Genomic DNA, 72,089 nt, shown 5'->3' on the forward strand with positions numbered 1-72,089 from the left:
ACTGAAATCTAAAGATTAGCCTTGTTATCTAATAAAATATTAATTTAAATGACAACAAATGGTTGACTGCCAAACATGTTTAACATAAGAGAAAAAGGATTAGCCCATAGATATAAGAATTCCTAAACATTTACATATATTATTTACTCAAATATTTATTTTATCGCCTTCAAAATATGGTTGGATGTCTTTTTGGTTCCTTTGTTTTCATGAAAAATTAGGATCTATCTAAAACTCCTTCTACTCGCTCGCTCGCTCGCTCACTCACTCACTCTCTCTCTTTCTCTCTCACATACAAAAGTATGTTTATATACACTTGTGTATGTACACACACATGTATAGTTATGTTAAAAGAGAGATTTTGCCTAAAAGTGTAAGAATCAATATGCATGAGATAAGATCTAACGTCAACTCATCATTAATTAAGGAGGTGCAAATTGCACCCTATAGTTAATATTTTAAAAAAATATGGCACTAACTCGCCATTATGTGGGAGAAAACAATCTAAACTGCACGCATCATTATATGGTGAGTAAACACACGTTCAGAAAGCTTTTTACACTTTTAGGACAAGTCTTTTTTGAGAAAATTCCCAAAATGACCTAAAAGAAGAGATAGAAAAAAAGGGAAAATTCTCAAAATAGTCTTTTTTAGAGAGAGCAAGCGAAAAATAGCCTTAAATTTTAACATATTCTCAAAATAGCCCATCTAATTTGGACTGAGTAGATGAGATCTGAAAAAATCCTCCAGCCAATAAAATTTAGACAAGTGTCAAAATCCGACGAGATTTTATAAATATTTGAGTATCAGTTCATATTTCCTATTAAAAGTTCTTGAAACTAAACAGTCTTGCCAGACGGTCTTTTAATGTTTCCTAACGGGTCCCCACAACTTCCAAAAGCATGGGAAAATGTGCCTTCAAATTCAGTCTTTCAAAACGCATTTATTGTGAATTTGTACCAATAAGATCATAAATTTATAAATATTGAGGGATCCCTCCATATTTTTGAACTAAAATTTATATTCCAAAGTTGTCTTGCTAGACGAGTTATAAAAGTTTTTTATTTCGACCCTATATATTTTAAACTCATGGAAAAATGTGCCATTCAACTTTGTCTTCAAGACACTTACTTGAAAATTTTGAACGAAGTGGATCATATTTTTGAAAATATTGTGGTGCCCGTTCATATTCTTCACAAAATCTTTATATTAAAAAGTTGTCTTGCCAGACGGGTTATATAAGTTTCTTATCTCGACCCTATATATTTTAAACTCATGGAAAAATGTGCCATTCAACTTTGTCTTTCAAGACACTAACTTGAAAAATTTGAACGAAGGGGATCATATTTTTGAAGATATTGTGGTACCCGGATACGAGTACGATGAAAAACTTGTATGATAATCGGGAAATGTGTGTTACCTTAAACCGAGCTTCAAGTAAATCAATTAGCTTGATATGGTTAATGTTTGAAGCAAGACTAACACATCCCCGTTTACAGTTTATTGGAACATAATCATACCTTCTGTTACCGGTTTGCCAATTACCACCATAACAAACAACAACATTATCAAAATCCATGGAAGATAAGGTTTAGAATGGTATGAGAGGATGGTTTAGGGTGGTATGAAGTGGAAGATGATGAAGATAACTCATGTATATTCTTTGGATGATCATGTCGGAAAAGACAGAATCTCATACTATATTGTCGGTATAGATGGAATATAAATAAATTTTGAAGGTCTAGACTAAATTTAAACACATAAGAAATAAACTACAAACTCGTCTTCTTGGTACAAATTCACCCTAAATGTGTCTTGAAAGACTGAATTTGAAGGCACATTTTCCCATGTTTTTGGAAGTTGTGGGGACCCGTTAAGAAACATTAAAAGACCGTCTGGCAAGACTATATAATTTCAAGAACTTTTATAAGGAAATATGGACTGTTCCCCCAATATTTTTTAAAATCTCGTCGGATTTTAACACTTGTCTAAATTTTATTGGCCGGATGATTTTTTCAGATCTCATCTACTCAGTCCAAATTAGATGGGCTATTTTGGGAATATGTTGAAATTTAGGGCTATTTTTTAGTTTCTCTATCCTAATAGGGCTATTTTAGGAATTTCCCCCAAAAAAATGATCCTAAAAGAAAACAAATTCCCAAAATAATCCATTAAATTTGTACTGAGCCGACACTTTGGTATTATAACCGACGGGATTTTACAACCAATTAAAACTTAACACTTGGAAAGTTTCTGACATTTCCGACGACATTTTTAAAAATCTTAGGGTTTTCGTCCATATTTCTAATTTAAATCATTTTGTAAAAAGCAGCCTCTTCAGACGGTTTTTTTATGTTTCTTATCTGGTCCGTTTAAATTATTATTATTATCCTAACTTCTTCCACATCTTCATCTCCTACATCTTCATCTACTTGTTCTTTTATAATCAAACGAGTTGACAAACACATTTGGGTCATTTAGTAGTATATTGAAAACCAAATACAAATAAGGGTTCAGTAGACTCAACCTCCGCTCTAGCCGAGGTTCCGGAGGTACCCAAGCTGAATATTCCGATGACTTGACCAGTGAACTAGTATATGAATAGGATTTAGTAGCCTCAACCTCAGCTCTAGCCGCCTCCTCCGATGCAAACACCAGCAGCTGTTTAATCTCCTCACTCCTCGCTGCCCCGTGGCGCCACTTCCGCCGGAGAAAGAATCCGATCGCCGGAAGAATAACGAAGAGTATGGCCAGGACCACCAGGTTTGGAAGCCCTGGATCCATTATAACAGGCATATATTATGTAAAACGACGACGCATCAAGCAGGATGTTATGATGATGATGATGATGAAACCCTAATTTTTCAACTATCATAGATGAGTGAAGAAACACTAAGTGACCCGGTGCAGATTATAGATAATCTGGGGATTAAGTAATGTTTCCCACGAGAATGAGGTCCAACAGAGACGGTTGTTCTTCAGGGGACCTGCAAAACAAACACCGTAAGCTCGTCACTGAGAAGGGGGGGGGGGGTTCCTCCTTGTGACCACCCTCCGGCGTGAGAATCAGACTAGATTGCTCTGAATATAAGTGTATATTAAGAGATTGCTAGATAACAGGATAGCAGATGATCTTACCATTCCAAGATGTTGGAGTATTTATAGCCGAAGGTAGGTTTCCTAGAAGGTACAGCCGGCTGAATAGTATTCCTGTTCTACCAACAGTGGACTATGCACAGGCCATACTGGTTGGTGGATAGGTTACGGCCAACAGTAACAAAGTCGGCTGCACTATTCCACCAACTGTAGATTATGCACGTCCCACCTACTGTGGATTATACGCAGGCCATGCTGGTTGGTGAATAGGTTACGGCCAATAGTAACACTATTCTACCAACTGTAGGCTGCGCACGCCCCTCAGTAAGAGTTGGTGAGTAGGCAGCGGCTAATAGTGACAAACAGTACTAGAAGGTGCTCCTCCTCGTACTGTTGTCGGTGAGCTGTCACCCTGTGATTGGCTCATGGGTTGTTCTGGTCAGATTGTCTGTCCTATCCATACCTTGGTAGGTATAGTACAAAAGATCTTTCAGAATCATACGGACTGGCTCATTTTGGCGGGATTCTTCCCGCCTTGCTCATTCCTTCATGTGACTACTGAAGTAGCTATTGTCTTGTGCGTGTAGCCCTGCTGTCTGCGGGTAGCTTTCCCTGATGGCTTGTATCCGCAACTGCGGGAACAGGCGGGGTACTTCACCATTGGGAGGCTTTCCCTGCGTGTACAGCTTGCGTACTGCGCGTAAGGTTCTCTGAGCATGGTGGGTCCTGCGGGAGCAGATGGCCTTTGCGCAGACGTCCCTGTTCCAGGTGAGTCTTGCGGGACCAACTGGGCTCTGCTTGGACCTACCTCTTCAAGTCCCCCCAGTCCAATGTTCTTCTCATGAATGTTTAATAAAGTGAGGTGAACTTTTGGACTTTAAGCAAGGGGTTTTGAAAAGGGTTTTTAGTTTTAAGGTTCTCCGTGGGGATTCTTCCCGCGGGTTTCCTAATGTCACTTGCAAAAATTCCCGATTTTTTTGCTTGATCTTTGGGTATGATGCGGGTAGGTATGTAACCTTCTCGCAAGTCAGGAGCGTTGAGTCTTACTTGTATATAGTCTCCATGGGGTTCTGGTGGTTTTCAACATAGTGATCAATTATGCTAAGACCACCAATTCCATCACGGAGTTTCAAACAATATAATTCTCGACGTTCCCGTTATGCGGGGATGTTATTCCTCTATCCGCAAGCATTGCCCAGAAGATCCTTCTTGGTTTCAATTCTCTGCGGGGCGCTAGGTATGTGAAGGGTTTTGCCTTAACACTGTACCCGCACCCGGCTTATGGTTACTTGGTTGCCAAGGTATTCTTGGCTTCAATTCCCTGCGGGTGCTAGGTATGTGAAGGGTTTTGCCTTAACACTGTACCCGCATCCGTCTTACGGTTACTTGTTTGCCAAGGTAAGGGGTGTTTTCCCGCTTACTTTTGAATCTTTTTTGAATTTTGAATTTCGAAACTCGAAGAGTTGCTGGAAAGATAGGAACAGTCCAAACATCTGAAACGTCGTGCGACGGTTTCTTCTGACTGTGTCAGGACGTGCAGTAAGTTATGGTGACGTGACAGTACATGGTCATTCCAGACGCTTTTTCAGGCGCGTGGGCGCGATTTTTCGGGCGCGTGGCCGCGAAATTAATGGTACGCGTCCTGTCAACAGCTGTTGCCAGCCTGCTTTTTGCCACGTGTCATAGTTTCATTGCACCTTCGATTTCTCTCTCCTCCGCATTAAATTCATCGCATTAATTGCGATTAGTATATAGAGGGGGAGAGGGCTCTTTGCAATCCACACCTTCACCCTTCTCTTCTTCTTCTTAGCGATTTCCGGCAAATACTCCCCTTTTCAGGCAAGCATTTTCCCGAAATCGCTTTCTTTCTGCAAAATGTCTTCCCGTGATCTTGAGTCTTCGGCCGATGACAAGAGTACTGCTGGTGAGTGCCAGTGTGCTCTGCCCGGCGATCAGTACCGGTATGTTGTTAGGAAGTTCATGCTCGATCCTATCGAGCCTGAGTTTCCTGAACCCCATCAGACCGTGTATGATGCCCCCAGAGGCAAGATCGGGGTTTATGCAGCATTCTTTGTCTATGGGAATCTTAGGTTCCCATTGACAAAGTTTGTTTATCGTGTCCTTGAGAGGCACGGTGTTCATCTGACCGAGTTGTACCCCATGGCGATCGCCAAGATTCGCCATTTCGAGTGGGTGTGCCGGATTTTGGGCCTCGAGCCCCATGTTGACCGCCTGATGACCTTCTACACTTGGAGGTGCATCCAGGGGTGGTATACCCTGACAACCCGTATCAAGGGTTTGAAGATTTGTGCAACCGAGCGCAGTCTCCGTTCGTGGAAGCGGGAGTTCTTCTACATTTCTGCCCGCGCCATCCCCATCGCCATGAAGTTTAAAAATGGCCAAGCAATTCCGAGCATTCACGCCACCAACTACCAGGAGGCGGAATGGTTCTCGAAGATATCCCGGGTCCAATCTCCGGTTTTCCGGTTTCCGGAGTCCGGGATGGTGATGTTGGGGATGAGCCGAGTGTGGAAAGAGGCGGATGCGCATAAAATCCCGATCGTCCTCGAATACGGTTCGAACTCTATCCCTTACGGTATGCTCCGTTTCTTTTTGCTTATACGAGTTTATCTTCTAACTGTTTATTTTCTTTCAGAGGGGAACGACTTGGAGTCGCTCCTGTACCCGCGGGAAGCTGACGGTCCCGCGCGGATGGGTACTCGTGCTCTAGACGAGAACGAGTTGCCCATCCTGGAACAAATGGCGGATCGGTTCGTGGAGGTCTATCCCTTAGGCCACGAGATCCTGAGCCACCGGCGGCCAGGTAAGGCGCTATTCCATCCTCAACCCCTCAATGCTGTACCCGCTGTTGGAATTCCTGACATCCCGTCTTCTTCTGAGGAATCCGCAGATGGTCCTTAGTTGGTGCGTAAGAAGAAGGCTGCCGGCGGTAAAGGGAAGGAGAAGGCGGCCTCCACAGCCGATCCAGTGATTCTATCTGACACCGAGTCAGGTAGTGAAGAGGTGGCGGGGAACCCCGGTGGTGAGAAGACCACTGCTCCGGAGGCTACGACTGTTACCTCCGGAGGACCAACGACTACAACTGTTACCGGCATCAAGAGACCGGCTCCATCGGGTTCGTCTCCGCCCGTCCGTACGTTCAGGCTCAAGAAAACCCGTAAGTACAAACATCCTTATCTTTGTAGATTTATCATACTTCATAAATTTATTGTTAAAACACTTGTCTTCTTTGTGCAGGCTTGGATGTTGACGCATTCCAGGGTGGAGCGCAGAGGAGTACCTCTCCGCCAATGACGGTAGGCTCGGTCAGCCTACCTGAGGCGTCGACCCAGGCGCCTGCGCCTGCTTCCGCTGGTCCAGTTGCTCACTCCTTTGAGCCGACTGTTCCAGCCGAGATGACGTCACCGCCGGCGGTGAGTGCGATTTTTACAGCATCCTTCACCGAGCCGGCGGTTACTGTTGCTGCTGACTCCGCGGCGGCGACCGCGGCGGACACCATGCCTCCTCCATCGACTGCGGCGGAAACCATGCCGCCTCCGCCATCGGCCTCGACGGCCGAACCTTCAGGTACGCGCGGGGCTTCTCGCCAATCTTTGTTACCTTCCCATCTGCCTGACCTTTTGGATGGATTTCCCTTAGGTTCAGGTGATGGGTTCGGTGACTATCGGCCTGTGATCGACCCTACAGGTGCGTAGGGTTCTTTTGGCCTTTATGCATTTTTTATCATCTTTTCCTAACTGCTTTGTTTCTTTTGCAGTGTCGGATTCCAATGAAGTGTATGTTCCAAGATGGAACATTCGCCGAGGAACAACCCTTCGCACACCTGTGGAGTGCGTGGACTGGGCTCGCCACGCTGCTCCCCATGGTGCGTTGGGGGAAGCCATGGTTAGCTACCAGGAGGGTAGGCTAACCAACGAGGTTCGGGTTCTCCTGGCCCGGATGCAGCCACGCGTCGAGCTGCTTTGTCGTGAAAACGACAAGTTGAAAGAAGCTCGCGTTAAAGAAGTATCTCAGGCGCGTGCTCTCCGGGAGGAGAACCAAAAACTAACCGCAGTGGCTGCGGAGAAGGAGAAGGCCTTCAAGGCCCTCGAGGTTGAGGTTCAAGCGCGACTCGAGGCCCGCTCCAAGGCTGCCCAAGCTGTTAACGAACAGCTTCGGCTAGCTAAGGAGACTGCGAGGAACGCGACCGAGAGGGCCACCAAGGCTGAAGCCGTTGCTGAGCCTTTACGCATGGAGAACGAGGTGCTCAAGGCCAAATTAGAGGCTCTCCAACGTGCTCATGATGCCTTGGCGATGGAAGATGCCAAGAAGCTCCAGGAGATCTTGGACCAGAGGGGCGTGCTTGACCATACCGAGCGGAAGCTTAAGGGCGTCGAAGAGGCTGCCGCAAAGGAAGTGCTACTTGCCAACCTTAACAAAAGCGAAGCCGAACGCGCCTGCACCCAAGCTCAAGCCGCCCTTAAAGAAGCTCTGGTTGCCAAGGAATGGCTTCTTCGAGAAGCGTTGTCTCAGGTATGTTTAGCTTTACGTCTTCACGCTTTCCTTTGTTCATAGAAAAGGTGTTTGACACTTGTATCTTTTTTTGTAGGTTGTGCATCGGGTCTTCTCAGAGACTACTTACGATGATGCCATGAGCGCAGCCCTCAACGCTTCTCATGAGGAAGGGGAAAAGGCCGGCTTCCTGCTTGGTCTAGGGTTCGTTGAGAGAGGCTTCCCGCCTTCCAACTTCCCTTTGTTCGATGTGGACACCGAAGCTGCATATGACCAAGCGGTGAACCAATATGCCGCCTTTCCGCATCCGGTGGTGGAGAAGGTGAAGGAAGTCGCTGCTGCTGATGATGGACTTGCTATCCTCAAGGCTTTCCTTGAACCGCCACGCTCTACTGATGGGGCTGGTCCAAGTGGAAGTGGTCCTGAAGCTTGATTCTGAAGATCCCTTCCCGCTGCTAGGATAGACTAGATTTTGTTTTGTAGGCGGGTAGTTACCCGGCCATTCTTGTAATATATCTTTTGAAATACAAATCTTTTTGTGGATAAGACTGTTATTTCCTTTGGGTTCATTGCTTTATAAACCTTATATGACTTGCATACTTAGTTTAAATTAGCGATTTCCCAAGTGTTTAGAATAAGTTAACCTTAAATGTGGTTGACAGTAGGTTGAAGTTTTGCTTCCCCCTTTGTGAGTGTGCGGATAGGATCGGCACTTGCACTTGGTAGGATGGCTAAACTTTACCCATATCTGACCTGCGTGTAGGTTTTCCTCATCCTTTTTTAGTATAAGTTAACCTTTGAACGTGGTATATGATAGGTTGAAGTTTTGCTTCCTTGTTCGTGATTGTGCGGGTAAGACCGTCACTTGCACTTACAAGGATGGCTAAACTTTACTTACATCTGACCTGCGTGTAGGTTTTCCTTATTTTTAGCGTTGTTTATGCGGGTTTTGCCGCCTTCCACACGTAACGACTTACTTCTTCCCCCATTTATACGGTGAATACCGGCACTAATGTGGGAAGTTCATAAGTATAAAGGTAAAGTTATCAACACATTGTGAAAGGAGAATCATTTCCATTAGAAGTGGCTCTAGGCCTTTTCTTTACAAGTTTGGAATTGATCTACATATAACATTTGCGTAATTGAGCTCCATTCCATGTTCTTGGGATGGGAGTACCATCGAGCCTTTCAAGCTGGTATGCGCCTTTTCCCAGGACTTCTTTGATAATGTATGGCCCTTCCCAGACCGGGGCCAGCTTTCCTGGGCGCTCTTGGTTTGAAGCCTCGTTGTTACGCAGTATGTAGTCTCCTATACTGAAGTTGCAGAGTTTTACCCGCGTGTTGTAGTACTTTTGCATTTGTCGTTTGTAATTCTCTTCACGCACTGCGGCCAAGTCTCTGCGTTCCTCGGTTAGCATAAGGTCTAACCGTCTTTCCGCATCATTGTCTTCTGGCTGGATCAAGACCCTTGGTGAGGGTAAACCAATTTCGACCGGGACTATGGCTTCAGTGCCATAAGTGAGACTGAACGGGGTTTCCCCCGTACTGGCCTTTTTCAGCGTTCTGTTTGCCCAAAGGACGTGCGGAAGCTCGTCCACCCAGCCGGATCTGTGTTCCAAGAGTCTTTTTTTTATGCCATCGACGATGCTCTTGTTTGCTCTTTCCACCTCACCATTACCTTGCGGGTGTGCCACTGAGGTAAAGGTGTGGGTGATTTGAAGTTCTTTCAGCCACTGCTGTAGCTTCTTGTCAGCAAAGTTGGTGCCGTTATCGCTCACCAAATTCTGTGGAAGTCCAAAACGACAAATAATAAATTCCCAAATAAATTTTTTGATATGTTTTGCGGTTGTTTGGGCTAAAGGTTTTGCTTCTATCCACTTGGTGAAGTAGTCGATGGCTACCACAAGGAACTGAACATTTCCTGCTGCTGTGGGAAATGGGCCTGTCACATCGATGGCCCACTTCTGAAATGGCCACAAAGAAGTGACTGGAACAAGTTCATTCTTCGGGCGATGCGTGTTGGGTGCGTAAAGCTGGCAAGACCTGCATTTTCTGGTGTATGCCAGTGCATCCATATGCATCCCCGGCCAAAAGTATCCCGCATTGTTCAGCTTAGCCACAACAGCGCGGGGACCTGCGTGAACTCCACAGATGCCTTCGTGTACTTCCCTCAAGAGGTAGTCAGCATCTTGGTTGTCCACGCATCTTAAGAGTGGGCCAAGAAAGTTACGTCTGTAAAGGGTGTCATCGATGAGTTGATAATTCAGTGCTTTACAGCGTAGTTTTCTTGTCTGTGTTTTTGACTCTGGTAGTGTTCCTGCTGCAAGGTAATTTATTATTGGTGTCATCCACGTTTCTGTACCGGTTTGGATGACACAAATTTCCTTGTGTGGGACTGATGGTGCTTCGAGGAGTTCAATGCGGATGTCCTTTCCCAAGTGGGTGAAGGCTAGTGATGCAAGCTTGCTTAACACATCCGCAGATTTGTTTTCGCTGCGCTTGACGTGTATGACTTTACAATCATTAAAATCACGCATAAGGGTTTTTGCCTGGGCAAGGTACAGGGCCATTGTGTCGTTCACAGCCGTGTACGTCCCATTTATTTGGTTGGCCACCAGCATGAAATCCACGTGGGCTTCCAAGTTTTTCACTCCCATCTTACGCGCAATTCTCAATCCGGCCAAGAATGCTTCATATTCGGCTTCGTTATTCGTACTTGGAAAATCCAACCGAATAGCGTAAGTATATTCTAGGCCTGCTGGGTTGGTTAATTTTAACCCTGCGCCTGAACCCTCGTTACTGGCTGCTCCATCAGTGTAGAGTCGCCAGACATCATTGATGTCCTGTGCTGGGGAGGGTTGAGCCTCCTCCTGGCACTCTTTCTCCCGCAAAGCGGGGACTTCTGCAATAAAATCGGCCAGGACCTGGCCTTTTATGGCTGGTCTTGGCTTGTACTTAATTGCATATTCTCCCAATTCAATTGCCCATTTGGCTAGACGTCCCGATAATTCGGGTTTGCCTAGAACGTTTGAGAGTTTGAAGTTGGTGAGAATGGTGATTGGGTGGCCCTGGAAATATCGTCTTAACCTGCGTGAAGCGTGTATAAGTGCTAAGACTAATTTTTCGAGGGTAGAGTACCGGGTTTCTACGTCTATTAGTACACGGCTAACATAATAGATTGGCATCTGGATGCCTTTTCGTTCTATTAGCAGGACTGCCCCGGTTGCTCTATCTGTTGCGGAAAGGTATAGGATTAACTCCTCTCCCGCTTGTGGTGCTGTAAGTGTTGGGAGTTCGATCAGGCGTGACCGAATCTCCTGAAAAGCTGCTTCCGCTTCTGGTGTCCAGCGGAAGTGCGTTTTCTTTAAGCAGTTTCTCAATGTTGACACGAAAGGAAACGACTTATCCGCATGGTTTGCCAAAAAGCGATTAAGTGCGACTAGTCGTCCATTCAGTGTCTGAGCCTGTTTGATGGTGGTAGGTGATTCCATTTTAACAATGGCTTCGACCTTTTCAGGGTTCGCTCTGAAGCCATCTTTAGTAACAATGACTCCCAAGAACTTCCCTTCTTCCATCCCAAATGAACACTTGCTCGGGTTGAGCTTCATGTTTATCTTTCTGAGCGTGTTGAAAGTTTCTTCAATGTCTTTCAACATCGCTTCTGGCTCGGGGCTTTTGATGACCAAATCATCCATATAGACTTCCAAGTTTCTCCCGATTTGGGCATGAAACTCTTTGTCCATCAGTCGTTGGTACGTGGACCCTGCATTCTTAAGTCCGAATGGCATCATTTTATAACAAAATGTACCATCGGGCGTCCGAAATGCGGTTTTGTCCTGGTCATCTACGGCCATGTGGATTTGATGGTACCCCTTATACGCATCCAAGAAGCATTTAAGGCGAAATGGTGCCAACGAATCCACCTTAAGATCAATTTCTGGTAACGGATAACAATCTTTGGGGCATGCTTTGTTTAAATCTTTGAAATCTATGCACATGCGCCATTGTTTGTCATTCTTCGGTACCATTACGGGATTTGCAACCCATGTTTGATATCTACTAACGCGTACGATGCCTGCGTCAAGGAGTTCCTTGACTTGGGTTCTACACGCGTTAGTCTGTTCAGGCCCCATTACTCTGCGCTTTTGTACGACTGGCGTAACTGCCGGATCGCACTTGAGCTTATGCTCCGCCTTACTTCGGGGTACACCAGTCATGTCAGCTGGTGCCCACGCAAAGATGTCAGTGTTTTTCTGCAGTAAGCGTTTGAGTAAGGTGCGGGTGGGATCAACGATTGTTGGTCCAATGGTAACGGCCTGGTCGGGGTATTTGCCATTGAAGGCCCATTTTTCCGGTTCGGTGATGGTTGGTTTAGCCATTTTCGGTTACCGGTTGTCATTCCTTCCTCCCTTCTTGATTGATGCCACGAGATGTGCAAGTCTTCCATCCTTGACAAATGTCTCAACAATATCCTTCAAGGATGTGCACTCTTCAGTACCATGACCCTTTGTCCCGTGGAAATCACAGGATTTGCTTTGATCCGCATTAGGTTTCTGCCGGATCAATGGGGCTTTTGGCCATGGCAATTTTTCCGTGGCAAATATCTCCGTGACGCTCTTGGTGAGTGGCGTCCACCGGTGTTTTCGGTTTGAAGGGTGTGTGTTGTCCCTTCCGCCAACAAGAGGGCGAGAGCTGGATGAGGTGTCAAAGTTTACCCTTGACTGCCAAATACCTAGCCGCCTCTTTTTGTTCTGCCGGGCGGTCCTAACGTTGTTCTCCCTTGTTCTCTGCGTGTAGAGGTGTGTACTCTGGGGAAGATCTCTTCCCAGCTGCTTCTCCGTCTCGGCAAAGCGCTTGGCTGCCGTCATGATGGCATCCCATGTGGATGGCATGCCGTCCTTACCCGTCAATGTGCGGATAAGCTCTGGGTACTCGGCGCCCTGGATGAAAGCGGCGCGAACAAGATCTTCACTTATGTTGCCCAGACTCAGCTTCTTGGAGTTGAAGCGGGTGATGAAGTCTAGTAAAGATTCATCCTCCTCTCTAACGCAGTTGAGGATCGTCCACTGCTCTTAAGTATACTTCCTCTGCTGGCTGAAGTGCTGGCTGAACTTGTTCTGAAAGTCCGCCCAGTCATATATGTGGTGGACCGGTAAACGATTGAACCATGCCCTGGCTGCTCCGACCAGAGTCATCTGGAACATGTAACACCACGTGGGTTCCGTCCAGTTACTGACGGTAGCCCCCGCAATGAACCTGTTCAAATGGTCGTCTGGGTCGGATAGACCATCATAAGTGCCAATGTTGGACATTTGTTTGGCACTTCTCGGGGCGATTGCTTCCGCAATGTCCCTTGCAAATTTTGACTTTCCTGCATTCGTAGCAGTTGGTCTAAAGGTTTTGGAGAAGTCACGCGGGTTTCTCTCCGCATTTGTTGGTTTAAAGGCTTCCCCAAAATTCCTTTTTGGCTGGGAGTCCGTTTCCTTACGCTTCCCTTTCGCCTTATGGCGAGGGTTTGCGTCGGTATCGGACTCCTCCCTCTCGTCGTCTGAGTACTCGCCCTCGCTGTTCATAATGAGGTGTTGGCGAGTACTGCCGAATTCGTCAGCCTGTTGAACTGAACGCAAGCGTTCGTCCAATTCAGCTTGGAACTCTTTCTGACGTGCTTCGGCCCACGCCTTCACTTGATCTAGTGTTTGGCGAGGGACCCTCGTTCGTTTTTCCAGCTGGGTATCGGTGAACCCCAGTGGAATATTTACTGCACTTGCCCCGGCTTGGGTAGTCGGGGTAGTGTTCGTAAGGATTGTATAACCGCCGGTGTTCCCCCCAGTTGCTGGGGTTGTTACCGGGGTTTCTTGGTCGGTTACTGGCCTTTGGACCGGAGTAACGTTAACCATTTCTTCAGAAAATTTGAAAAAACTAAATTGGTTCTAGCTTTTATGCACGGATGGCGCCAATGAAGAAACACTAAGTGACCCGGTGCAGATTATAGATAATCTGGGGGTTAAGTAATGTTTCCCACGAGAATGAGGTCCAACAGAGACGGTTGTTCTTCAGGGGACCTGCAAAACAAACACCATAAGCTCGTCACTGAGAAGGGGGGGGGTTCCTCCTTGTGACCACCCTCCGGCGTGAGAATCAGACTAGATTGCTCTGAATATAAGTGTATATTAAGAGATTGCTAGATAACAGGATAGCAGATGATCTTACCATTCCAAGATGTTGGAGTATTTATAGCCGAAGGTAGGTTTCCTAGAAGGTACAGCTGGCTGAATAGTATTCCTGTTCTACCAACAGTGGACTATGCACAGGCCATACTGGTTGGTGGATAGGTTACGGCCAACAGTAACAAAGTCGGCTGCACTATTCCACCAACTGTAGATTATGCACGTCCCACATACTGTGGATTATACGCAGGCCATGCTAGTTGGTGAATAGGTTACGGCCAACAGTAACACTATTCTACCAACTGTAGGCTGCGCACGCCCCTCAGTAAGAGTTGGTGAGTAGGCAGCGGCTAATAGTGACAAACAGTACTAGAGGGTGCTCCTCCTCGTACTGTTGTCGGTGAGCTGTCACCCTGTGATTGGCTCATGGGCTGTTCTGGTCAGATTGTCTGTCCTATCCATACCTTGGTAGGTATAGTACAAAAGATCTTTCAGAATCATACGGACTGGCTCATTTTGGAGGGATTCTTCCCGCCTTGCTCATTCCTTCATGTGACTACTGAAGTAGCTATTGTCTTGTGCGTGTAGCCCTGCTGTCTGCGGGTAGCTTTCCCTGATGGCTTGTATCCGCAACTGCGGGAACAGGCGGGGTACTTCACCATTGGGAGGCTTTCCCTGCGTGTACAGCTTGCGTAGTGCTCGTAAGGTTCTCTGAGCATGGTGGGTCCTGCGGGAGCAGATGGCCTTTGCGCAGACGTCCCTATTCCAGGTGAGTCTTGCGGGACCAACTGGGCTCTGCTGGGACCTACCTCTTCAATGAGATAAGACGAGATGAGTTCCGTCAAGTCGTCAATTTGATATTCAATGGTTGGTATAGTGAAATTGGTGATGTGTTTGTGAAGCAATGGTTGGTGGATTGGTGAGGTGAAATTGGGGATTTTGGAGATGAAGATGAAGATGAAGATGAAGATGTAGATGAAAAAGATGAAGATGTGGAACAAGGTAGGATAATAATAATTTGAACGGACCAGACAAGAAACATAAAAAAACCGTTTGGATAGACTGTTTTTTAGAAAATGATTTAACTTTAAAATATGGACGGAACCCCGAGATTTTTAAAAATCCCGTCGGAAATGCCAGAAACTTTCCAAGTGTCAGCTTTTGATTGGTTGAAAAATCCCGTCGTTTATATTATCAAAGTGTCGGCTCGGTACATATTTAATGAGTTATTTTGAGAATTTGGTTTCTTTTAGAATAATTTTTCTCTCTCTCCTCTTTTGAATCATTTTGGGATATTTCCCGTCTTTTTTTTATGTGTCTTGTACCTTAAAGTATAACATTTGTACCAATGACAAGTCACTTTAATTATCAACACTATCTTATTGGAGATTATTCATGTTTGGTTCAGCTTCATTCTATTATGTTTGTGTAAGTTGGTTTAATTATTTGGATGGAAACGACCAAACTCCAAAATAAGAGTAAAGTATCTTTGTTCTTGTCCGGTTCATTTATTAAGGGATAAACATAAACAAACTTCTCATCGAACGGACAGTTGGAAGTCCGTTGTACATCCGGTTTGCTTACATCCCTAACTAATGGAAATTGTGTCTCATAAACCAAATCACAAAGAGGTCCGACAATAAAACCAAAAGCAAAAAAATGGCAAAGCTTTAATTATTACTATAATATAATTAAGAAGTTTGGTGCCACAAAATGAGTTCCTTTTATTTGTGTTTATGTAATACTTGGTTAAGAATCTGTGTATTACACAGGTTGGACAATAAAACGATATAATTGATAAATCTTTTTAAATACGTTATATGATTAAACTTACGTATTACATATAATAATGAAAAATGAAAAGTTCACACATCACTAAAATTACAAATAAATTGCAAGTTTTATATATACAAATAAATTGCTACAGTTTTACTGAAACATTAACAAACCATACTTTGTATAGCAACAAAGCATATGCAAATTATATACAATTTTTTTTATTTGAACTAATTGCTAGTTTCCCTACCCATTGATGAGACCATCTGATGCCCAATTATTGCTTCTACTATTACTTGCAATTCACACACAAAAAAAAATACAAACCAAACTAACCATGATTTAATACCCAACACTTGTCTCATTCATTCAATTCGATTTGTACATTCATAATCAGTCAAATAAATCGAAAGAGGGAGGAAAAAAAGGAAACAAAGATTGGCTAAATTCATTTCAGCTCGATTTCAAAATAATAAGGCTTTTGTATTCATATGTGAAACCTATATTGCTAATAAAAATACTGGACAAGGAGTGTTCCGGTTCCAACCGGTCCATACGAAATTAGTCACTTTGACCTTCTACCTAACCCGTTTATGTTTTTGATCTTGTAAATCTAGATTTTTTGGTCAAAATAACCTTGAATAATCTGATCAATTGGTTTTTACTCAACTCGCCAATGTTTCTGATCATGTTTTTATCATGGTAACATCCAAATTTGTCATTGACAAAGGGGATCTATTGCACGCAACTTGGAACAAAATATAAACCAAGAGTCAATATATTTCAGTTTTGTGAGAAGAGTAAATAAGTTATTTGGGCAATCATGATCAATAAAATGGGTGGTGCAATGAACATGACTTTATAATATGAATCAAACTCCCTTAGTTGTAATTCATAATAAGGCTAGATAAGGAATGTTTTAAATCTTAATTAAATTTTAGTGTTAAATTAATTAATTAGATATTATAGGTTAATACATGAGAGTGCCACTTGACAAACTATTAGACCAACTAAGAGTTTTGTGGTTCAACCAACATTTTTGTTTATTATAATAATAGAAGTAGATTGGTTTTGTGTTTGGGCATGTATGTTGGGGTTGGTTGGATGGTTGTGTTGATTGTGTAAAATATCTATGTCGGGTTGCAACCAGGTATCAAATCCTACTCTAATGTAATATTGGTTTTTTTAATCAAATGTGTTCTTTATGGTTACTTTTTCAAGTTGTTTATGGTTTTGGTTATTTTTTTTCAAGTGTGTTAATTATGTTTATGTATACGTGAGAATGGTTGTTTTTCAACATTAACTTTGGTGTAGGCCGGACAGTTGTGTGTTAAGTGAAACCGACCGAATTCGCGTAGAATCACCGCATTGTGTTTTAGTTTCGGTACCGTAACGAAATTAACAAAAACCGATTGAATGCCAATTTTGTTTTTGTGTTAGTTCTGGTACCGTAACGAAGGTGACGGGGACTGACCAAACTTGCGCAGACTCATCACATCAACGCCCAAATTTTACAGATCGAAGCCACCCCATTGGTCTACCTGCGTGTTATATTGCTTTGTTTTATTTTTTGTTTCAGTTCCAATACCGTAACGAAAGTAACCAAAACTGACAAGCTCGAGTCGACTTACCACATGCTTTAATTTACCATCGTCCGGGTTTTACCGACCTGTCCCGCGGCAACGCGCCGGGTAAAACACTCATTACTTACAATAAAAGAGGTGTCCTTATCGAAGAAGAAGCAAAAAAGATTCTCACTACTTTTGAAGGAATGACAACGAAAACTATAACTCTCATTATTTATGAATGTTTGTTGGACGTGCCTGAAGAAACAAAGAAAGATGCAAGAAATTATGGTTTGGTAAGTCTAAGTGCTTATAATACCATCTATGTGTGTGTATTGTTTTCACCTTATGTCTATTATGTTGTTAGAGTATTCTCATCCCGTCCTCTATCCCCATCTCTATTATTACACTAAAAATTACTATATTTTTATCTTATGTTCAATTAAATAATATATTTTATACCTTTATTATTACAGTTTCTCTCTCATCTATTCACAACCAATTCAACAAATATTAAAAAAAATAAATAAGGGCAAACAAAGTTTCTCCAAATTTACAAAAAAATCACTACTTTTCTCTCTTAACCCTATAATTTACACTCACAACCACTCAAACCCCCACCCTATAATTTGTAAACTCCCATCACATAATTTTAGAGGATGCGTTAAGAATGCTCTTAAAAGTTACATATATGGTTTCTTTATGTGTTAATTTGTTCATTTTGAAGTAGTTCATTGTGATTGTGATTGTGATTGTGATTATGATTATGATTATGTTCTATGTGTACTAGTAGCATCATAGAACATGATTTTTTAGTGATAATTTCTATATGTTTGACGACATAATTACAAATTTTAACATTTAAACATAGCTGATTTATGGATCGTATTATTTAAAAAGTATACTTTCACTCGTTGTCTTTTGAAAGTTCAAACAACAAATATTAGTCTTAACATACATACAAAATTGAAAAATACAACTAAAAACATATTATTTATTCAAATTATACGGATATCTGAATATACGATTTTTCTTTTAATTTCAAATCAGAATCCGAATTAGTTATTCGAATATTGGGGTCGATCTTTAGAGTTCGGTTCATATTTCGGTTTCTATGAATATCCCTGGTTACCAACAAACACTAGTGTTCAAGCCTCATAAAAAAAAAAAAAAAATAACCAATATATAGTTAAATCTAGTTCTACACTTCTACCCTATAACGTTGTACTTGACTCTAGATATCCCATCCCCTTAGCTTAAAGTTAGTTCCATGGAAACCCTCTCCCCTGCGCAGCCGCTGTCTCAGAATCATCATCCACCTGCCGGAGCTACCATGTCCACGCCGCCGCAGGATAATACTTGCCACTCCTCTGCTTCTGCTGCTGCTGGTATATCAACCCTATTATATCGTTCTTGTTAGGTTTATTTTTTTTTTTTATAAATAAACATGAAGTACAAAAATCCCAATTATATTGATGTTCAGGGCTTTAAATTTCAAAATCACTTGTTTAGGTTCAAAGCCAGATTTCATGTACAAGTCTCTTTTGAACCAACAAACTCAAAAGTTAAAGAAACCGCCACCGATATACCAAACATTAAACGAAGGACCCGAGCATCAGCCGCGGTTCAGATCCACCGTTTGGGTAGACGGTGTATGCTACACCTCTCCCAACACTTTTCACCAACGTAAGGCGTCCGAAATGGATGTTTCCAAACTTGCATACATTGCCTTAACACAAAAGGCGAAAACCGACGCCTTGCATTTCGTACAACAGGTTCGATGTTTACAAGCTATAGGATTGCTTTTTTATACGATACATTTTGTTTGTTAATTGAATAGTTGTTGTTAATTTGTTATTGTTTAGGATAAAACCTTTTGCAAGTCTATTATAGCTGAATTTGCAGCTAAGAAGAGTTTAGATAAACCTGCATACGAGACGGCCCAACTCGAGGCAGTTCCCGCTTTTCGGTCTAATTTGGTTTTTAATGGCGGTACGTATACGGGAGAGAGTGCCAAAAGCAAGAAAGAAGCTGAACAATCGGTCGCACGCTCTGTAGTTGTTCAATATTTAGGTATTATGCAAAACTCGAGACCGTATTTTATGTACTGTTATCTTATGTATTTTTGTTAATTCCAGATTCTGAATTTGGAACCGACATGGCGGACATTGTTTATTGCAAGATGAAGCAATATAATGAAATGAATAGAGTTCATGAAATTAATAGTGTGCCGAGGGGCTCGGATGTTTTGGGACAACTAGCGGGAACCAGCACAGTAGTTCCAACCACATTAGTTGAGCCAATCACTCCAGCTGCTCCGGTTGCAATCCAACCGCATGCGCCGATTGTTCCACAATTGGTTGAGCCAATCACTCCAGCTGCTCCGGTTGCAATCCAATCGCCTGCGCCGATTGTTCCACAATTGGTTGAGCCAATCACTCCAGCTGCTTCGATTGCAATCCAACCGCCTGCACCGATTGTTCCACAATTGGTTGAGCCAATCACTCCAGCTGCTCCGGTTGTAATTCAACCGCCTGCAACACAAGTATCAGATGAGCCGGTTCATCAAGATGAACCGATTATGCCTGTTGTTGCTGAACCTTTGGTTGTGACCCCGGTCTCATCTGATGTGGTGAACGACTCATGTACTCCTGTAGTGTCAGCACCGCCGGTTGAAACACCTGCAACTGTTAATGTAATTGAACCGGAGGTTGAACCGTCACTGGAGTACATACCACTCGTGGCTGAAACTTCGGACAAGAAACGAAGCAAGTCGAGCAGGAAAAACGCCCGAAAGAAGATGCGGGCCAATGCTCAGTAAGTGTGATCATGATATTAACAATCTTTATGCTTTTTTCTAGAATAAGTTTTTGCAGTTTTTGAACTTGAATCTTATTAGATAAAAACACAAATCCTTAGTTTAGGAAGCCATTTTTTGAAGATATTACTTGTGGCAATATAAGTGGTGGATATATTATTATTAATATTATTATTATCATTTCAATATTCAGGGCAGCTGTGGTACCTGCAACAAATGAAGTTATGCCATTTTCATCTCAATGAATAGCTCCAAAAATGAAGTTCTGCCATTTTCATCTCAATGAATAGCTCCAAAAATGAAGTTCTGCCATTTTCATTTCAATGAATAGCTCCAATTCTGGTGTGAAAAGTTGGAACTTAGCTAATTAATGTGTTTTTAGTTATGTAGTGAGGTTGTCATAAGAATGTGTTATCTATTTTTTAACTTATGTAGATGATGTGACATAAGTGCCATCAATATTAAGGTTTAATGTAATGCTGTATTAGTATGGTGTTATCACTTATGTTCATTTTGTAACATTAAGCATTTAGTTTATTATGGAAACGTTGGCATCCTCTTTATTTTGATATTGGTTTTAAATGGTTTATTAAATGATTTGAGAACTGTATCACTTTAACTTAACCAGTCAATATGATAAGTGTCCTAAAGTGATAAGAATCAATGGATGTTAGTGCCTTGTGGAATTTATTCCATCTAAAGCTCTTTAGAAATGAAAAACATGGTTTGAATTAAATCATTAAGGTCACTATGCATTACTTTTAAGAGAAACTTTTATTTAACTGGTACTTACCTACTCATTTCGCTATATTAATCAATAACTAAATGTTGTTTTGTTCAATTAGTTACCATGTCAACATTCTTAAAACTTAGGTAGCGTTTGGTATGCATTAATCATAACAGAAATGAAATGATTCATTGTTTAGGAATGAAAAAATTAGTGTTTGGTTGCTCAATGAAATGAAATCATCCATTACACATGGAATCTCATTCCATCAAAACCATTCCTCATTCACTCTACTTTCTCAACAACACCGCCACCTAACAACATCAACCACAACTACTGCCACCACCACCACCTAACAACATCAACCACCACTACCACCACCACCACCACCCCGCCGACACTGTCGTCGTCTCCACCACCATCGTCGTCGCCGCCACCACCACTAGCGCTACCACCGCCATCGTCGCCGCCACCATTGTCACCGTAACATCACAACCATTGTCACTTCAACCATTATCACCGTCGCCGCCACCATTGTCACCGTAACCACCACAACCATTGTCACCACAACCATTGTCTCCGTCGCTGCCTGACCTTCACCGCCACCACCACGTGACCTCCACCATCCTAACATCGCTATCACTATCAATGCTACCATCTCTTGACCATTGTCACCCCTCCTACCACCACAACCACCGCCCTTGCCACCTGATAACCACTACCACCACCGCCGCTACCACCATTTTCGTCTACCACCACCACCGTCGCCGTTACAGTTATTTTATATTACTTTGAGATAAGAATGTTTTTATTATTTCTATTTTATTCCTACAATTTTTTTTGGATACCAAACAACATTAACTAATAATTCATTTCATTCCCATATTTAACCAAACATGACAAAGGAATGGTAATTATCCATTTCATTACCTTGTTCATTTCATTCCTTCTCTCATTCTATTCCTCCTTCATTTCATTACCTCCAACCAAATATACCTTAATATAGCACTTTATTTGTGTAGCCCTTTTAGATTATTGTGGAAAATTTTGGCATCCACTTTATGTTGATATTGGTTTCAACTTTCAAGAGCCTTTTGTGTTTACACAAAGATTTCCAAAATCTATATCAGTATCAAACAAAATGAAAAACGTTTAAACCAAAAAAATAGTCATGTTTTAAAGCATGATTTATCCTCACATGATAAGATTCAAAAAGTTCATGTGCTTTTCATGGGTTTATATAATTTAACAATCCTTTTCATAAGTTCATGGCCCAAAAAATTTCATGAATCTCGAAGATGGCTTTTCTAATTTGAAATACATAATCTTCCTGTTAATCGAAGTTTGGACTTTGGAGGAGTCCATGCGAAATCTAATCAGAATTTAGTATTCAACATTTAGTTAATCAAATTATATGCTTAATACAATAAGTCAATAACATCACAAGTTAATGGTGAGTTAAAACTTAAGAGTACGAGCAAGTTTATGGTCAAGTCATTGCAGCCTTATGAAAGGTGTACCGTTCCAAGGACAAATGAGATTCCTCCATCCTTTTCCATGGATGTACCAACAAACAAAATTCTCATGACCAACTTCAAAAACCATCTTTCTATTAAGAAAGAAAAGCTTTATTAATTTTCTAAACAGATGGTATTTACTCAAAAACATTAATATAAAAAGAATACCCGGATTATGTAATGTGTGCAAAATATCATTAATGTTGTTGGTTTAAAATATCATTAAGGTACAAATGAAAATTAGGTGTAAATTATACGAATCCAACATAACACGAAACATGGTGAGCGAGGGTATGTGCATACAATAAATACCCAATCTATATTTATAATTGCACACATATATAATTACACAACTTATATGATAATCAGGCAACATGTTTTTATAACTACACAGTTATATAGTTATGAACGTTATATGCATAACATATTGACGTCTTTTAAAAAAGGGTCTTTTTTCTTAAATATAGCTAGAGTATACCAGTATTAAAAAGAATAAAATGTCCAGTCTCTTGGTGTGGTTTTTGTTTTTAATAATAACGTATAAAAAAACTATACGTGTAAACTAAAAGAAAATAGAGGAACCTTAGAAATGTCAATAATGATAGGCTATTTTAACTTTACTTTAGATCGTTTTCACCCATAAATACGAATAACATGACACCCTCTCATTATCTCAACCACTATTTAGAGTGAAATACTAGTATCAAAATTGTTTTTTTTTTAAATGTAAAGATAGTTGTAAAAATAAATGCATTATTAAGGTATGTCCTTGTGTGAATACCCATTTTAGCATTACCATTTACCATATAAGACTAGCAAAACTCTTATCTCAATCTTAATCAAAGTTTGATCAATACTTTTTATTGACTATAATCAAAACTTAACCTGTACTTTTGACATTGGCATCTTTCAACTTCTAGAGAGAAAATCAGAAAAACAAAAAGTAACTTTACATTTTAATTCATCTAAACATCAAAACTAAACTCAACAACTCACTCTCACTACCTTAATAGCATGGAAACAGCCGGAGTTACGCCGGCGCCGGAGAATGCTCATCACTTCGCCGCTGGTATGTGTTTATAATCTTTCCTTTTATCTATAAAAGTAACTTTATTTCTTTTTTAAATCTGTTAACTTTTTACAAAAAAATTAACTCTAAACATATTGTGACAGTGATCACGTCAAGTAGTAATTTTTAGCTACATGATGTTGTTTTATTGAGTTTCATGTGTATGCAAGTTCTTAAATTTTTAATCCCTGAATTTTTTAAATTTTTAAATTTTTTTTTTTTGCTGAGCTTGTGATTTTTGCAAACTGATTATTTAGTTTGCTAATTTTCTGCTTAATTTTAGAAATTTTAGGTTTGTTTGGTCTAGACAACGGGTTGCATTTTGATGTGTGTATCAGTTATACTAAAGAAAATAGAAATATCATTTTTTTTATTTGTGTTTATGTTACAAATGTATATGAAATCACAGTTTTTTCGAAAGTTTGAGGCTTTATTCAGGCTTCAGTTTAGTTTTTCTTTTTCTCAACCACAAGTTGTCTTGCTTGCTTATTGTTGTTGATGTTATTGTTCTTAATTTTTAGGTTTAAAGCCACATCTGATATACAAATGTCTTCTGATCCAACGTGCTCAAAAGTTGAAGAAACCTGCCCCGGTATACCAAACACAAAAAGAAGGATCTGAGCATCTTCCGATGTTCAGATCCACTGTTTGGGTTGATGGTGTGAGCTACACATCTTCTAACACGTTTCAACAACGTAAGAATGCTGAGATGGATGTTTCCAGAGTTGCATATTTCGCCATAACGCAGAAGGACAGGACCGACGCGCTGAATTTCATACGAGAGGTTTGATGTTCACAAGTTATTGCATTGCTTTTTTAGTTGATAAGTTTTGTATTTACCAATCATAACCATAGATGGATCTATAAAACACAGCAAAACTGTTAAATATCATATAATTTTCGACTTCTGTTTAATATGATTAAAACACATTTAGAAATTCGTTTTTATACTTTTTATGACCCTTTGTTTCGTATCTTTATTCAGGGTTTGTTTTGGGAAATGCTTGGTAAATCTAAGTACACCTAGAGAATTAAAACTTAAAACTATATAGATCAATGTATTTTTTTAAGGCATGGCAAGGTGGGCGGGTCGGGGTCGGGTTGCAGGTCATAATGGGTTGGGGTCAAAGCGGGTTCTTAGCAAAATGAGTTTGGGCCAAACGTATTCTAGGCAAAATGATTTTGGGTCAATACGGGCCATTTTTAAAATATATCAAGTTGGTTCGGGTCATAATGGATTGGGGTCAAAGCGGGTTCTAAGCAAAATGAGTTCGGGTCAAACGGGTTGTAAGCAAAATGAGTTCTGTCAATACGGACCGTTTTAAAAAAATATATACAGTTTTGTTCAGGTCAAATGGGTTTGGCCGAAATAGAATTGGGCTGAAATGATTCGTTTTAGAAATAAAGTACCTACCCCACCCTCCCCATTTTTAACTTAACAGTTTTTGTTATAGTTGCCCGTTTTGACCCGTTGACTCATTTTAGTAGGCCCAGTTTGACCCGTTGACTAATTTAAGTTGACCCAATTTGACCTGTTGACAAATTTAAGGTGACCCAGTTGAACCCATATACAATTTTGTTTTGCCTAAATTAACCCATTTTCTGAACAATGGGTCATGATTGCCACCTATATTTTTTTTCTACATCTCTGGTGTATGCCGCCTGCCAGGTGATTAATTTTGAAACTAAATTAAAATAAGTTGGATTAAAGGGTGAACTCTCACAAAATGTATCCTATTGTTTACTGTCTCTATTGGAAAAACTAATATGTCATACTGTAGCTTTTGCAATTATACTCTTTGTATCAACTATTATTATTATCATCTGAAAGAAGAAATAGGCAGAAGAAAAAAAATAAAAAGAAGTGACAGATCCACCCCATCTGGCCTATTTTAAGATTATTGTTTTAACGCGTTATCTTACTACTTGTTGTTATCCAGGATAAAATATTTTGCAAGTCTGTTATGGCTGAATACGCAGCCAAGAAGAACATAGGAAAGCCTGTATATGAGACATCTCAACCGGAGGCATCACTTATTGTTTTCCGCTCCAATTTGGTTTTCAATGGTGATACTTATCCCGGAGATGGTGCCAAGAGCAAAAAAGAAGCCGAACAATTGGTGGCGCGCTCTGTCATAATTAGATTTTTAGGTAATTTGCAATTTGCAATCCTCCATACCATATTCTCTATGCTTTTTATCTTATGTAATTTATCTTAATTTCAGCTTCTGAATCTGGAACTGACATGGCGGACATAGTTAATTCAAAGTTCAGACAATATCAACAAATCAGCAATGTTCATATTGGTTCAAATGCTGTTGTACTTCCACAGCCTTCGGCTGAGCAAACCGCTCCAACTGGACCTGTTGCAGCTCAGAAAGTGTCAACCATGCCGGTCAGTCGAGTTGTTCCTGTTGTAACTCAACAACCTATTTCACAAGTGTCTGTTGTTGCTGAACCTCTAGTTTTCACCCCGGTCCCATCTGTTCTAGTCAACAACTCAGCAACCGCTAATGTTATAAAACAACCAAAGGCTGAACCTGATCAACAACCAATTTCACAGGTATTGGTTGAACCAATCAAGCCGGTTGTTGCTGAACCTTTGCTTTTGAACACGGTCTCCTCTGCTTTAATCAACAACTCAGCAGTCACTAACGTAATGAAACAACCAAAGGCTGAACCTGATCAACAGCCTGTATTACAAGTGTCAGTTGAACCAATCAATCCGGTTGTTGCTGAACCTGTGGTTTTCACCCCGTACCCATCTGCTGTAGTCTACAACTCAGCACCCGCCAATGTAATGAAAGAACCAAAGGCCGAACCTTATCAACAACCAATTTCGCAAGTGTTAGTTAAACCAATCAAGTCGGTTGTTGCTGAACCTTTGGTTTTGAATCCGGTCCCATCTGCTTTAATCAACAATTCAGCAAATGCCAATGTGATAAAACAACCAAAGGCTGAACCTGATCAAGCAATGGAGTTCATACCCCTCATGGATCAAGCTTCTGACAAGAAACGAAGCAGCCCGAGCAATAGAAATGCTCGAAAGAAGATGCGTGGCAGTATTCAGTAAGTATTATTCTTCTATTAATTTTTTTTATGTATTTTCTATCTAATACGAGTAATAATTTACTTTCATGTAAAGGTATCTTTTCGAGAAACACCCAAATTCATAGTTTAGGAGAGGACATAATTATATGTGGCAGTCTAAAACCATTCTTCAAATGGGTTGATTTGGCCAAACATTAAATTGTATATGGGTTCAATTGGGTCATCTCATATCAGTTAACGGGTGAATCAGGGCGTATTTAAATTAGTCAACGGGTAAATATTATAAAACTTGTTAACCGAAAATGTCCCAAATGGATTAGCCCCCACCCATGGCCATTGTTTGTCAGTTTATCCCGATCACCTACTCGTTGTTGCTAATATCATCACCACCACCGCCTTCACTTCCAACACGACATTGTTCGTTTTGACCTGTGATTCAAACTCGTCAGTTTGCTTGAAATAGAATATAAAAATGGAGGATATATTATCTGTCTGCTTTTCTTTATTTTTTATTTTAATTTCAGGATGCCTATGACGACCACAACAAGTCAAGTTTCGCCATTTGCATCTCAATGAATAACACCAATTCTATGTTCATCTGAGCAAGCTGTTTCATGTAGGTGGCGATGGGGTTGAGCTTTGAACATTTAAGCTGTGAACAACAGTTCTTTTGTTGACCTTTTAATTAATTTAGTGGATGCTAATTATTGTTTTAGTGATAGGATTTATGAAGATGATTGTACTGTTGGTTGTTTTATGGACCTTTTAACTGGTGCTTTTTAGCTTGACATATTAATGTATGTTGTTTTTATGTTCTTTTTCTTTTCGTTAGAAGATTTGTCTTTGATATCGTGAACTCTTGACGGTTTTAGCATTGGCAAGGAACACATAAAAGAGCACCCGCAATTGGGTGGTCGATTGATAGATGTGATAATGATGTAGTAAAAGGGATGGATTTGTGTATTGCTTAAGTGATCCGACCCTTTATTATTTGTTTGAAAAGTAACGAAGATTTTAATGTGTTACGGACGAAGGGAAGAAGCTAGTAAGGGCACATGCTAATGCTATTGAAACTAAAAGAGTGAAAGAATTGAAGTCAAAGATTGTAAAGAAGCATTTATGCTTGCATATCCACCTTTTAATCTCAACAAATACTTGAAAAAAAAAATAATAAAAAAGCTTGAAATACATGTGAAAGCTGTCCAAGAACAGTTTCAATTTTCAAATGAAATAGGATATTGGCTTGGACCAAATTTTCTTTTGTTTTACTTTCTTTTGGGCTTTTAACTAGTTTGGGGACACGTCCCGGCTAGTTTCTAGTGCCTCGTTATGTACTTTCTTTTTCTTCTATAAAGTAAGTTTGCCAAGGCCTTGACCTTTTTAGTTTTTACCAAAACAAATGAAAAAAACAACCTTTTTCACAAGTGTTTGTTCAACCAACCAATCAAAGCTGAACCTGATCAAGCAATGGAGTTCATACCAGTTGTGGATCAAGCTTCTGACAAGAAACGAAGCAGCACACGCAAGAGGAATGCCCGAAAGAAGACGCGTGGTAGTTGTTCAGTAAGTATTATTCTTCTATCTATTATTTGATACGAATATTAATATATTTCCATGTAAAGGTATCTTTTTGAGAAACACACAAATTCATAGTTTAGGACTTAGGAGGACATACTATTATATGTGGCAATCTAGAACCATTCTTCATAGGGGTTGGTTTTGACAAAAATTAAATTGTATATGGGTTCATTTGAGTCATCTCAAATCAGTCAACAGGTAAATATTATAAAACTTGTTAACTTAAAACAACCCAAATGGATTAGCCCCCACCCATGGCCACTTGTTGTTGCCAATATCGCCACCACCAGTCCACCACCGCCCCCACTTCCAGCACCACCTTGTTCGTTTTGACATGTGACCCGAACCCGCCAGTTTGCTAGGCCTACATACTATTAACCTGCTACTTGGTGTCAAAATAGAATATAAAAATGGAGGATATATTATCTTTTCTGCTTTTCTTATTTTTTATTTTAAATCAGGATGCCTATGATGCCTGCAACAAATCAACACCTGCCATTTGCATCTCTATGATAGCACCAGTTCTAATGTTCTATGTTCATCTATAAACGAGCAAGGTGTTTTCATGGTGGTGGCGATGGGGTTGAGCTTTAAACAGTTCTTTTGTGGACCTTTTAATTTAATTAGTGGATGTTAATTATTGTTTTAGTGATAGGAGTTATGTAGATGATTGTACTGTTGGTTGTTTTATGGACCTTTTAACTGGTGTTTTTTAGCTTGACATATTAATGTATGTTGTTTTTATGTTCCTTTTCTTTTCGTTAGGAGATTTGTCTTTGATATCGTGAACTCTTGACGGTTTTAGCATTGGCAAGGGACACATAAAAGAGCACCCTCAATTGGGTGGCCGATTGATATATGTGATAGTGACGCAGTAAAAGCCGATGACACACCGAGAGATGGATGCTATTGCTTAACTTTCTGGCGAGGACATTGATTATAGAAAATCCACCTTTTTATCTCAACAAATGCTTGAATAAAATGGGAAAAAAAAAATATTGAAATACATGTAATCGAAAGCTGTCCAAGAACAGTTTCAAATGAAATATGAGCTGCATGTTTTTAAATTTAAGGTATATAGGGCCAAGATCGAAGCCAAATAACAATTACAAGGAGATTACAAGTCACAATATGCTTTGTCGAGGGATTATGTGACTGAACTTTTAAACACACACCCATAACCAGTAAGTAAGTAATGTAATGTAAGTGTCGAAACTAGAATATTCATTTACCCGTTTTCGTCATAAAGTTTTTATATGTAGTGTATATTTGAAGTTTGGTAACCAGAAGCAAGAACACAAAACGAATAAGATCAAAAGCTCGATCCTTGTAACTTTCATTAGCTCGAAAAATTACAATGCATATGATATAACCCACAAGCTCGGGTATATATACTAATTTAGATTTCAAAACCCAACTAGACTAGAATACATATACCATAATCATATTCAAATACTAATTGGTAAAAACAAATCTAAATAATAATTAATAAATAACTTGTAGCCCAAATCATGTGCTCGACTTGGTCTCCAAGATACCGATCCACCATAGGCTCGATGGACCGGACCAAACCAAATTATGGCTAACAATCACCCCTCTAATTTCGGTTTGGCCTTCGAGAGATCATCCACTCCAAGTAGCTTTTGCATCTCCGCAAACTTTATACGAGCTAGAGCCTTCGTCAACGTGTCAGCTCGTTGTTCGCTTCCGGGAATATGTTCCACTCTAACATCCCCATTTTTGATACAATCTCGTATGAAGTGATACTTTGTTTTTATATGTTTACTTCGACCATGCCACACCGGGTTCTTCATAAGTGCAATGGAAGATGTATTATCAACATATAATACTACGGTTTCCATCGGCCATCCCGTTACTTCACTAAGTAATTCTTGGAGCCAAACGGCTTGACCCGCAGTCGCGGTTGCTGCCATAAACTCCGCCTCGCATGAAGATAAAGCTACCGTTGGCTGTTTTTGAGTACACCAAGTAACCGGGGCATCATTAAAGTAGAAAACATACCCGGTAGTACTTTTGCCATCGTCATCATCAACTCCGTGGCTACTATCGGAATACCCGTAAAGGTGACGACTTCCACCCCTCGAATATTTTAAACCGTAAGACACGGTTCTTTTAACATACCGAAGAATATGCTTGATCGCATCCATGTGAGATTCCTTTGGCTCTTGCATATACCGACTCGCTATTCCAACAGAAAAACTCAAATCCGGTCTTGTATGTAACAAATACCTTAAACACCTGATTATTCTTCGGTAGACGTTAGCATCAACGGATTTCCCCTTCACGTCTTTTGAAAGCTTTGTGCTCGGTTTCAAGTGGACACTTGGTAGGATTACAAATCTCCATATTTGTTTCTTTCAAGATCTTCTTGGCATAGGCTTCTTGCTTGATCTCGATCCCGGTTTCGGATTGTGAGACTTCTATTCCGAGATAGAATGACAATAAACCCAAATTGCTCATCTCGAATTGTTCCTCCATTTATTTCTTGAACTTAAGAATTTCATCCTTACTTGAACCTGTGACAAGTAAATCGTCAACATACACACATATTATTAATATGTAATTCTCTATATATTTTTGATACACCGTCGTTTCTCGTTGACATTGGTAAAAACCAAGCGATTGCAACACTTTGTCGAGTTTCACATTCCAAGCTCGCGGTGCTTGCTTTAACCCGTAAAGGGCCTTCTTTAATAAATAAACTTTATTTTCACTTCCTTTCTTCTCGAAAACCTTCCGGTTGACTAACATACACGGTCTCGTCAAGCTCACCATGTAAGAACGCCGACTTCACATCCAAGTGATGTACTTCCCACCCCTCTCGGGCGGCTAAGGCGAGTAATAATCTAACCGTTTCAATTCGAGCCACAGGAGCAAAAACTTCATTAAAATCCACACCGAATTTCTGAACATAAACCTTCGCTCACAAGCCGTGCTTTGTATTTTACTATTCTACCCATAGCATCCTTTTTAATTGTATAAACCCACTTCAACTCCGATCGCTTTAAACCCGTTGGCTTGTCAACAAGTACCCACGTCTTGGTTTCGTTCAATAGATGCAATCTCCTCGTTCATTGCATTATCCCATTCTTTTACTCCGGAATGCCTCGGCATAACTCGTCGCTTCACCATCTTGAGTCAAAAATAATTCTTCAAACTTCAAACCCTTCATCCCTTTCTTCCCCGTATGGAAACTCAACATTTAACACATAATCATTCAACTTTTTAGGTAAAACTGAGGTTCGGTTTGACCGTCTTGGGGTAGATGGACCTGGGTCAGCATGTAAATTAGTCGAAAACGGGCTGCTGGTTTGCTGAACTGGTGCTGATCGGTATTCTGTTTTGGCTGCTGTTTGGGCTTAATTCAGTGCTGTTTGAGCTGATTTCGGTGCTGTTTTGGGCTGTTTTGGCTGTTTTGTGTGCTGTTTGGGCTGAAATTAGCGATGTTCGGGCTGTTTTTGGCTGCTGTTTAAGCTGTTTTGGCTGCTGTTTGGGCTGATTTCGCTAGGGGTATTTTGGTCAAACAAGTTTATAACGTTACCAACTACTTGATTCCAGATTAACTACCAAATTTTCCAGCCGAGTTTTCACCACTTTTAGACCAATTCCAACCTTGTTTCTCATTAAAAATAACATCTCGAGAAACATGAATTTAATGTCTAACCGGATCGTACATCCGGTATGCCTTTGTCCCGGGTTCGGTACCGAGATAGACCATAGGGGTACTTCGGTCGTCAAGCTTTTTAACCGAAGTAGTTGGAGGTGTTTTCACATAACCGACCACACCCGAAAACCCCGTAAATGATCAAGATTGGGTTTTACACCTTTATAGGCTTCATAGGGAGTCTTCTCCGGTAGTGATTTCGTCGGTACTCTTCTATTCGGTTTAGGATATAAATAGCATGTCTCGCCGCTTCTCCCCAAAAACCGTTTTGGAACTTTTGTGACATGGAGCATGCTTCTAATTGTGTCAATCACGGTTCGATTTCTCCGCTCCACCACACCATTTTGTTGGGGCTGTGTATGGGGCGGAAATAATGTCGTGTGATTCCTTCACTTGTGCAAAAGTTTGATAACTCACAAGACGTAAAATTCTCCTCCGTTGTCAGTTCGAAAAATTCCAATTTTGTACCCGCTTTCACCTTCAACCAAACTTTTATATTTTTTTGAAATAATCAAAAGCTTCGTCTTTTGATTTTAACAAAAAAAAACCCCACATGAACCTCGTGTGATCATCAACAAGAAGAAAAATAAATTTCTTACTCGACGGTGTACTCGGTGATATTGGACCACATAAATCGCCATGAATTAAATCAAGCGGTTTTCTTGGCGCGAAAACGTGTTTGATCGGGAAACGGTTTCCGGGTTTGCTTACCTACTAAACAACTATCACACGGATTAGTATAAGCAATAAACGAAGGAACACCACGTACCATATCCTTGGTTGTTAGAAGTTTCATTGACTCGAAATTCAAATGGCCTAAACGCGCGTGCCATAACCAACCCGGATCTTCAATTTTTGATAATAAACATACGGGCTGTTCCAACCCGAAGGCCGCACCTTATACAACCGATTCCTTGATCTAACCGACTTCATTATCACCTTTCTTGATTTATCAAGCACTAAAAGTTGGTCATCCTCCATAATCAACCTTGCACCCGTTTTCGGTTGCTTGTCCCAAGTTTAAAATATTGCTCGTTAAACTTGGGATAAAATAAAAGTTAGTGATTTACCCTCTCAACACCATCATCACAAATAGTAGTTATCGAGCCTTTTTCCCTTTATGTCCACACACGAACTATCACCGAAAACGAACCTGTCCCAGCAACCGTTTCATCTAAATCATAAAAGTAAGATTTTCGTACCCGTCATATGATTGCTCGCCTCCCATTATCGAGGTACCAAAACGGCCATCTTCCTTCGGTTCCGACTCGTACCGCTTTCGGATGCACGTTTTTCTTCCGTTTCAAGAAAAACTTCTTCATTAATACTTATCTTCATCAAAACTTCCTTAGTTGCTTTGTCCGTTTCCTTCGGTTAGGTTTAATTCGGGTCGTTTTGCTCCGACTCGTTTTTCCCTCTTCGTTCCGGGCATGCTGAAGCGAAGTGACCCATCTCGTCACACCGAAAACATTGAACGCCCGAATAATTCTTTTTCATACCCGAATCACCTTCTTTGTTCCGGCTGTATTTGCCTTTCGATTTGTCTCGGGATTGCTCTTGATGTCGTTTTTCCTTTCCCTTTTCTCCCACCCTTGGATTTTGCTCGGAGAGGAAGATTTATTAAACAAGAGCTTACCATGATTATCATCCATATCATCGACACTTTTCACACGGTCCTCGTAGGCTTTTAATCTACCTACCGCTTCTTCATACTTTATGGTTTTCAAGTCAATAACTTGTTCTAATGAGGCAACAACGCTTATAAAACGCTTAGGCATGCTTGTAAAAAACTTTCTTACTAGTCTTTGTTCATCGAGTGCTGAACCGAGTGAGGCGAACTTTGAGGCTATACCGAATAGTCTCTCGGAAAAGTCATCAATAGTATCGGTGTCCTTCATCCTCATGGCTTCAAATTATGTAATTAAGGTATGTAGACGAGCCTCCTTAACCCTCTCTTCGCCAACATAACGGATCTTGATCGCATTCCAAATTTCCCAAGCGAATTCGTATTGGCCAAATTGTTGGATTTGTTCTTCCGGAATGGATTGAAACAAATATGCAATCGCAGCACACCGTTCTTCTTTTCATCTACTGCAGCTCCTGATCTCGGCTCAACAACATCCCACAAATCATGGCTTCGAAACACGGCTTTGATTCGAAGCGCCCACGTGGTGTAGCTGTTCTTCGTGAACATCGGACAGAGTAACGGAATCGAAGAACCACCCGTACGGTTTGAAGAATCACCCATGACTCTTCTTCTCAGTCGGCTATAGGTTTTTAGTATCCTTGAATCGATCTTGAAACATAAAAAACGATGAAGTACCTTGAAGTGCGCTGGTTTTTTTTTTTTTTTTTTTTTCGAATAAGAAGAAGATACGATGATGATGAAATAATAAAAGAAAAGCTTAGATGGAGATGAAGACTCTGGTCTTTGAACGGAACGATCAACAAACTTAATCTTGTTTGCGACTGAAACAAAATTGAATGATGGCAAATAGTTCCACCTTGAATTAATTCGTGGAATATGGAACCAAACTGATGGAAATGGAATATTGGCTCCCCACCTGTTTGCACTCCTTCCCAGATGTGTCAAGATTGAATTAATTGTTCACAAAAAACAATTAATTATTGTTAGAACAAAATTAACCCTCCTCGTAGGTTTGAAGTTGTTCGGTCTTGACAGATTAAAGAACTCGTGTTTAAACGAAGCTCTGATACCAATTGTAGTTTGGTAACAATAATCGAAAACAACAAAACGAATTTAGATCATAAGCTCGATCCTTGTAACTTTCATTAGCTCGAAAAATTACAATGCATATGATATGATCCACAAGCTCGGGTATATATACTAATTTAGATTTCAAAACCCAACTAGACTAGAAAACATATACCATAATCATATTCAAATACTAATTGGTAAAAACAAATCTAAATTATAATTAATAACTTGTAGCCAAAATCATGTGCTTGACTTGGTCTCCAAGATACCGATCCACCATAGGCTCGATGGACCGGACCAAATCAAATTATGGCTAACAATATTTACACGCTTTCGTCTAGAAATGTTGAGCCCCCCCCCCCCCCCCCCCGGTGGGGGGCATGTGGCTCGGTTTTCCACATGTATGATTCGAACTTTGCTTGAAGACATTTGAAACAGGGGTTTTAAGCAATAGGAAGGGACTTGCTCATATAGATTGTTCCAAGTCTTACGCCTTAGGATCGGTTTTCGAACCCACAACCTCTAGCTTATTGTTTCAAGTCTTACGCACCCTTAACCAACTGACTCCTTACGTATAGATGGGTCTTTCATGTTAGGGTATTGACCCGAACAACGGAGTATACCTACTTGCTTATAGTTATGGATGAGTTAAAAGCATTCCATACTGCTGCCCTGTTTGTAGTTGTCAAAAATCTCACCAAAACACTAGTCCAAATCACCATATTTTTTTATCGCCCTGCTTGCGGTGCACGCATATAATGTATATATGTGTGAACCCTCGGGTGGGCAAAAGTGAAATTACACTAATTTTGACGTTATTTTACTAATCCCGTGAAAATAACGTTAAAGGTGGCGGAAGGTTAATCAGGCATCATGTGGTGGCGTTGATAGTCGAAAGACAAGGGTACATGCATCAATCGGCGGTGTCCCGATGGTTGAGTGTTATGTGCCTTATGTCCAAGGCTTGATGCAAAACTACTATCGAGCCGGGGGTCTCACCGGAAGCAGCCTATCTCTATTCCTAAAGGGTAGAGGTAAGACTGTCTACATTTTATCATCTTCAGACCCTACCGTAGCTTTGCTATTGGTGAGATATACTGAGTACGATGTGTATTATTACATTTTTCGCAAATATTAATCACATGTTTCTCTAAGCATAAGTGTATATCTTTTGTTAGCAGGTAGGCCAATATGTCTAATGTTAATACACGTGAGGTCTTAAATGGCAAGATCGTTGATGACATAGACAAGCCAATTATATCAGTACTTGAATTTATAAGGGAGTATCGATCTCATGAGGAAGATTGTGACTATTTCAAGAAAGAAGGGAAGGCCTGGTTACACCATGTGCCAAAATGTCGGAAACGGTCAATGAGTGGTCCAAAAGGTAATCAATGTGTGGTGTGACCGCATTTTGGTTTATGTCAGGCAAAAGACAGCAAGTTGTGTGCAGGATGGATACATGTTGTTTATAGTCAATGGCAGGTCTAAGTGGCCAAACATTATAAGTTCATACAACACTAAAACCACTACGTCAAACAAGTGGGAAGATCAAGAAACGCAAGGAAGAGGTCCGCCATTGAAACGGAAGACATCACAAGAGGAGTTATGGTAATGAACCAAACTAAACAATACTTTACCGAAACTGAATTCTCGTCGCATCACAAGAGGAATTTGACTAGTTTTATATATTTCCAAAACTTGGAATTCATTTTGTTTTAGGGATTTTTCAACCATTGATTGAAAATGCTGTTTAGAAAAATAAAATTAGACTAAAGTTTAAACGTAAATAGTTAAACAAATTATTAAGTGATAGCTAGCAATTATACCCTTCTTATATAAAGCTTTTTTACTTATGCCAACATGTGAGATTTTTTTTTTAACAGTATTTGTTACTAAATAAATGGAAGAGTAAGATTTTAGAATTACATAAAATTAGAACTCCAAAAATTGTTTATATGTATATTTAAATTCACTGTAAATAATATATAGTTTGGTCAATGGTCACTATCAAACTTATCATTTTTAAACCCATTAACTGATCATTTGCGTTGCGTCATATCACATGTGGCTCACAGAGTCACAGCTTTATGCCCTGTTCTTGAGTTTTTTTAAAATAGAGAAAGGAGAGGAAAACTAAGGATAGTTAAAAGATGGGTGTTCTTGAGTTTTTTTAAAATAAAGAAAGGAAAGGAAAACTAAGGATAGTTAAAAGATGGGTGTTCTTGAGTTTTTTTAGGATGGAAAGGAAAGGAGTAGAAGGAGTTAGGAGAGATTAAATTGATATATTTTTCTAATAAGTTATCCTCCCAAAAATGAGATGATTACTAAGGATAAGTTTTTTCCGATAAGTTATCATTTCCTTTCCTCCAATTTTCTTCCAACTCAAGAACACACCTAATTAAAAAATTTTCCTTCCCTTCCCTTTCTTATCCTTCCCTCTCATTTCTTTTTCTTTCCTTAGTTAAAAAACTCAAGAACAAGGCTTAATCCTTCAATGCACAGATAATTTTTTAAAACAATAATAGATATAAAGTTACAAACTAGTAAAGTACACGATTCTTGAATTTACTGCTGTGTAGGGCAACACAAATGCATTGAACAGACAAGAAAAAATTGACACGTTGAATTGAATGATTTAGAAGCAAGCTAGAAAACCAATTACCACTTTATGCAACTTATATGTAACTCTTGTTATACATATATGTAACCTATCAAGTTACATGTATAAGAACAAGTTATTGATAATGTAACTTGTATAAGTTAAATATACATAACTAGTATTAATTAAATTAACTCTAGCTAGTTACATTTTTCTTAATACAACAACAAATACACTATGTAGGCCAAATCAACGTACTACTTCCATCTTTGTCCGGGAAACTAAAGGATGTTTATTAATCTGGGATCAAAAATCCTATTTTAGACAAGGTAAATTATTGGTGCCCGTCCCTTTTAATTGCTTCATCCTTTGTATACTTTGGTCAACACTCTTGATTCATGATTCGAATTTTGGTACCTAAATCGTGTTCATCCTAGTTCATCGTATACTCTAGTTAAGTAGCCTTCACGGCTTCACGTTCATATGCTAATTTTTTATTTATCATTTGAAGAAAAGAGCACGAAAGAGGGGGAAGATACTCTAAGAGAGATACTCAAAGATGTGTGAGATCGAAAAAATCATGGAATTTAAATTTGAATGGGTTACTATAAAAAACAATGGACTGATAAATTACATAGCTGTAACAAGCTATTGATAGTTTTGTAAAAAAGAAAAATATAACTTCTAAAAACCGTAAAGAGAACTTATTTTATAATAAATTTGGGTAAAAAATTTGTATTGTAAATGCTAGAAAGGAAAAAGGATAGCATTTAATTTACTCAACCTAATTTGAGTGGACATGTTATAAGCTACTTGTTCTCTTCTCTTCTCTTGTCTGTTCAAGTTTAGTGGAAACCCTCTCCCCTGCGCAACCGGTTTCTCAGAATCACAAACAGGCGGAGTTATGTTAACGTCGGCGTCGGAGATTGCTGACCATGTTGCTGGTAAATCCACACACTTAATTTGTCCATAATATTTCTTTCAAAAATTAACTCATTTCCTTTAATTTTCTCCAAAATTTTACGTGAAATAGTAACTTTTTACTAAAAGAATTTCATATTTTTTACTGGTCTGTTAGCTAGCTAGTATGCCGATCAAGTAAATACTTTAATGTTCCTAACATATCTATACAGATTATGTTACACAAATGTTAATTTTTATATTTGTAGTATGTGTTATTAAGGCCAAATTTCTAGTTGATTTATCATAATATAAGATGAAGGTTTTAATTTAAAAATCACTTGTTTGAAATTTGCTTATCATCAATTTTTAAGGTTCAAAGCCTGATTTCATGGTCAACAAACTCCGGCGGCGGCGTCAACATAACTCCGGCTGTTTGATGATTCTGAGACAGCAGCTGCTTGGGGGAGAAGGTTTCCGTTAAACTTGAAGGAAGAGGGTAGTGAAGTACAATGCCAAGCGTAGTGTACGTCAACAATAGAGGACCCGTTGTTAGAGAAGCACGAAGAACGAACAGAAGACAAGTATGTGCCACGTGATCTATGGCAAGACGAACACGATACTGCTTCGAATGACCCATGTCATAATCCATAGGAAGACGTGCATAATACCAACTCAGATTACTCATTTTAATTATGTTTTAGTCATGTTTCAAGTATATTTTACTTATGTTTTAACTATGTTTCAAATTATGTTTTAATTATTAATTTATTGTTTTGACTATGCTCTAAGCATGAAGTCAGTATGCTTAGTTGCTTACATATATAACCGTAAAAGAATCATCCACCTCAAAGTCACGTATCCACAAGTCAATTTATCAATGTACCACACCAGACAATTAATCTAACTTATTTGTATATCTAGTTATTTTAGAGAAACAACATATTTAGACCTTCCGTAGTGGCTGGCTTCATGGCCACGATATGGGCTATAACGACGAGGGCACATCCCCCCCCCCCCCCCCGCGTTTTGGGGTGTATTTTTTGGTCTGGCGTTTCATGGATAACGCGGCTTGTGGCTCCTTTTTCAAAAAATATATTCGTTGGCGGATATAACTGTTTTAATTAAAAAAACTCTTTTAAATATTAACACAAACTAGACAAGTGCCCGCGCGATGCAGCGGGTCTTTGAACGCGGACTCTATTAATCACGTAATAATTATGAATGTTCATGGTTCGGTGTAAAACCTTGAAACCGTTTAAACTGGTCATCGGCTTGGTTTCACAGCTGGGTTGTTTACTTTCAGTCGTTTTTTTTACTTCCTTTATCCTTTCAAGTATCATATTTTGACTTGGTTGGAATTGATGATACGGTTATATTAATAATCATTTTAAACAAATTTTATTATCAAAGCTTAAAATCTTAAACCAAACCGTTAATAATAGTTTGGTTTCAATTTTTAATGGTTTAGTTTTCGTTTAAAAACAATCAAAACCGGCATTGAACACCCCTACGTAACATATTAACTTTTTTCAATTGAAAAAATTATGATAATATTATATACAAATTAAAGAGAATAAAATACTCGTTTTTATGGTGCAATATTTTTACAAAAATATTAACGTATGAAAAACTTATTGTCGTTTAAAAATCGTAGGTGAGAAGTTGGTTTAAAGTTGAAACTAAAAACATGATATGGTTAAAGATGATGGGGCAAACTTGTAAGTTGAGTGAATTATGTTTAAAAGATAAGTTTACCCTTAATTACACATGTACTTCATGCTTTAAGTGTTGTAAATTACTTAAAAATGGGTGTCTTAATTTACCCTTGTTTGGTGTATTATATATAGTATAGATATACTATAAAATCAAACCCAAACATCATTTTTTACACAATTCAACTACTTCCCGATCACATATATTTTACACAATTCTACTACTACAAAAATGTTTCCGTTTAACAACAAAAATGTTCTCGGTTCCGGTCAATATGCCCGTCAAGGCAATGCGAACAATCCCTGCCCGAATAATACACAACCGAACCCATCTACCGTCCCGATGCCAACAGTCCCCGTCCCTCAAACCGCGTATCTGTTCGAAGCGCAAATGGCCGCGTATATGCAATATCTAAGTTCCGAAGCCCCTATCGCAAATACGGTGCCCGGGTTCCAAAACCCTACCACAAACATGATAACCGGTTCGGGTTCCCAACCCGACGACGAGACGGTGCCGGAGACAAAATTCAACCCAAAGCCACAACCCATCCCGGAGACTCGCGGCGGTTCGAGCCAACGTGGACGTCCGAGAAAACACGTAAAGAAACTCGTCGACGAATCTCTGGCTAAAAAGAACACCATACCTTGGAGTATCGACGAGTGTGAACTATGTGCTAGTGCTTGGTGCGCGATATCGGTAGATCCCGAGTGCGGTAAGTTTTTAGAAATATATATATTTTTTAATTTCTTAGAACAAACATTGAACTTGTAATGTTTTTATTTTTTTTAGCGAACTATCAAGCAACGGGCGTATTTTGGAACAAAATTAAAGAGTTGTTTTATGAACTTGGCGGGGACTCTCGTCGAGAAAAAGATTCCTTACTCTCAAAATGTAACGATATAAACACCAAATGCATGGATTTCCATACGGTTCACTCTCGGATGACTCGAACATTGAGTAGCGGTGTCCCTGAGGTGAAAATCATGGAAAGTGCGTTGAAAGAGTATTAACATAAGTTCTCAGGGACCTTCAATTACTTTAGCATTTGGAAATGAGGTTTCACCCAAAATGGAGCCCGGCTATGGAGACCGACACCGAAAGTGGTCAACCTAAAAAAAGGTCTAAAACATCGTCTTCGTTGATCCAGAAACGCCCCGTTCCGACGCTCGAGACTTCAACTTAAGCGATAACGAAGCCGGGAATCCCTATGCGGATATTACCGAGATGCCTCGACCGGGGGGTAGAAGAAGCAACGGAAAGGGAAAGGGGAAAGGAGCCGCGTCGTCGTCGGCAACGGGTTCGAATGCGAAATGGAAAGTCATTTCAAAGAAATGAACATTCGACTCAAAGATATACAAGAATTTGGAGCTAAACGTCTCCAAGTAAAGTTGAACGTCGTCGAAATATTTAAAGGGAATGAATTGGACCACGACATCGAGATTTTAACAAAGGAGTTATCCGAATACGACCCGAGAGTCCAATCTCTAAAAGCAGTTCGGCAAACGAAATTTTTTGAAAAATACAACATGTAATCTTATTATTATTTATTGTTGTATTTTTTATTATTTTAATGTATTTTTTATTTTAATTAAGTTTTATTTTTGTGAGTTTAATGTATTTTTTTAATTGTAAAGTAGTTTTTTAATTTTATATTTAATTATTTAAATGAATTATTATTTAAAAAAAAACAAAAAAAAAATTAATAGTGACTGGGCACCACGTGACGCATAACGCCTGGGATGGAGAGTAATGACTACACCATGTTTTTGTAAAAAAACCATAACTTTGACTGACATGACGCATAACGTCCAGGGGTGAAATTTTATGACTACACATAGTCTTTATATTTGATCATGCTTATTTAACTTTACCTAACTGTAAGGCCCCGAACCGGTAGCCCTACTTTAGCGTCGGATTTACTCATAAACACAGTTCTTGCAATCAGAGTTGATTAAAACTTTCGCGGAAACGTTTACTTGAAGCATTCGTTACAAAACATTCAATCTCTTCTTTGATACTATAAAACAAATCATTATATTTAAAACATCTTTTCTTCCATCTTAAGATGCCAGACGTTCAATCCATGCCATGTGCCATCCTCATGCTAGTTCTTTGGTCTGATCACCTGCGTGCATACTAAAAGTCAGCTACGCTGAGTGAGTTCTAGTTAATCAAGCAACTTATCATACAACCACTACATGCATCATATACGTATCCGAAGACACGTAGTCCACTATCTAACCTGCTTACCTTACCACTTAGCCTCTTATTTACACCTACCACCTTGCCACTTTGCCACTTTAATAACGTATAACGTTATGCCACTTTGCCGCTTTAATAACGTATAACGTTATGCCACTTTGCCACTTTAATGACGTAGTCACGTATAGGCTTACCCTACCACGTACTATCGTCATGCCACTAACACTCTTACTACACTCCTGCCACTTCTAACACGCTCTACCTCTACTTGTCTACAACATGCTTCATATAATTTACATAATAAGCAAGTCACATCATAGCATTCATACACACTAATAACCACTTGGCAATCACTATCCTTGGCGATGCGTGCAATATCCGAAGATCGTTCACGCACCAACAAGTATTATATAATAGCTACCTCGTATAACATCTATAGCATACACTTACCACTTAAGGTAAGTGTATTCACACTTCACATCGAGTATGCACACAGCCCCGAAAACATAACAAGGAAATGGGGCTGGAAACTCACCTGAACTCTGCTTCTTCCTCCGATAGTTGTAAATCCCTTCTTTAACTGAGCTCGGCTGACTGTATAAGTTACACGTATCAATTAACTACTACTACTTATGTTGTAATTCTATCTTTATATGACCCACAACGAACGGAGGTCCGGGGGCAGCGCCCCTGGCAGCGGGGTCTAGGGGCTGCAGCCCCTAGCAGGGTCCAAGGGGCAGAGCCCCTGGCTGGGGTCGAGCTGCCAGGTCAGCTTGGAAAAATTTTATTTCCATTAACTGTCTTAACACATTTTTCATTAGGTTTTTAATTTATTTTCTAATCGAACTTGACTTTAGGCGAAGTTAAACCTTAGGCGAACTTAGCTTTAGGCGAAGTTAAACCTTAGGCGAACTTAGCTTTAGGCGAAGTTAAACCTTAGGCGAACTTAGCTTTTAGGCGAAGTTAAACCTTAGGCGAACTTAGCTTTAGGCGAAGTTGTCATCAAGCGAAGTTAGCTTTGCAGGCGAAGTTGTTATCAGGCGAACTTAGCTTTGCAGGCGAAGTTCATCAGGCGAACTTAGCTTGCAGGCGAAGTTGTCGGCTGCAGCTACTGTTCGTGCTTAAATCCCTTAATCATCTTCGTTTCTTAACCAAATAACTCGATTTAGGTATCCACGGAATCGTCTGACCAGCGCCTACAAACCCCAACCATCAAATCGACCTAACATCGATGTTTAAAGGGTGCGATTTAGGCATATAGGTTACGGCTTCTTTTATCAATCGATTAACCCATCAAATCATAACCATTTTCAGTAAGTTTAGCTTTGTTGGATTCGTTTTTACCATACAAACACAGATCTATCATTTCTATACTAATCCAAACCTAAACGAACAAGTTCTCGATATAAACGTACCGTAAATGAGTCGAACTACGAACACGAGCTGGTCTTGTGCTTTGGTTCGTCACGACGATCTAGCACCAACGAGCTCGGGTCCTCGCCTTTGGATCTTGGTTCGGGTTGTGTGTGTTTTGGGGTGTGTAGAGATTAGGATGGATAAATGGATGGAATGGAAAGGATTGGGGTTTAAGGGGGTATTTATACTCCCTTAAGCCCATGGACCGAAGGCCCATATTTCCTTTTTGGTCCCTATTTAATCCCATCTAATTATCCTACTAAGTCTTCATATTTTGCTATTATTATTATCGTTCCACTAACTCGTTTATTTCACTCGACAAAATAATGTATTATATATTACTTTAGAAATTTCGGGATGTTACACTAACCCGACCGTTCATTTTACCCCGTCTAAAATTTATTGCTAGCTGATTTACCTAACCCAACCCTTCATTTTACCCTGTCTAAAATTTATTGCTAACTGATTTAGGTGAGGGATCCCTTTAGGTAAAAGGTGTTATTTATATTACTTTTCTTTGAAAGATGACTTTCACTGAAAAACAAGGTAAAAGCAAGATACAAGTGACTGACAATGAAAAAACTTTAAAGCTACATCATTTATCTCAATCTAAAGAAAACTTCTTTGATCTTGACTTTTAACAATAGAAAACCCAATGTCATTCTCTTTCACGATTTCGCTTGTAGGGGTGAATGATTTTATTGTAAACTTTTTTGTTTCTAACTCTCCAAATACACCTAATTGTGATTCTAAAAATCGCTTGAATTAACTTCTTTTGCATTGGACTTTTGTTGGAAGCTTATGGAACTCTAACACATCATTTATCAATAGAATAACGCAAAGATGATAGAGCGTAAACAGTTTACACAGGTCCGTAATGCATTGACATTCCTCCTCCAACCTTGGGGATGATATTATAGCATGTTTGACTGTCTCCGTAGTTACCGAACATAATCGGCATAAATATGAGTTGAAATGAGTGCTCTACTAGCTAAATTATCCAACATTATAATTCTCTCTAATTAAGTTCCTCAATAAAAACTATCTTTTATTAGAATCCACTTATTTGAAATATACTCCGTTGAAGATTGTATTATGTTATAAGCAGGCCCGACTCTGAGAACGGTTAAAAATTTTTTGGCCAAAGCTGAAAAGTTTCTTTGGGCCTTAATACAAAGGGTATCTTGTTGTGTTAAATAAATAGTTTTTAAATAAGCCTTAATTTTTTAGGTCTTATAATTTGGTTGTGTAAAAAACTAATATTTATAAAAATAAGGTTAAAATGTCTCAAGTGAGATTAGAACCCATAACGTTTTGTTGAAAGCCACACCTCTTTGTCACTAGACCAAACTAGTTTTTAAGTAATTATGTATAAACATTATATATACATACTGTTTTTCATAAAAAATATATATGTATATGTATATATATATTTTTTTTAAAAAAAATTTTGGGTCTATCGTGGTGTCGGGCCGGGGTCCGTCGACCACCCGGCCCTCCCTTATAGTCGGGCCTGGTTGTAAGGGTAGGGAGCACATGGTCAACTACTAACTTATTCTATTTATTAGGACAAAAATGAGAATGATGAGAAGATTTGTAGCCATACAAAAAAGTTTCTTGAAAAAAAAACCATAACTCAAAATTAATATAAAAACGAAAAAAGTAAAAACACAAAAATATTCTACTGTCCGTTCTAAAAAAAGAAAAGACACAATGTTGAGTGAAAAAAAACTTTGTGTCTTTTTGTTTATTATTGTGTTTTGTATTTATTTTTATAATTGATTGTGTCTTTTTTTCTAGATATTGTGTTATATTGTTACTCAACATTGTTTTATATTATGTTTAGCAATATGTTATATTTTGTGATTTATTATGTCTTTTTATAATTATTATTGTGCCTTTTGTTTGTTTTCGGCATTGCGTCTTTGATCTTGACATTATGTCTTTTCGTCGGGTTTTTATTTTTGAACCAAATGATGGGGAAACACTTTAGTTTCTTAAATTTATTTGTTTTTCTATTTTGAGTTATGATTTTTTATTTTTTTTTGAAATATTTTTAAGAGATTTTTTGTATGGTCGCAAATCATTCTCGCACTTCTCATTTTTGTCTCCCTTTGTATTTTAACTTTACCTAGGGAGCAAAACCCTAAGGATTTTAACCTTCTTTAAGAGCATTCTCATTCCATTCCTTATCCCCATCTCTATAATTATACTAAAAAACACTACATTTCTCTCTCATGTTCAATTAAATAATATTTTTATACCTTTATCATTACAGTTTTCTCTCTCATCTACTCACAACCAATCCAACAAATATTAAAAAATAAATAGGGGCAAACAATGTTCCCCAAATGTTTCCCCAAATTTACAAAAAATCACTACATTTCTCTCTCCACCCTATAATTTACACTCACAATCACTCACAACCCCACCCCATAATTTACAAACTCCCCACAGATAATTATAGGGGATAGAATGTGAATGCTCTAAGACCATTGCAATCATGCACTGCCACTTCAGTTTTATCCTGAACTACCCTACTACCCTAAAGGGTGGCACACTCCTGTCAAATCACCCTAATTTTTTTAAAATTCTTAATTAAAAATTACTAATAAATTGCAAATTTAAAAAACACAAAAATAAATAAATAATATAGATTTCATTTTTAAATACATAAATAGTTAAAAACACTTTATTCATTTAAAAACATACATAAAAATAGTACTATTCACAACTCCACTTTTAACTTTCGGTTTCGCTTCAAACGTGTCGTTATCGTGTGCGAGCGTTAATTTATTTGATCATATTTTGTTATTTAGAACACACTTGCTGCATGGTATAATTGTATGATCCTCTCTTTGACACAAAATAGTTACAAACTCGTGGTTTGGTTCACAGGGTCTAAGTCTTCGAAAATATAGACCCAAATATTTGCTAATGCTACTTCATCTTCATAGCACCATGTTTGTGGCCCTTTCTTGATTCTTAGTTTGATATTTGGTTAGCACCATGTTTGTGGCCCTTTCTTAATTCTTAGTTTGATATTTGGTTGCTCCATAAAGTGATGCTACATAAAAATGTAAAAATTTGATAGAAATATAAAAGAGTAAAAATGGTTTATAAATAGCTTATGAAAAATGGTCGAGAGTGTGAGTTCATTTATAAATGAAAAAACAAAATAATAATAATCAACAATAAAAATAATCGTTCAATAGCTAAATTCTCTTTCTTTCAACAAGTTGTATCATCCCTAAATGAGATCCGCTAGAGTATTTGGAGGGGGTGGCATAGGTGTACATACCCGTAATACCTAAAGTACCCGAGCCAATTGCATGGCTTCCGGCCTTCCAAGTTCCACCCCACCACCCTCATAACTTCTAGCCTCTAGGGACCGAACAGTAACATTTGAATTTACATTATCAAATATACAATATTAATGTATTATTATTACGGCATTGGTTATTTACATATTCGTTGACTTATTCAAGTACCCTTTGACTCCATACAATCGTATAGACTTTATACAATCGTATAAGATTCAAAATTTTGTCAGATGTTATTGGCTACCCAAGGAATAATGTACGGGGAGATTCTCTTTTACGAAGAATTCTGTACGACAGTTAGTCCTCATACGATCGCATGACTTGTTTTTTTAACTCCATACTTCGTTTTATTGCTAATCAGGTTATTCGGCTATAGAATTCATTCTCGTAATCATCAAAAATCGACATCGCTCACGTTGTTTTGGTAGTTAAAAAATGAGAAAAAACTTGTGTCGTTCGAGGTTTATATAATACAATCAGTAGAATCTTGGCCGAATCAAATAATTGACGGAATATTGTATCGTGTCAAATAATACACAGAATATTATATTGCATCCGGAATATTGTATCTCGTTGTTGTGTAAACCGAGGGTAGGTGTGTACGAGTAAGAATCTGGTTTTTTATTCTTGTTTTCAAATGATCGTATAGGGGCCATACTAGCGTATTCCATATGATCATATAGTACTCATATTATCGTATGACTTCCAACCAAAATTCGTACGAACTACACAATCAGTCTACGGTGTCAGATGGTTTTGTACGGTGGATTCCATACGATTGTATAGCCCTTATACGTACGATCATATAGCGGGTGTGTGAATGCTGGTTGAGGGTGTACGAATATCTTATCCCTTATTAATGAGACGATATAATTAAGTTGCATTTAATTCATCTAAGGGGATGTTTGGAGTTCCTTATTCAATGTGACGCTCGTCAATTTCAGGTTAACCCCGTTAACTCAACTCCGTCAATTCAAACTTAAGATCATTGGATCTGTAACGCACATCTCATTACATTTAAACTAAGGTTTTAAATGACGCTTGACAATTACTACATGTGTAGTCTTTCGGGAATTGCACCGAAACGCAAACGAGTTGACGCAAACCATTGGTGAATAAACGAAAAACGTCAAAACAATAATTATGTGATAATTATGTGTTAAACATATGTGATACTTGATTATATTATGTGTGATGTTAGACAAGAAACAAGAACTAAGTTAATTAAGCTAGAAAAGTACAAATTAGAAGTTGAGGGACCAAAGTGTAACATCTTATTATTAATAATAGGTAAAACCCTAATCTCTTTCTCTCCCTCACTAGACCGATCGGCCAGCCCCCCCCCCCCTCTCCCTCTCTTGTGACGGCAGCCCACACACACACACATACCACCCTTATTTGATCTTGGTTTTCACAATTGAAGCATCCTACACCCGTTTCTAGCCATCTTCTACCTTCCTCTTGCTTGCTTTGGTGTTTTTGAAGGTATAATTATAAACCCTAGGTCCGAAAATCATATGTATGGTGTTCATATGTTTTGTTTGATTAGATGATGTATTGATTGTGATTTGATAACTAGAGTTGGTGTTATTACATGTAAATCGTTGGTGTCTTTGATTTTGAGTTCAAATAAAACCCTAATCATGTATGTAGTGTGTAATTGATGTGCATGGATAGTGGCTATGGTGTCTAGAATGTCATATGAACGGATTATGGTCCATAGATAGTTAATATGTTGAGTTTGGATGCAAACAGTTTCTGGACAGATTGTGTTATTGATGTTCAATTGACTGTAACGGGGTGTGAATGTGAAAATTGGTCGAGATAATTGATACTACAGTGAACTAGGTTGAGTCTAGTTTCTAAAGAATATAAATTTGCAATTTTTGAACGTGAAAAAGTTAACTTTTATGATTTTACAAAAACGTTGTGCAAATCTGAATTGTGAGACCTGCTGTTAGGTTGTTTTGTAAATATTATATCTCATGAACTACAAGACCAAATGGGTTGGTTCCACTTCTGGAAGTTAACTTGTTGAGTTAAGAACCTAACCCAATTGGTCTTGCATTTGTTGGATTTTTCATTTAACAGGAATTACAAATAACATTCTGTTGCGCATGAATTTGACTGTTGTGAGTTTGCTGTAGTAAATTGATCATTGTGAGAAATATATGTGGAATAAAAATACAACAAAATATGTTCTGGAAACCTAACACATGTATTCTTTTGTGATGATTTTTGATGAATTAATTGATGAGTTATGATCTGTGAATTAGAGTAATCTTTACTAGTAGTAATCTGTCTCGGTAAAGTTAGCTGCTGAACTTTGTGAAAATACATGAAAAGTGCTAGTTGCTAGTTAATTGTTATGTTTTGACCAAATTGCCCTTGCGGGGAATAATTGCTAGATACGTACGTTATTAACACTTGACACGTAAGTAGTTACTCACACGTGTAACGTATCACAAATATGCTTGTTAATTCACACACGATTCACAAACGAACACGAAACGTATTTTTGTGCTTAGGAATTATGTGCCGGGTCTAGAGACTCGATAATAGTTCCGATACTTAGAAAAATCTCAATTTTGTGTCTTAGAACGCGAGTGAGGATTTTTCTGTGACGCGCATCTCTCGGACTTTGGTTTTTAGTAATCTTCGCAAACAGTGAGTTTCACTTTCCCCTTTTAAACTCTTTAAACGCTTTTCACTTGGGGGAGATAACATACTCCGAAAACGCTTTTAAGATTTTGTTAGTAAATTATATATCACTTGTAAAGGCTAAGTGGCAAACGAAACAATTGAAGTCCTACACATCGAACCGTTTAGTATTGGAAAATAGCGAGTCACTGTTGAGTAGTACTACTGGGTTTGACAAACCCCACCCAACGCTAAACTCGACTGGAGGTCGAGTGGGTGTAATTTTGGCTAACACATCACCATGGTCTGGATGACCTGGTGGCAAGGCACTTGATAAACAGTCAGCTTCGGTGTCGAACACTTAGTAATACTTGCTTTATAGGCTAGCTACCTATAGATATATAATTGATATAATACTATCTGGTAACGCAAAACGCTAAACGCAACACGTTAAACGCTTTATTCTATATGAACTTGTGAACTCACCAACCTCGTGTTGACACTTTTAGTATGTTATTCTCAGGTAGCCGAGGCGGGCGCGCGGTATAGGATCATGCATTGATTGCAACGCTTTTGTTTATGCAAACTGATTTTAAGCTGTTGTCATTGGATTTTAAGTCGTCCTGTGTGACGCAACTTTTGTCTTTTGGTTTTTACGCTTCCGCACTTATTTTCATTTAAACGTTTTTATGGTTTGATTATAACAAATGATTCCGATCCTGTTAGTTCACACCCTCTGACGGTAAAACTCCGTTAGTGGATTTTGAGGGTGTGACAGATTGGTATAAGAGCCATTGGTTATAGCGAACTAGAAGCTGCATGCATACTAGACTATAACCACGACTACCCATTAGTTATAATGATACGCACTTCATATGTTTGTGTAGTCTTTGTTATCTTATCTCTTTACCTCTTTCACTCATACGCGCGCATACACGGCTTACCTGTAGGGATGTCGACGCCACCATCATCATCATCCGATCCGATGACTCATGCTCATGGGAAGGAACCGCAGTTACCCACCTCATTGCCACCCCGTGTAGTCCCGGAACTCGAAGCTCCTGCACCGAAGAGGTATCACTTATCCGGAGGCATGTACGAAAACGAAGTTAGCTGGGATTTGTACCCTAATATGATTAGGCGTATGGTTTATCGCGAACAAGTTCCCCCACTACCTCACCCGAACCATCCTGCTTACCCCAACACCCTACCACCCATAACCGAACCTGTGGAGCGTGTGCTCGCAGCTGTTGTTTCTTGTTTGGAGCGTGACGTTGGTTACATGCGCTATACGAGAGCGAATGTATCCGGACTGTTAAAGGATGGAACCGAAAATAAAGAGGAAATTTCCCGCCTGACAGCGGCAATGAAGGAAATGCAAGAGGCTAGTGATCAACAGATGAAGATTATGAGAAAGATGCAAGCCGAGATGATAGACTTGCAAGAGCAACTCCAAGTAGCAAGGACCCGAACCGAGATAGCTTTAGAGCGTTGCGATGTCTTACAAATGCAAATTGCTCAGAACGCAGCCGAACCTGAGGCAGGGCCTGAAGAGGAACCCGAAGAAGATCCCGAAGAGGAGCCTGAGGAGGATCCCGAGGAAGATCCCGAGGAGGAACCTGAAGAAGAACCGGAGGAAGAACCGGCTGAGGAGGAGGCACACTCAGAGGTGTCCTCAGACGATGACATCTAAGGATGATAACACCTAGATGGAGGGGTTGTCTCCATCCAAACTATTATTTTCTATGATTTTAAGGATTGGTTTTAAATACTTTGTAGCGAATACAATGGTTTTAATCATGAATTATTATTTGGATTAATATATGGTTGTGATGTGATGTTTGTTTCTTATTTCTTTCTTACCTATCTTTTTATTACATGTATGGCGTGTTGCATATGAAAGAAAAATTCATGTTTAACATTTTATGCTGTGATTCTAGGAAATGGCAGGAAGAAACGCAGGACACGGTCGCGGTAACATTAACTTGACTGCAGCAGAACTCCAAACTTTGCTGAACGACCACGCGGCGGCCGCTCTAGCCGCACATGTCCAGAATTAAGCTGGAGGTCCAACTGGAACGTGTACTTTCAAGAACTATTTGGATTGCAAGCCCAGTTCGTTTAAGGGTACCGAGGGAGCCATAGGGTTCCTGCGTTGGGCTGAGAAGGCCGAATCAGCGTTTGAGATGTGTAACTGTCCGCCTGCCAGTAGGGTCAAATTTGCTGCTGGAACACTGGAAGATTCTGCTCTCACTTGGTGGAATTCGAATGTACAGATTCTTGGATTAGAACTGGCTAACGCTATGAACTGGGAGGAGTTCAAGAATATGATGCGAGAAGAGTACTGTCCGAGAGAGGAGATTGCGAAGTTGGAATCTGAGTTTTGGTCATTGAAGATGGTGGGTTCAGAAATCGAAGCCTACACCACCCGTTCTCACGATTTAGCTGTGATGTGTCCACGGATGGTAGACCCGCCTAGTAAGAGGATTGAGATGTATATTGATGGGTTAGCACCGCAAATTCAGGGCATGGTGACGTCTTCCAGACCAGCCACGATTCAACAAGCGATCCGATTAGCTCACAAACTGACAGATCAAGCAGTGACCCAAGATGCGTTACCACCTAGGTGTTCAACCGCTAAGGCCCGTGACAACCCGAGAACAGACAACAACAACAACCACAACCCGGGTAATGGAAAGAGAAAGTTCGACAACACCAGATCCTCATCCTCGAACCCCCCACAGCAACAACACTACCGTAAACCCGAATTCACCCGGAGCTTCAATAATCAGGGTCCCAACTATAACAACAACGGTAGCGGGCAGGGTTCGAGCGGCTATGCTGGGAAACACCCGAAATGTAACCGGTGCAACTATCATCATGCTGGCCCGTGTGACCGTGTCAAGTGTCTGAGATGCGGAAAAATGGGTCATCAGGCCAAGGAATGTAGAGGAGACCTAGCGGCAAAGGGTACTCCTAAACCATCTACGACGACTAAATGATGTTTTGAGTGTGGTCAAGATGGTCATTTCAGGAAAGATTGCCCCACGCTAAAACCGAACGAGAACAATGGAGGCAGCAGCGGTGGCGGAAGCAATGGTAAAGGAAGAGCTTTCGTCATTGGATCGGGTCAAGCCCGCAACGATCCGTATGTGGTGACTGGTAAGTTTCCTGTGAACGACTGTTTTGCTTCTATTTTGTTTGACACTGGAGCTGATAGGAGTTTTGTGTCGAAAGCCTTTAGTCAACTCTTAGACTTAACTCCAACCCCGTTAGATGCTAAGTTTCCTGTTGAATTAGCTGACGGTAAGACTATAGTAACGACTCATGTATTTGCGGGATGTAAGTTGAAACTGTCAGGTCATATTTTTGATATCGACCTTATACCTTTTACGCTTGGTAGTTTCGATGTCGTTGTCGGCATGGACTGGTTATCTGAGAACCGAGCGGAGATTATATGTCACGACAAAATAGTCCACATCACTACCCCTTCCGGCGAGATCATTTCGATCCAGGGCGAGAAAAGCGGCATGACCACCAGCGTCATCACCCTCATGAAGGCGCAGAAATATTTACGAAAGGGTCATTCGGCAATTTTAGCGCATATTGTCGAGAAACCCACGGAGGAGAAACAAATCGAAGATATACCGATTGTGCGAGATTTTCCGGAAGTTTTCCCGGAGGATTTGCCTGGACTCCCTCCTATTCGAAAAGTCGAATTCCAAATCGAATTGACCCCGGTGCAGCACCCATAGCACGAGCCCCGTATCGGCTCGCACCGGCGGAACTTCAGGAGTTGTCCACTCAGTTGCAAGATTTGTTGGATAAAGGTTTTATCCGACCTAGCTCATCGCCATGGGGAGCCCCTGTCTTATTTGTCCGAAAGAAGGACGGGACTTTCCGAATGTGTATCGACTACCGAGAATTGAACAAGGTGACGATTAAGAACCGTTATCCCTTACCCCGAATTGATGATCTGTTTGACCAGCTTCAAGGATCGAGTTACTACTCGAAGATCGATCTGAGATCTGGTTACCATCAACTAAGAGTGCGCGAAGAAGATATTTCAAAGACGGCTTTCAGAAAACGGTACGATCACTTCGAGTTTTCGGTTATGCCTTTTGGCTTAACCAACGCACCAGCTGTATTTATGGATCTCATGAATCGAGTATGCAAGGCGTACCTCGACAAGTTTGTGATTGTGTTCATTGATGATATTCTCGTTTACTCCAAGGACAAGGCTGACCACGAAGAACACTTGAGATTAATTCTGGAATTGTTGAAGAAGGAACAACTGTACGCTAAACTCTCGAAATGCGAATTTTGGCTTCGCGAGGTTCACTTCTTAGGACATGTGATTAACGAGAATGGTATCCATGTCGATCCCGGTAAGGTAGAGGCCATCAAAAACTGGGAAGCACTTAAGACTCCGACTGAGGTGCGGCAATTCCTAGGACTGGCTGGCTACTACCGGCGTTTTATCGAGGGAATTTCAAAGATTGCTCAACCCCTCACCGCTTTGACTCACAAGGGTACTAAGTACAATTGGGGTGACGCGCAAGAATCCGCTTTCCAACTGTTGAAAACCAAACTCTGTAGCGCCCCTATTTTAGCCCTCCCCGAGGGAACAGAGAACTTTGAGGTACATTGTGACGCATCGATACAAGGTTTCGGTTGTGTGCTGATGCAACTCGAGAAGGTTATAGCCTATGCCTCTCGACAACTACGGATTCACGAGAAGAACTACACGACCCATGACTTGGAACTGGGAGCTGTGGTGTTTTCCCTTAAGATAAGGAGGCATTACTTGTACGGTACCAAGTTTACCATTTACACCGACCACAAGAGTCTCCAACATATCTACGATCAGAAGGAGCTGAACATGCGGCAGCGTCGTTGGGTCGAGCCGCTTAAGGATTATGATTGTGCCATCAAGTACCACCCTGGCAAGGCCAATGTAGTGGCCGATGCCCTCAGCAGAAAAGAAACCGATAAACTCAGGCGAGTGCGAGCACTGCAACTCACGATTCATACCAACTTATCCGATCAGATTCGCGATGCGCAACTCGAAGCTTTGAAGAATGATAATCTTCCATCAGAACTCATGCGGGGCATGAACAAGCAACTTGAAACCAAATCGGACGGGGTCCGATATTTTGAGAACCGGATTTGGGTTCCACGATATGGAGAGTTGAGAACTCTAGTGATGGACGAAGCTCACAAGTCCTGATATTCTATCCACCCCGGCTCAGATAAAATGTACCATGACTTAAAGGTACTTTACTGGTGGCCAAACATGAAAGCCGACATTGCCACCTACGTGAGCAAATGCTTGACTTGTGCAAGAGTCAAAATAGAATATTAGAAACCATCTGGCCTGCTACAGCAACCGGAACTCCCAATGTGGAAATGGGAACAGATTTCATTGGATTTTATCACGGGATTACCTAAAACACCGACGGGATGCGATACCATCTGGGTGATCGTTTACCGATTGACTAAGTCTGCACACTTCTTAGCGATTAAGGAATCGGACAAAATGGAAAGACTGACTCGTGTCTACATGAAGGAAGTAGTGTCTAGACACGGAGTGCCTGTCTCATTCATTTCTGATCGAGATTCTCGTTTCACTTCGCACTTTTGGAAATCATCACAAAGCGCATTAGGCACCCGTCTTGATATGAGCACAGCATACCATCCTCAGACGGATGGGCAAAGTGAACGCACCATTCAGACCTTGGAGGACATGTTGCGTGCATGCGTGTTGGATTTCGGAAAAAGTTGGGAACCCCACTTACCTTTGGTAGAATTCTCGTATAATAACAGCTACCACGCAAGTATTAAAGCAGCGCCGTTTGAAGCGCTGTACGGACGGAAGTGTCGATCACCTCTCTGTTGGGCAGAGGTAGGTGACAGGCAAATCATGGTCCAGAATTGGTACTCGAAACCTCTGAAAAGATTGTTCAAATCCGAAACCGCATGGCAGCAGCACGAGATCGTCAAAAGAGTTACGCCGACAAGCGCCGAAAGCCTCTCGAATTTCAAGTGAACGACCAAGTATTACTCAAAGTCTCACCTTGGAAAGGTGTGGTTCGCTTTGGGAAGCGAAACAAACTCAACCCACGATACGTTAGTCCTTACCGGATAACTGAGCGCATTGGTCCGGTGGCTTACCGACTGGACCTACCAACGGAACTCAGTGGCGTACACAATGTATTCCACGTATCCAATTTGAAGAAATGCCTATCTGATGAAACCCAAGTAGTCCCTTTGGATGAACTGCAAGTTGATGAACAGTTACGCTTCATTGAAGAACCAGTCGAAGTTTTGGATTGGGAAACCAAAACACTCAAGCACAGCAAAATTCCAATTGTTAAGGTTCGTTGGAACTCGAGACGTGGACCGGAGTTTACGTGGGAACGCGAGGATCAAATGATGAAAAAGTATCCTCACCTTTTTGAAGGGCTGACCAAACACAGAAAACCGCGAAACCCGACAAACCGACAGAAATCACCGGAGGTATGAATTAAATTTCGGGACGAAATTTCTTTCTACTAGGGGATGATATGACAAACTGAAAATTTTTTTTACTTTTTCAGACACTCATCACAACTTGACTCAAATTTTCGGGACGAAAATTCTTTAACATGGGAATGATGTGACACTCGTCAATTTCAGGTTAACCCCGTTAACTCAACTCCGTCAATTCAAACTTAAGATCATTGGATCTGTAACGCACATCTCATTACATTTAAACTAAGGTTTTAAATGACGCTTGACAATTACTACATGTGTAGTCTTTCGGGAATTGCACCGAAACGCAAACGAGTTGACGCAAACCATTGGTGAATAAACGAAAAACGTCAAAACAATAATTATGTGATAATTATGTGTTAAACATATGTGATACTTGATTATATTATGTGTGATGTTAGACAAGAAACAAGAACTAAGTTAATTAAGCTAGAAAAGTACAAATTAGAAGTTGAGGGACCAAAGTGTAACATCTTATTATTAATAATAGGTAAAACCCTAATCTCTTTCTCTCCCTCACTAGACCGATCGGCCAGCCCCCCCCCCCCCCCTCTCCCTCTCTTGTGACGGCAGCCCACACACACACACATACCACCCTTATTTGATCTTGGTTTTCACAATTGAAGCATCCTACACCCGTTTCTATCCATCTTCTACCTTCCTCTTGCTTGCTTTGGTGTTTTTGAAGGTATAATTATAAACCCTAGGTCCGAAAATCATATGTATGGTGTTCATATGTTTTGTTTGATTAGATGATGTATTGATTGTGATTTGATAACTAGAATTGGTGTTATTACATGTAAATCGTTGGTGTCTTTGATTTTGAGTTCAAATAAAACCCTAATCATGTATGTAGTGTGTAATTGATGTGCATGGATAGTGGTTATGGTGTCTAGAATGTCATATGAACGGATTATGGTCCATAGATAGTTAATATGTTGAGTTTGGATGCAAACAGTTTCTGGACAGATTGTGTTATTGATGTTCAATTGACTGTAACGGGGTGTGAATTTGAAAATTGGTCGAGATAATTGATACTACGGTGAACTAGGTTGAGTCTAGTTTCTAAAGAATATAAATTTGCAATTTTTGAACGTGAAAAAGTTAACTTTTATGATTTTACAAAAACGTTGTGCAAATCTGAATTGTGAGACCTGCTGTTAGGTTGTTTTGTAAATATTATATCTCATGAACTACAAGACCAAATGGGTTGGTTCCACTTCTGGAAGTTAACTTGTTGAGTTAAGAACCTAACCCAATTGGTCTTGCATTTGTTGGATTTTTCATTTAACAGGAATTACAAATAACATTCTGTTGCGCATGAATTTGACTGTTGTGAGTTTGCTGTAGTAAATTGATCATTGTGAGAAATATATGTGGAATAAAAATACAACAAAATATATTCTGGAAACCTAACACATGTATTCTTTTGTGATGATTTTTGATGAATTAATTGATGAGTTATGATCTGTGAATTAGAGTAATCTTTACTAGTAGTAATCTGTCTCGGTAAAGTTAGCTGCTGAACTTTGTGAAAATACATGAAAAGTGCTAGTTGCTAGTTAATTGTTATGTTTTGACCAAATTGCCCTTGCGGGAAATAATTGCTAGATACGTACGTTATTAACACTTGACACGTAAGTAGTTACTCACACGTGTAACGTATCACAAATATGCTTGTTAATTCACACACGATTCACAAACGAACACGAAACGTATTTTTGTGCTTAGGAATTATGTGCCGGGTCTAGAGACTCGATAATAGTTCCGATACTTAGAAAAATCTCAATTTTGTGCCTTAGAACGCGAGTGAGGATTTTTCTGTGACGCGCATCTCTCGGACTTTGGTTTTTAGTAATCTTCGCAAACAGTGAGTTTCACTTTCCCCTTTTAAACTCTTTAAACGCTTTTCACTTGGGGGAGATAACATACTCCGAAAACGCTTTTAAGATTTTGTTAGTAAATTATATATCACTTGTAAAGGCTAAGTGGCAAACGAAACAATTGAAGTCCTACACATCGAACCGTTTAGTATTGGAAAATAGCGAGTCACTGTTGAGTAGTACTACTGGGTTTGACAAACCCCACCCAACGCTAAACTCGACTGGAGGTCGAGTGGGTGTAATTTTGGCTAACACATCACCATGGTCTGGATGACCTGGTGGCAAGGCACTTGATAAACAGTCAGCTTCGGTGTCGAACACTTAGTAATACTTGCTTTATAGGCTAGCTACCTATAGATATATAATTGATATAATACTATCTGGTAACGCAAAACGCTAAACGCAACACGTTAAACGCTTTATTCTATATGAACTTGTGAACTCACCAACCTCGTGTTGACACTTTTAGTATGTTATTCTCAGGTAGCCGAGGCGGGCGCGCGGTATAGGATCATGCATTGATTGCAACGCTTTTGTTTATGCAAACTGATTTTAAGCTGTTGTCATTGGATTTTAAGTCGTCCTGTGTGACGCAACTTTTGTCTTTTGGTTTTTACGCTTCCGCACTTATTTTCATTTAAACGTTTTTATGGTTTGATTATAACAAATGATTCCGATCCTGTTAGTTCACACCCTCTGACGGTAAAACTCCGTTAGTGGATTTTGAGGGTGTGACATTCAACCTCCTTGTAACTTATATAAGTCATAAGTAAAAGTTACAAATTTGTAACTTATGACTTATCCACTTACAACCTTTAACTTTCTCGAACACCTTATAGCTTATAAGTTATAATTCAAATGTAGCGTTTGGTATGCAAGAATGTAAGACGGAATGGAATAGTTCATTAAGAAAGAATATAAAAAAAAAGAGTGTTTGGTTGGTTTATGGAATGGAATCATTATTACCTACTCCATTCAATTTCCTCTAAAACATCCCAAATTCATTTCATCCACCAGCATTGTTGTTTTTAATTCCATCATCTCTCACCTTGTATTACCTTAACCACTCTCCAACCACTACCAACGACCATCGACACTGTCACGACAACGACCACCACCGAAGCCAGCACCACGCTGCCACCACTACCAACGCCTCCGACCACCGTCTCTGCCACCACCACAAGTTGTCACCTCCAACCATCGCCACCATCCACCACCAACCCCACAAGTTGTCACCTCCGACCACCACCACCTACCACCGCTTACCGACCACCAGCGCCACCACCATCACTACTAACCTCCGCCGCCGACTACCATTGCCGCCACCAATCACCACTATCGTAGCCGCCACCCACCACCACATCCCATCGTCATCGCTACCAAAAATTGTCACCTCCGATCATCGCCGCCACGGCGCCACCCACCACCATCGACCATTGCCTCCACCCACCACCACCACCACCGCTAACCTCTACCTCTGACTATCGTTGTCGCCGCCGACCACCACTACTATCGCCGCCACACACCACCACCTCCGCCACCACACAACAACACCACCAACCATCCGCCACAACCACCACCATTACCCCTACCACCACCGTGAGTCACCATTAATTTTATTTTATTTTTTCTTCTTCTCTTGTATATCAAACAACACAAATTAATATTTTATTTCATTCCAACATGATAACCAAACAAAATAATGAAATGGTAATGATCCATTCAATTACCTAGTTCATTCCAATCCCGTGACCATTCCATTCCCTCATAGGTCTATTCCATTATCTCATACCAAACGTAACCATAACTAATTAAAATAAACAATCCCAAACACCCCGTAACTTACCTTGGCACTTGGCGGTATATATAAGTCGACCACTTCACTTCTTATACTTACACTCAAAACAAAACAACTCATTCTAAAAAGCATGGCAAGCCTCTCCTCTCAGCAGGCTCTGACTCAGACTCAGAATCACCAAACAGCCGGAGTTATGCCGATGCCGGTGCCGGAGATTGCTGTTGGTAAATGTTTTAACCTTTTTTTTTCTTTCATCTTCACAACTGAACACCTTTTATCTAAACGCATCCTGACAGTGATCATGTGTGTATGCAAGTTATTAATGTAGTTTGTTTGTTAATTTTCTGATTAATTTTATTTTACAAATTTTAGCCTTGTTTCGTTTAGACATGGTTTACATTTTGATTTTGAAACCACTATAGCCCTAATTAGATGCAATGTTTTCAATTTAATGATAACATAGCTACCCAACTTTTATTTGTGTATATGTTACAAATGTCATAATTTATTAAAAACTTTTGAGGCTATATTCAGGCTTGAATTTAGTTGTTTTTTTTCTTTTTACCAGTTACAAGTTGTGATGGATACATAATCAGATCAGGGCTTTAATTTCAAAATTTCATGCTGTGATAAAGCTCACGACTCGAAGCTCGCTCGAAAAAAGCTCGGAGTAAGCTTGCTCGAAATCGGCTCGATTGTAAACGAGCCGAGCCTGAGCTAGCCCCGGCTCGACTCGAGCTCGCTTGATTGGCTCGAACTATTTTATTTTAATTTATTATATATATATATACATACATGCATATAATAATCGAGCCCAATTATTTAAACGCATGGGCTTTCCTTTAATCCAGCCCAATTTATGTTCTTACTCCATAGTCCATATTCATAATTCCATATACTGAGTAACTGAGAGATGAGACTTCATAGTTCACACACTCAATAATTAGTACACGTTCCATTTTCCATCTAACACTAGACGCTCATATTCACCTCCGCCGCTGCTCATATTCACCTCTGCCATCGGCCACCGCTCATCCTCCACTATTGGCCGCCGATTATCTGCTTAATTTTGTATTAGACGTATTTATTTGGTTTGTATTTAGTTGGTGTTGATCTCAACGTCATATTTATTTAGTTTAACTTGATGGTTGCATATAATTGTTATTATTACAGGTAAACTCGAGCCAAATTGAGCCAAGCCGGCTCGATTTAAAACCGAGCCGAGCCGGATCAAGCTCATATTTTTAGCTCGATTAAGAGCTCGAGCTCGAGCCGATCCAGCTCGATTGAATATCGAGCCGAGCTTGAGCTTGCCTTGGCTTGGGCTCGGCTCGGCTCGGCTCGGCTCGTGAACATGCCTATGTCTTGCTACTTGTTACTCTATTATTATTATTAAGTTATTTTTATTTTTATTCTTTTTTTAGGTTTAAAGCCACATTTGTTATACAAGTGTCTTCTGATCCAACATGCTCAAAAGTTGAAGAAACCTGCCCCGGTATACCAAACACAAAATGAAGGATCTGAGCCGATGTTCAAATCCACTGTTTGGGTAGACGGTGTGAGCTACACATCTTCAAACACATTTCAGCAACGTAAGAATGTTAAGATGGATGCTTCTAGAGTTGCATATATTGCCATAAGGCAGAAGAATTTTATACGAGAGGTTTGATGTTCATAAGTTATTGCATTGATGAACCTCTTAAACATAGCAAAACAAATTATCATATAAGTCAAGTCAAGTTCTGCCATTTGCATCTCAATGAATTATATAGCTCCAATTCTATGTTCTTCTATAAGGCGAACAGCTGTTTCCATGGTGACAGCGTATGGATCTGAGTCATTAAGCTATGAACAACAATTCTTTTGTGGACCTTTTAATTTAACTGGTGGATGTTAGTTTTTGTTTTGGTGATAGGAGTTATGTAGATGTTTGCGCTGTTAATTGTTTTATGGACCTTTTAACTTGTGTGTTCTAGCTTTGTCAGATAACGTACCAGGATAAAGCCCGTGTGATACACGGGTGGTTAAAAAAATAAAACAAAAAAGTTAAATTTAAGGCTATGTGTAGTTAAGGAGATACAAAATGCCCCCCCCCCGGTCGCCCCATTTATCGCCCGGGGGGGGGGGGGGCGGTGTTCCCTCCTAAAATTGTCCATCGTCGCCCTATATTATCACCCACTACATATGGCCTAATAATATACATAATTACATATCTTATGGCATTGCTACGGAATTTGAATTTAAAAGCGGTGGTAAAATTCGATCTAAAGCGGTTTATATATAAAACCGCTGTAAACCTTACAAAACAATATAACATATATTAATATTTAAAACAAACCGCTGCAAACCATAGAAATGAATATAACATATATTAATAAATAATACAAACCGTTTTTAATGTTTTCGGGATATAAGCTTCTACGCTAATTACCCAAATCCGTAACATCCATATATAATTATTTCAAGTATTCAACTATTCTTTTATCAATGCCACTCAGGCTCTCATAAACGTGCATACAAAATTTGATTTTTTATTGGGATATTGGATTTTAATAACCCGAACTTTGGCCTGTTAACCGATATTAAACCCAGCTTAAGAAATTATCTAGATTAATTCCAACTTTCACCCTATTGAAATTCATCGAGCCTTTACCTAACGGAAACTAACCCGATTAATTTTAGGGCAAAAACGTCATTTCTCAAAGTTTGGGAGACAAATAAAAACACAATTAAACTCCAGAACCCACCGTCGCCACCACCACCGCCATTGCCACCACCATCGTCCTGCCACTGCCGCCACCGCCATCGTCCGCCACCGCCACCGTCGCCACCACAGTGGTGGTGAAGATGTCGGTGGTGGCAGCGTAGACGGCGTTTGGTTGGTTTTGAAGTATAATTATCCTTTTCATTTGTCTCCCAAACTTGGTGAAACAACATTTTTTTTCTCAAAAACTAACCGGGTTAATCTGCGTTAGGAAAATGCCCGGTGAAGGCCAATAGGGTGTGAAGAGGTATGTACCCGCCTTAACATCGAGCGGGGCGGGCAATCCACAAGATATAGACAAGAGGCTTGAAATCAAGATATCATGAAGGCACAAAGCCAAAACCTATGCGCATGGCGCATATCACATATGCTCACGCATATCACATATGCTCACGCATCACATATGCTCACGCGTATCACATGCTCACGCACCATATATGCTCACGCATATCACATCTGCGCGTGGCGCATATCACATGCTCACGCATCATATATGCTCGCGCATATCACATCTGCGCGTGGCGCATCTGCGTGTGGCGCATATCACATATGCTCAAGCATATTACATATGCTTGCGCATATCACATTTGCGCATGAAACATCTGCGCGTGAGAATAAAGAGAAGACCTCGCGCATCCTCAGGATAGGCGCATATCACACATGCACATAATCAACCTCGTCCTTATCCAAATCAGGATAAGGACAACCCTGATTGTGATCGTCAGACAACCTTCCAGAAGGTATCCTTTAAGGAATAAAGAATATGTTGATGTTGACAGCTGCCAATGAAAGGTGGACAACTCAGCAAAACCCATGTGCTACCATGTGATTGCACATGGGTCAGGTGAAATACCTGGGTCAGAGAATAATCAATGAAAAAGCACCAGGTGTCCTAAGGACACGTGGCGCAAAGCAATAGGAGGAGGCCAAAAAGGCCCTAATGGGATCTGAGCCCAATCATTGGAAACCCTAACACTATAAAACCACACCACCTCCACAAGGGGAGGTAAGCAAGAAAATACATTCTAAATCCTTACTCACTCTCAGATTATTATTATCTTCTCCTACAATCTCTTATTCTCACACCGGAGGGTTACCCCAAAGAGGACCCCTCTGTCCCTTTCTGAGGGGTAAGTTCACGGTGCTGCTCGTTTTGTAGGTGGAAGAATTCATACTCCGGAGAACCATCGGTGAAATAGCATACTCATACCCGAGGAAAGTTGATCGTCTACCAGTGAGCCGATCCACGTTTCTTCATTGGCGCCATCACCTGTTACAACGGCAACAAAACCACTATCTCATCAGTTCTCTCTGAAAATCTTCACCATGGTTTCTGGTGTTCGAAACAGCGATCAAGTTCTGGAGGATAATGAGCTTGAGGATGTTAATGAGGGACAGCAGTTTCTGAGGGTGCCGCGTGATTCTGCGCGCACCACCAGTAACCATCCCTTCATCACAACTCCTTATAGCCAGACTGAAACTCCTCCAGACGATCTCACGTTCCAAAATCTGACTGGTGCAAAACAAAAAGGACCAATGGGTCCAGAAGTTGAAACCAATGACCCTAAAGAATGGCTCATAAACGAACAACGACGTTTAATGGACAAATACAATGAGCTGGTCAAACACAAAAAGTTAGCCGACTTAACACAAAGGCTCGCATTTGATAAGCAAACCATTCAAGGAACAACAAAAAGGGCGCGCGCGCCGGAAGATGGTCACTCTGTTCACACTGAACACGCTGATTTTAGTGATGAAGAAGTGCACAGCATGAGGAAGACGCGAGATACTCATGCCGGAGGCTCACAGCTCCGCGCGCACATGAACATAGCGCCTGGAGCCAAAGCCGATATGGATCTGTACACACCGTACAACCCACCAGCGAGCGGGCAAGTGGACGTAACCACACCATATAGGCCAGCCATCTTGGTGAAGCATTCAAAATTCACTGAGCGCATCGCGAAGGATCCCATTCAACACAAAACCAAAATGCCAAGTGGTTTGGGCAAGTACGATGGCACAACAGATCCAGACGATTTCTTACAAGGTTTTTACAACACTGGAAACCTAGAAAGCTGGACGATGCCAACATGGTGTCACATGTTTGCTCGCTGCCTCACGGGCGCAGCGCGTGTCTGGTTCGAAAGCTTGCCGACTGGGCAAATCGATGGGTTCGAAGAGCTATTGGAGAAGTTCCAGGCTCGCTTCGTACAGCAGCGCAGACACACGCGCGACCACGATGACATCATGCACTGCGTGCGCAGGAATGATGAAACAATTGAAGACTACATAACCCGTTTCAATCAGGAATCTCTTGCAATTGGAGGTATCACTGAACAGCTCTTGCGCGTGGCCTTTATACAAGGTGCGCGCAGTGATCAACTCCGCAGAGCTCTCGTGAGCAGAGATGGCATGCCAACCACTTGGGCTAAGCTAATGGAAGAATCGCGAGTCTTCGCGCGAAATGAAAAACAAATTGCCCAAGATAGAGCAAGAGACAGAGGGCATCAAACAGAAGCACCGCGCAACAATGAAAGGAGGGGCAAACAAAACTCCGTATGGTCCAGGTTGCAACAAACCAGTTTTTCTCCCGCCGAAAAGCAGGCGCAACCAAGTTCACCCCAGCCCCAAAAAGACATCCGTAATCGCGGAGAAAGTGACAAGAGGGAAGGCGGCAGAGAGCCTAACAGACCTCTACCAAGAATATGGACTCCCCTCACTAAAACGCCTTCACAAGTGTTGAGCACAGAGAATGTCCAGTTTAAAAGCCCCAAGCCATTACTCCATAAGGGACCATCAAACAGTTGCAAGTATTGTGAGTTTCACAAGTCCACAGGGCACAACACCGATGCATGCCACCATTTGAAGGATGCGATTGAAAGAGATGTGAAATCAGGCAAGTTGGCTCACCTGGTGAAAAACCCAAGACCAGAGAATGAACAGCCAGATGGAGCCCCAGCCAGTAAAAAATTCAAAAGAATCTGTGTAGCCGAGGGAGAAAGGCAAGGGCAAAGATCGAGAAAGAGAAGCGCGCAAGTCCAAGGAGATTGGCGCGAGCAACAAGTAATCTTCCCAAGAATCAGAGGAGGCCCGTCTATCAGCAGTCCTCTAGTCATCACTACACACATTGCTCATTATGAGGTGTCAAAAGTCCTGGTGGACACCGGCAGTGAATCAGACATCATGTATGAGCAATGTTTCAGGAAGTTGGATCCAGCAGACCAAGCAAGGCTCGAAATTGTGAATGCACAAATCTCGGGTGTTTCAAATGAAATTATTCACCCCCTAGGTCAGATACAATTTGAACTAACCATGGGGGATGAGAAACACAAGCGAGCTGAAATTGTCAACTTCTTGGTCTTGCCCACCACTTCATGCCACAATATGATCTTGGGTAGAGGAACGATTGCCCAATTCAACGCCATACCGTCACCAGCGCACGGCGCGTTGGGGTTCCCAACACCAACAGGTGTAACATTTGTATACCGAGATCATTTGTGCGCAGTGACAAGTATACCGCGGGAAGGGAGAATGAAACTTCCAATGGCAAACAACGCGCCAGATGAATGGATTCTCAACCCAAAATTCCCAGAGCAAACAATCACAATTGGAGCTACGATATCAGACGACACAAGGCTGAGAATGAAAAGATTGCTCACAACGTATATGTCGGTCTTCGCGTGGCAACATTCTGATATGACTGGGGTTCCGCGAGACCTGGCGCAACATTCTCTCAACACCTTCAAGTCTGTAAAGCCAATTGCTCAAAAGAAGAGAGTCATGGGGGATGAGAAGGCAAAGGCCATGAATGAGCAAGTAGAAGATCTACTGCGCGCAAATATCATCCGCCCAATACGATACCAAACATGGGTAGCCAATCCTGTGATGGTAAAGAAGAGCAACGGGTCATGGAGGATGTGCATTGATTTCAAGGACCTCAACAAAGCATGTCCAAAAGATTGTTACCGCCTCCCAAACATTGACGCGAATGTGGACTCTGTGGCGCCATTTAAGCTCAAATGTTTCCTGGACGCCTACAAGGGCTATCACCAAATTCAATTGGCACCACAAGACGAGGACAAGACTGCCTTCAGAACTGAAAGTTGGGATTAACCTAGGAAATTTCTTAAGTTGAGATTAATATTGGCCAATGAACCAAAGTTTGAATTATTAAAATCCAATATCCCTTTTTTATTTCACATAATTTATTAACTAATCTTTCACACATTAGTTATTTATCATACCCCTAAGTCTAAGGGTAATGAGATTTGGTTGAGCCTTAAGTCATCCAATCAAAACCCGACACGTAGGCGCTGACATGGCCCCTGGATCAAGCCCCAGAGGGCGTAATGGCCCATGTGATCTAGGGCATGATTGAATTTTTTTTATTGTTATACACACAAATATAAATTAAAATACTTCATTAAAACATAAATAAAAAGAAAAATAAAAACATAAATTTGAAATACATAAAAATAGTGTTTTTATTTTTTTTTTCCGCCAATTTCTTCCGAATAAGATCTTTCTCTTCCTCCATTATCGCTTGGTCGGATACCGCTGTGGCTAAAGTCTTTGGCTATAATGCCAAACTCTTGAACCGATTTTTTGTATGTAAATAGGAAAGCATGTCCATGCACTCTCAAACCTATTGGAAATTAATCTTATCCACATCTCACAAACTCTCTCATACTCTCTCTAGCTTTCTATTTTGGGTAATAACCAAACACAAACAAGATTTGATATCTCGGTTGCTTAATAATTTCCGCTAGCTAGTAAGTGAGATTAATTCAAGAACTTAGTTGTTTGATCTGTCATTAGGACCTACAGATTTCATACCACCGCCTGCCACTTGACAGTCGTTGTGACACCACAAGAGTAGAACTCTCTTGCGTAACACACAGTGAGATTAAAACCCGGGTGGGCTCATGATTCAAACTATAACCTCACAAGGCCTAGCTCAAATATTTCATTGTCAATATACACCAAAAGTGACACAAGTAAGGAATAAACTTGATTCTCTATGGGTTTAGGATTACTTAAATCCGGTTTAGGATTACCCAACCTGTCCCAATATGATCCATTGCCATCCCTAGGCACAAGTGGGGTATATTTAATTATTTACAAAGACGTTTATAATTTTAAAAATAAAATAGTTCACTTTTTATAAACCAAAATTAACACTTATTTATATAAATTGGTTGTGGCTCAATGGTAGAACATTCACTTTACTAGTGAGAGGTAGGGGGTTCAAAACTCACTATCACCAATTTATATGAGAGATATAAAGGATGACCCAGGAATGCCAGGGTTCGAGTCCTGATCTCACCCGGTTTTACCGGCTCCTCCCTATCGTGTCGTTTGACTGGGGTGGAGGTCGGGTTTATATCCGGGGAATCCCTCAATAGGTGGACCGCTAGGGGCTCCGTTCGTCCGGACTTGTGGCCGAATCAGGCTACCTTTAGCCAATGGGGGCCACGTACGAAGTACATGAAGATAGTTAGCTGGTCGTTTAAAAATAATAATAATAATAATAATAATCACTTGTTTCTAATTTCCCTCTAATATTCCATTCCCTCCCAGTTTTAAATTTTCATATAATCAATCTCCCATTATTTTCCCTTTCCCTCAAAACTAACCCTAGATCTGCTCTCTCGATCTCTTCTCCTCACGATTTTAGACCTCCAAAAGACGGCCCATCAGTTGCCGGTGAATCACACTTTAGTCTTCGATTTCTCCTAGCTTCTATCCACTGTCGCACGACGCATTAGGTTAGAGGTTTATTTCAGCCCTAATTTCTCTCATATTCGGAAGCAAAGATACATTAGGTTTGAATGAGAAGCAAAGACCTTAACAAATAATCTGTTGCCTCACCTATTTTAGCCCTAGTCCACGCCTCAGACAGAGCTCAATGATGGCAAACTGGTGAAGTAAAACCTAATTTTACTGTCTGCAGACAGTTCCCGACCTCGGATCTCAATCAACAAAGGCACGGTCTGTCAATGTTAATAATATGATATTATGATGTGATGCTGGAATCTAAAACTTGACGGATAATTCATTTGCTATTAGGATTTCCCACATTCATATTTGTTTACTAATTTTGTTTTAATAAATTTAATGTAATAGTTTATTCATAAAACAAAAATTTACATAATCCATGGACACTAATTTGATGAATATGAACACTCTTTAATTAGTGAATAGAAATATAATTTAGAGTTCCCTGATTGATTGATTTATTCAGCTTGTTTGCAGTTTAACTTGTTCATGAATCCGGTTTGATCAATTTGATCGGTCTGAACCAGTGAAACCAATAAGACTATTGGTTCGAATGTTAATCTTTGATTCGGTTTTAATAATAATAATAATAACATTGGTCATGTGTGAGTGTTTCTGTTATCTATAGAGAAGCTCAAAGCTTGTGTTTGATTTTTAGTTGAATATGGAGCTTGATTTAGATTGTAAGAGTTTTGAAATTCAACTTTTGTAGGAAGAACAACAGTTAGGAATATAAGTGCACACGAGTCGTGGCGATTGCAAGGTACTCGAGCTTGGATTGATAAAAAGCTCAAACAAGTCGAGTTGTTTCGAGGTCGAGTCTTAATTGTTTATTATTATTTTTATTGCTTTGCTTTTGTAACATTAGTTATTGTTTGTTGATTTCTGCATACGAAAATCATGAAAAAGCAAAACAAATTGGAAACGCACAAACAGACCACGTCGACACATGCAGGACACACTGGATATAGAGGCTTGAAGGACAACTTTTCTACCCTATGGCCTCAACTCGTGTCGGTAAATCCATAATATGAAGGTTGTGGTTTGTTCGGGTTCTTATATTTAAGGTTGTGGTTAGTTCGGGTTATTTTGGGTTGTTCGGGTTATTCTAACTTGTATTTATTTATTTTTTTTAGATTTGGCAAGATTTGATAGTGGCTACACTGACGGAGCTCGATGATTTGATTATGAGATTAATGCTGAAACTTTTTTTTATAGATTGTTTGTAAGGGCCAAATGATTTTTATGTAGTTTGATATTGTTGTTACTTTGAATAATTTTTATTTTTTTATAGAATTTGGAATATTGATGATTAAAAGATAATTTATATGTTGATGTTGTTGAATGATTTATAATTTTTGGTATAAAGCTGCATACTTTTAGCTATAAAGCATAATATAAACTATAAAGCTTCATTTTCATTTCAATATTATAATAATATAAAGCTTGATTTTCATTTCATTATTATAATATATATTTATGTTGCTGGGTTTTAATTAATTACTGAAACCGCTGTAAACATCCAAACATTTTAATATATATTAATTTAAAAAGGGAACCGCTTCAAAGATTACCACCGCTGTAAACCTGAGTTTGTGTATGAATAACAGCGACACCATAAAAAGCGGTTCAGAACCGCTTTTAACACATTAGAAAACCGCTTCAAAGGGACTGTTTTTGTAATAGTGTGAATTCGTAAGATATAAATAATTTCCTTAAATACATAGATTAGTAAGAATAATTTGTATCTATATATTAAAAGAAATCAAAAATGAAAGTTCGTGAATCTATACCAATTAAAAAAGATAAAAGGCTAACATCATTCATATTAGTTGAGTTAGTAAGCTACAAACATTTTTAAAAACAGGTAGTATATTTGATTCCCACAAACAACATATTTTTAACATGTGGAATTGTCTTATTTTAATAGTATAGGTAGATAGGTAGATGATGTCTTATGTTTTTTTTTCTTTTGTTAGAAAATTTGTCTTTAATATCATGAATTCTTGACGATTGTCCGTAGTCCAATTTAGCTTCATGTGACAAAAATATCAAACTGGACCGCTAACTAAGGTTTTTAAAAACAATATTTTATGTATAGTCCATAAACAGGTGACATTTGTGTCATTGAACTAGTAAATGATATTCACTCATTATGTACGTTAACTTGTTTATGTTTATATTTTGTATATGAAAACATTTTTGATTGTCCCAACTCCCAACATATAAAGATACGCATGAAAATCGTAATATATAGGGAATGCATATGAATCAAATCGTAGCCACATGAGAGGTTATGTATAAATGGATGATGTTGTTTCTAATGTCACAAAGTTGAAAAATGTGTTGGTAGGTTTTGTTGTATGCTATAGATAGAAAAGAAAGATATACCCCTATATTTCATACTAAATTTAGTCAAAAATGTATTGTCATTACTACCTATAGCCGTGATGATCCAAAATTTGTTGTTAGTGGGTCTTTTCCTGATCATGAATACACGGGTTTGTCAAGTCAGATATATGGATATTATATTATTGTCTTGTGAGTTACGGGAATACCTTTAAGAAGGTGATATTAGCTAGAATAGAAGTTAGGGTTTAGGGTAATATAATTATCTTTACTATGGTTAGGAGTTATAATTTGATTAGGTTTGTTTTGTAACTACACACCGTTGTAGTGGTTTGAGTGCACCATTATATTCATGAAGGTTCTTGAATATGCCAAGTGTATAAATTGAATTCATACTGTATGGGTATGGTACTAAACCCGGTTTTACGACCCTAAATTTATTATGTTTGGCTTATTTTATTATATGGACTAATACAATGTTATTGGGCTGAGGGGGTTTTGTGGAGGTAACCCTAACTGGGCTAGGCCCATTAGGGTACCATGATGGTGGCCATGAGGCTCCCTATATAAGGAGGTCTCCACCTCCTTATTAGGGGTTGGTCATTCTCAATAAGAGCCACCACCATATTTTTGTGTCTGTGAACAAGAGATCCTGGAGATTTCTTAGCAGTCACCTCCACACCCCCAAAAAGTCATTGCAGATCCCAACCAGCTGGAGAAGAAGATCAAGACGTGGTTCGTTTATCTTGAAATCCGTGGAAACATCGTCATGGATCAGGTCAGATTCATCTCGTGCTTCGACATTGGCGCCATCCGTGGGACGGCAATGAACCACGCTTCGCTTCTCGTCTCGGCCCTCCGATCTGTTCATCAATATCTCGGGTCTACGGTTTCTTCTTTCAGATATGTTCTATGGAAATCCAAAACTCCGTAGATCTAAAAAATACTTCAAGATCTGGAAATACACAGGAAGAAATACCACCGAACTTTTGGGGAAAACCTTTAGATCTGTGTTTTTTCTAAGTGAAATATACCAAATCTAGTTATGATTTTTTCAGATCTGGGTTCGTTTGAGCAACAGTCACACTTCATATTCATAGATCTATAAATCCTATTAGATCTGTTGGTTTTACATAAAACCTACCTGATGTGGATATTCAAAATCTCTAGATCGTGCGCGCCACCGCGGATCAAAATCGCTCCCTGTGGATCAACTTCAGATTCCGCATGCGCGCTCCCGGCGATCACTCTACGCCACAGCGGGTCGCATGCGCGCTCCCGACGATCACTCTACGCCACAGCGGGTCGCATGCGCGCCCCCGGCGATCACTACACGCCACAGCGGGCCGCATGCGCGCTCCCGGCGATCACTCTACGCCACAGCGGGTCGCATGCGCGCCCCCGGCGATCACTCTACGCCACAGCGGGTCGCATGCGCGCCCCCGGCGATCACTCTACGCCACAGCGGGTCGCATGCGCGCCCCCGGCGATCACTCTACGCCACAGCGGGTCGCATGCGCGCCCACGGCAATCACTCTACGCCACAGCGGGTCGCATGCGCGCTCCCGGCGATCACTACACGCCACAGCGGGCCGCATGCGCGCTCCCGGCGATCACTACACGCCACAGCGGGCCGCATGCGCGCTCCCGGCGATCACTACACGCCACAGCGGGCCGCATGCGCGCTCCCGGCGATCACTCTACGCCACAGCGGGCCGCATGCGCGCTCCCGGCGATCACTCTACGCCACAGCGGGCCGCATGCGCGCCCCCGGCGATCACTCTACGCCACAGCGGGTCGCATGCGCGCCCCCGGCGATCACTCTACGCCACAGCGGGTCGCATGCGCGCCCCCGGCGATCACTCTACGCCACAGCGGGTCGCATGCGCGCCCCCGACGATCAC

General features: G+C 40.2%; 2 protein-coding genes and 1 long non-coding RNA gene across 3 annotated transcripts; all 3 read left to right on the plus strand.

Moving 5' to 3' along the window:
- Window positions 1-18,449: 18,449 nt before the first annotated feature.
- Window positions 18,450-19,641, plus strand: LOC143566405 (double-stranded RNA-binding protein 4-like). Its single transcript, XM_077053130.1, has 5 exons — window positions 18,450-18,504; window positions 18,629-18,891; window positions 18,982-19,189; window positions 19,255-19,541; window positions 19,627-19,641. The coding sequence occupies exons 1-5, from the start codon at window positions 18,450-18,452 to the stop codon at window positions 19,639-19,641; spliced, it is 828 nt and encodes a 275-aa protein (XP_076909245.1).
- A 52-nt stretch (window positions 19,642-19,693) lies between these two features.
- On the plus strand, window positions 19,694-20,488 carry LOC143566395 (uncharacterized). Its single transcript, XR_013141225.1, has 3 exons — window positions 19,694-19,933; window positions 20,128-20,196; window positions 20,239-20,488. It is a non-coding gene; the product is annotated as an uncharacterized LOC143566395 (long non-coding RNA).
- Window positions 20,489-25,201: 4,713 nt separating this feature from the next.
- Window positions 25,202-27,212, plus strand: LOC143566396 (uncharacterized). Its single transcript, XM_077053120.1, has 3 exons — window positions 25,202-25,398; window positions 25,473-26,316; window positions 26,823-27,212. Exons 1-3 carry the CDS (start codon window positions 25,212-25,214, stop codon window positions 26,872-26,874), a joined length of 1,083 nt encoding a protein of 360 aa, XP_076909235.1. The 5' UTR covers window positions 25,202-25,211; the 3' UTR covers window positions 26,875-27,212.
- Window positions 27,213-72,089: the final 44,877 nt, after the last annotated feature.

This window comes from Bidens hawaiensis, unplaced genomic scaffold (genome assembly GCF_021521415.1).
Source record: "Bidens hawaiensis isolate Kalapana, Puna unplaced genomic scaffold, B.hawaiensis_p1.1 tig00022884_1, whole genome shotgun sequence".
NCBI classification, from domain to species: domain Eukaryota; kingdom Viridiplantae; phylum Streptophyta; class Magnoliopsida; order Asterales; family Asteraceae; genus Bidens; species Bidens hawaiensis.

Coding starts and splice junctions, on each gene's coding strand:
- LOC143566405 (XM_077053130.1), top strand. CDS start 18,450: ATGTCCACGCCGCCGCAGGATAATACTTGCCACTCCTCTGCTTCTGCT. Junction 18,892..18,981: donor CCTTGCATTTCGTACAACAG/GTTCGATGTTTA, acceptor GTTATTGTTTAG/GATAAAACCTTTTGCAAGTC. Junction 19,190..19,254: donor TGTAGTTGTTCAATATTTAG/GTATTATGCAAA, acceptor TGTTAATTCCAG/ATTCTGAATTTGGAACCGAC.
- LOC143566396 (XM_077053120.1), top strand. CDS start 25,212: ATGGCTGAATACGCAGCCAAGAAGAACATAGGAAAGCCTGTATATGAG. Junction 25,399..25,472: donor TGTCATAATTAGATTTTTAG/GTAATTTGCAAT, acceptor TCTTAATTTCAG/CTTCTGAATCTGGAACTGAC. Junction 26,317..26,822: donor AAGATGCGTGGCAGTATTCA/GTAAGTATTATT, acceptor TTTTAATTTCAG/GATGCCTATGACGACCACAA.